This window comes from Carex rostrata, chromosome 19 (assembly GCF_964058835.1).
Source record: "Carex rostrata chromosome 19, lpCarRost1.2, whole genome shotgun sequence".
In the NCBI taxonomy this organism is placed as follows: Eukaryota; Viridiplantae; Streptophyta; class Magnoliopsida; order Poales; family Cyperaceae; genus Carex; species Carex rostrata.
The window spans coordinates 6,090,878-6,162,966 of NC_135936.1; the positions used below are offsets into that span (position 1 = coordinate 6,090,878).

The following is a 72,089-nucleotide window of genomic DNA, read 5'->3' on the forward strand; positions in this document are numbered from 1 at the left end:
ATAACTGAACTAATCTCTCTTGAGTTTTCATTATACATTGGTTAACAGTTTGGTTGAATGATATCCAACAAACTACATTAATTTATGTCTCTAATTAATTGTCTTTTGGAAATGATCAATCAGAAAGAAACTGATATTTTAAAAAACTATTGTGTATTGCATACCGTTACAGAGCATTTTATTGCATACCAAGTGGTACTATGGAGCTTGAAACAGACTATAATAATAAAAAGCTCTTATTTTGTACTGTTGTCTTTAATATTATCTCTACTTTTCTATTTTCGGCCTCAAAACCAACTGGCGTTAGGGGTGAAAATGTTATGGATAATATCCGATATCCAAATATCTGTGTGAATAAGAATATTGATATGGTTTTACGTTTTAATTATTCGTATCTGAATAGTAGATATATACCATATGCTTTAATATATATTAAGAAAAATTTATGTTATTCACTATTATAATTAGATAAATATTACAAACTTTAATAATTTTAATAAATATTCGATTTGATCTGGACCAGTACCCGTCTGATATGCGCTATGTATCCGTGTCTGAAAAAATGAGAAAAGGGATATGGTTTTACCATTATTCGCTCCGTAACCCTCCGTTTTCACCCATAACTAGCATGAATACACACATCATTGATTGAGTGTTAGCTAAATTTTGAGGAGAATTGGCAATGCTTCTCCAAAGCAAGCTGCTTGTACCGATTGAGAACATTGAGGTACCGTGATGATGTGTAATCATTGGGATCACAAGCATCAACAATTGGCGGCTCACCACTTTTGGCTTCCATTTTTCCCTCTCATCTCATGAGCTCCGCTGATTCTTCCTCCCCATTTAGAAGTCTCACTACCTGTCAATTCCAATCTTCTAAGTTAAATTTAATTAAAAGTTCATCAGGCATGCCACGCATATACCAGAATATAAAACAATGATTGGTACCGTGTGAGGCAAATCATTCCAGAGCTCGCCAAATTTTAAAAAGTTATATCGGTTTTAGGTGCTTGCCTTGGATCTAAAGCCAGAATTAAAAATGTTGCTGATTTGTAATTTGGGACCTTCAGATTTAAGACGGACGGGCCAGATCATTTTGCAATCTCCAATTTCTTTTTCTACAATCAGATAAGGTATGAACCGTTTAAGCAAAATTGTAAAGCCCAACCACATTGCTCCGTCCAAGAAGTAGATTTCTCAAGCAGGTCGAATTCCGGCCTGTTAAAGGCCCATAATGTTGAAATTATCAATGTAAATTTGATCTGTTCATTTTGCATCAGACGCCATAAAATAGTGGAAGAGTGCAATTAGATCTATGAATCTATCTATTTCGGTCCATGAAAAAGACAATTTTTTATCGAATCCATCTCCGTTGTGGAATTAGAAAGAGTATATTCATCAAATTGAATATACAAAGTAATGGTAGGAAATAAATCTGCTGTGATTCTGTAGGAATAGCAGGAACCTGCGATTCCAAATCTTACCTTTAAATTTTTTTTATATTTAAATCTCAAGGCAGAAGATTTTTCATGCACACATCTCAAAGAAAATTGAACGGATGGATTTTAAATCGCAGGTTGCTGCTATTCCCACAGAATCACAGTAGATTTATTTCCGTATAATGGTATGGTAATGGTATTGCATCATCACCGATTTCCCCAAAAAAAAAAGAGAGAGAAAAGCAACTTTAATAAAAAGAGACCTTACATTGATTACAGGTACCTGACAACCATCAATTGGACAGCTGTATTTCGAACCTATCAATAGAAATTTCTCCAATGCAACAATGCAACAATATAATATTATAATTTATAAATGTTGAAACTCGAAAAGCCTTTCGTTTTCTCATCCTTCCCAATCAAGCAGGATGAATACGCGGCGCACACCACCCAAAATACAAATAAATGAATCAAATGCACAAAAATAGTAAGTCCAGAAGTAAACCAATAGACCAAGACTTCTCTAGGCTTCTTGAATTGGTAAGAAATCTCCTAAAAAATCTAAAATTTAATAGCTCTAAAGATTATATTATGAGACTTGGAATTTGGAAATTTGGGAATTTGCGTTCATTTTAGTCTATATAACATCAACTCTAAAATTTATCAAATCGATTTCAAACGACTAATTTAAACCGTTCAAACCGATTTACATTATGAGTGATGCGTTTACATATAATTTTTTTTATATTTTCGAGTTATTTTAGTATCAAATCAAGTGGTAAAAAATATTGAAAAATGAATGTATTAAAATTAACTTAAAAACTCACACATTTGACCACTTGACTTAATACTAAATAAATTCGAAAAGTTATAAATTTTGCATGTAAATGCACAACTAATGAAGTAGATCGGTTTGAACGGTTTGGATTCACCATTTAAAGTCGATTTGATAGGTTTTAGAGTTGGTGTTATATAGGTTAAAATGACACTGATGTTATACTAGCCAGACTCGTTAAAGACTTTGGAACAACGAGGTCAAAAACACATAAGGTCAATTTTATAAATTTTTGATGGTGATAATGATTACCAATTTACAACATTCATAATATTTATTCTAAATTATATAGTAAATCACATATAAATACAAGCATTTAAAAATTAATGGAATCAATTGACTCTCATTTTTTCTACTTAATTAAGTTTGTCTTTGGACATGATATCAGATGGAGCGCGTCGTATTATTTTCGTTGTTAAAAATTTTAATTCACAATTAATTTTAGAAATTTAATCGTTTTTTGATGGAAAATAGTGCTACATTTTCAGCCCTTGGGTGTTTTCTACTGGTCAATAAAAGTGTTGAGCTTTTCTATTGTTACAATGCACTCATTAGTTTAAAATCATGATTTTAGAATAATTTCATTATATTCAAAACTAGGTTTGAGTATTATGTAATGCAAATAGTTTTGCAATGTGATGATATTCTAAGAACCCAAATAAAGTATCATAACTTTTGTAAATAATTTAGGGATAAATTGAAAACGGTATATGTAATATATATGAAATCATTATAATTTTTTATTAATACATACATATTATTCGAAAATAATGTTATTATTTTGCATAGAAAATTGGCTATGAAAAACATTTCATTTCAAATGTTGTAAAGAAAATTTGATTAAAAAATAATTCCGACTAATCTGAAACATACTTTTAATTTCCCTGATTTATCTAGAAAAATGAAAAATTAAGGGACTTCAACATTTTAGATGAAAACGGTATATTTTTCGGTTGTTGTTTTCTTCGTATCATTATTTGAGATATCCATTGTTTAAAAAGGGACTTCAATATTGCGAATAAATTTTGTATTACATAAATATCAAATTAATTGTTATTGATTTAACTAACCGGATGCATTCATTTTTATATTCTAGCAAGAAGGTAAACCAATATAAGTACAAACAAGGGATTGAGAAAGAATAAAGCTAATTCCAAGTTTAAGAATAGTAGCTAATTTAATTTTTGATTGGGTTAGTAGAATAGAGAATAGCGAGAATAGCTACTGTTGAGAATAGTAAATTAAGAATAGCGAGAACAGCTATTATTTAATAATAGCGCTAACTCAAAGCTATTCGGAAGTTGTTTGGATTGAACATTTAGAATAACTACTGTAGTAGGGATTGAGGCTTTGAGAGAGTTCATTTGCTATTCCATGTTTTTGTAGGAATAGCGAGAACAGCGAGAACAGCGCTATTCTCGCTGTTCCTGAGTATGTTTGAATGGATCGGAACAGCGCTATTCTCGCTGTATCCAAACATACAGTGCTATTCTATGCTATTCTTGCTCTATCCAAACGTAGTAAAGATCAAAACATAACTAATTAAGAACCGAATTTTTCTGTGGTCGTCATAAGCAATATACCGTCTTAAAAATAATACAAAACAAATATTATTCTTTGTATTCTAACTCACAAATTATCTCAAATGCAATTTTATGTCGAAAGAATCCAAAACTACAACTATTAGTTGTTTGTTGTTTTATCTTTATTTACTTGCTGTTGTGTTGGTTGGTTTTGTATTTTCATTACTGATAGCTTAATTCTATCAGCTTTTCAAAAAAAAAAAAGATATAGTGGCCCGCTTTATAATTTCTACACATTATTACCACTATATTGATATAGTAAATTTGATCAATTATTGGAGCAATTAAGTCCGAAGGTGCGCATGATTTATTATTATTATTTATTTATTTATTTTGAACAAATTGATGCGGGATCTGGTGTAAGGATCGAATGTTTTTATTTTTATTTTTCTAAAAGAAAATATATACGTTATTCTATTATCTGACTTTGAAAAATTCAATTAGGTTTGTTTTTAATACTCAGCAAAACATGATTAGAGGTAAAACCTATATATTTAGTTCTTATTTATATATTTATTGAGGAATAATGGGATGTTCAACCATTTGAAGACCAAGAACGTGTTGTTGTCATGCATTAATTAATTTAATTCTTATTTATATATTTATTGAGGAATAATGGGATGTTCAACCATTTGAAGACCAAGAACGTGTTGTTGTCATGCATTAATTAATTTAATTATTTAATAGCAGCCATTTAAAACCATCACAAAAATACTTCTATTATCGTAGTCTTTATACTTTAAATAACATTAAACAATGATACCTAAAATTAAGAACTACTCCGTAAAATAATTGCTTCAATAGTCTCCATCAAGAATGAAATCAGGACTTTCGAACTATAGAAGCCAATCATATACAATTTTTCTATGTATAATGAAATTTTATTATGGTACCATAATATTTTACTCAAAATTATATATAAATATAAAAATAAATAAAAACTGTGAGTCAATTGATCCCATTTTTTCTATTTAAATCCGCCTATGATCTTTACTACTTTTCTGCATTTTTTTTTCCTCTCTTTTTCCAGCCTTCATTGTGATGGACTAAAAAACCTCAATTTAAACTTGACTTAGATTGGTTCGTATCCGGCAGGTTAGATTTTATTTGAGTACCAACATTTAATCTAGTGGCAAAAACAATGCTCTCTGTGTGAGAGATTGCAGGTTCAAAATCTTAAAATGAGCAATCTTTTATAAATATCAAAATAGTTGAGTGGCTTGACCTCCAATCTTTACTAAAAATAAAAAATTAACTTAAACTATTTGGATTAGTATGTGTAAATGGTAAGCAAAGAATACTGATCTGAATAGTGGTATAAAGGTGTTGACATGTACTATTAGAGAATTATACGGAAGGTTTAAATAACGTTTATCGCGTTATAGCGGAATGGCTAAAAAAAGAACGCTATACCCATATAGCGCCAATAGTGTCATAGCTTTTATGATCCGAAAATGCTATAGCGCCACTATAGCGTGCTATTTAGAACCTCGTATTATACAAATGTCATTTGTACAATTGTACTATATATGCTATTGAAAAATGTCAAATTAGTGAAATAGTGCTAATTGTTGCCTTCAGAGCTATTCCATAGAAAGATAAATGTGTGTTATTTATATCCGAACAAGAATAACAATTCTATCTTCATCTAAATATTATCTACCTATCGTCCCGGGTCAAAACATAATTGTTATATAAATATTACATGTTTTCTATGTAAAATTAATAATATTACTGTAACAAACTAAACAAGAAAGTTGATTACGCATCCTCAATTAATTTGTGGTGAGAGAAAAATTAAATATGTATACAATCATTTTACATGAAAAATTACCGAATGCCCCTTTGAAATCTATGTATTTGCTTTTCAAGAGCCGTTTTCTTATAAAAAATATTTTTTTTGTTAAGTAGTGATAAATATGGTCAAACTCGGCTAGTCGGAGTAAGCATGTTTAAAATTAATAAACAATCTAATGATTAGGTGTTAATTTTTTTAATGAATAGAGTAATATTATATTGTAATAAATTAATCATGGCATGATCCCACGACCTAGTTCTTCATATATATTATTAACTTTTCAGAGTTGTCATTTATTAATAAGTATTAATTATTAAAACCGGACGGCGGCGATTGACAAAATTAACCTGATATATATATATATTTTTTGTGAAAAATAAGTTTAATCTGATTGGGAAATTATGATGTCGTCCGTTGAAATTAGTTATGGAAATATTTTTAATTATTTTTATAAAATTCTTAACAGACATTTACTATTTGCTACATGGGAAGCCCGCTAGTCAATTCTTTTATCCTTTATTGTTAATCAACCAATTTAAATGGCGAGAAATTTCTATGATTTATTATTATTATTATTATACATATTAGTAATTTTATTGAATCTAAATTAGCAATTGTCGAGCCAAAATCTACATGCTTTGTCCATCATCTAGTTTGATGTTTAATTAAAGAGCGATACTTTTGTACTTGTTCTTTCATCATCATCATAATAATAATGACGTTGTTCGGTAATCTCGGATTAAGTCTTTTTAGAGCTTTTTTAGCCTCTTTTAATTTTTTGAGTCGTTTAATCTTTTTGAAATCTGAACACCAGCTCCTTTTTTTTCAAAGATTAGCACAAAGCACTAACAAATATATTTATAAAATGGTTAAATTTATTTACAAAGTTCCTCCACCTATTTACACAACAAACATCAGTTTCTTAGTGAGGACTAAATCACCTCCTTTAATCTTCTTTTTTTCAAATCTTAATTTCTTGCTTGAGTCATAAGTCACCTCTACTCTTTAAATTCTTTAATTCTCACTATGTAAGTTCTTTTCTGTAAATCCTGTAGAAGCAGACACGGCACGGTTCGTGTATGTGTGTACACGGACTGTGTACCTGGCCACCAGATCAGATGTGGAAGGTGTCAGCATAATTCATTTGAGATTTACGTTATGTTTCTGAGTTATTTTGTTTCTTATTTTAGAAGATTGTAATATATAAAAAAATGAAAGAAATAATTATAGAGAAAAGGAAGGTAGGATATGTCTAATTTGAGAGAAGCTCTTTCTATAAAGCCTTCCCTCGTTCCCCTGTAATCTTTATCTTTTGAAAAAAAAAAAGTGTGTGTGGGTGTGGAGGACATAGGTACCAATTGTTGATGCTGAATCTCGTTAAACATTGTGTCTTTCTTTTCTGTGTTTGTTTCTGTTTCCACTGACATATACGGACCGTGCACAAGAGTACACGACCCGTATACTATCTCGCTGCTGTCAAAGTTACAAATCTTTTTGTTTACTGTAATCTGGTGCCACTTGAGACGGTTTATGATTGAATTAGATACCTTAGATCTTAGATCCAAGACTTAGATTTGTAACTACATGCCGACAGTAGTGCTATATTTTGCTATTTACATGTGCTTCGTTTGTTGATTACACAGAAAGGTTGGACAAGTAAAAAAATTATTCTAGTAGTAGTATTAGTAGTAGTGTTAATAACAACAATAATAACGCTGTTAAACAAAAAAATCACTGTATCTCTCCGGTTGTGATTTAATGGAGAGATTGTACTTTGAATTCTTTATTATTCAGAGATGGACTTTGATGGAATGGAAGCATGAAAGGAACAGGTTTTGTGCTGCATCTGTCAGAGAATACATTTCCTATGTTGCCTACTTCACTTAAGAAAAAAAAAAAAAAAGTTGCCTGTCAGATGCCTTGTAACTTCCCCACGAAGAGTATACGATTATTTACGTAAAACTAATAACGCGGCATGAAAAAACATAATTTCAAGAAAAGGAAAGATCTATTAGTTCAGTTGAAAATTGTAGTAGAAATGTCTAGTGTGTGAAAAGTTGTCGTTTCAGATCTCCAACCAGCAAAGCAGCAACAATAAATAGCTCAAATCAAAAAAGAAAAATAAAAGAAAGCAACAATAAATAGCAGCCTATCAGAATCTAACAGCGACTAGGACAGTATAAGACAACACACCCTACCTCTGACAAATAATGCCAGTGTAGATTATGAAAGAGCTAGGTTCCAATGACAACTTATTTAAGTTAGACAATTATAATTATAACCTATGTTTGTTCACTGGTGGATTTGACTAGCGGAGCAAAATTACATGTGCACAGTGATAGAAATCAAATTGTCTGCTTCCAGAGTCTCTGCGCGGTGAGATCGGAGTGGAACCGGTTACTGTTTAAGAATTTAATTATTGTTACTGTTTTTAAATGAAGTCCCACCCGCAGAGACTCTGGGGGCAGAAATTTCCTGTCCCCCGGGGGGCAGACGATTCGGTCTCATAGTGATATCCCTTTCATTAAAGATTTTTATTATAAGTATTAACAAGAGGAATGATTTACATCTACCAATTTGAGTCTCCACCATCCATTCCCAAGGTTTTTACCATTTTTCCTCAAATGTAATTTCATATTGATGACCTTTTTCTAAGAGTCTGTTTCGTTGCCAAGCAGGAACGGAAATGAGTTTGGGTTCGAGTCTAATTTGAATGACCGAAACATTGTGCGTGTGAAAAAAAAAAATTCACTCTGAGTAATTTCTTTTTTCTCCACGGACACAGTGGCAGCTGAACATGACCTAATTAAATGGAAGACAAGGTTGGTTGTCAACGGTAGACAGGCGCATAGCTAGGATATTTACCAATAATATGAAAAAAGAAAAAATTGATATAAGTAGCGGGTTCTGAACTATCATGAATTAATCAATTTAATTCATGGATTGTCCAGACAAACAAAATATTCTTTGAAAATAGATAACAACCCGATTATACATGCATATATAGCTTTACTTATAAAACTACTGTATCCGCACAAATCAGTAAATTACCATCAAAATATGACTTCATTTTATTGTTAAATTCAAATAATTTAAGTAATGAATAGTTTTCCAATTAATTACTTACCCAAAATAATTCAAACATTAATTAGTTAAATTAATCAAAATAAAAAATAATACCGTGTATATTATCTTGCAAGTCACAATTTTACAAGCATCTGTTACAGTAACAATAACTTTTTAAAAGTCACTGTGACAATACATTGATCCATTTTTTTATATGTCACCAATGATTTACTCACATTGACCACATCTGATGGATTCAAATGTGAAGAAAAAGAGCATCCTTCTATTCTTTCATTCGAATCATTTAAAATCAATCACACGATTTCAATAACATCTGATTCGTTTTAATATATTATATTGATATAAAAGAAAAAAGTAATTGAAGCCGTATGATCGATTTTAAACGGTTCAGATGAAAGAACAGAAGGATGCTCATTTTCTTAAAAAAAAAGAGCAGATTTGAATCAAGTTTGATAGAGACCAAGCTATGAACCTTATTCAGTTTTGGTACAGGTTACAATAATATATGCATGACGCTTTCATTTTTCAGCACTGTTCGTTTGTCATTGCTGAGCACTCCTTTCTCAGAATGCAATAAATGCTCCTAATACATATATAGATAGTCACACAATATTGCTTTTTGATCTAGTTTGTAATCTAATGAACTATCGCTTGATCTAACGATGAATTAGTCAGAGGGATCCACAACCTCATAGGTTTTTAATCAGGGGCAAAATTAGACAATCTTGATAGAGAGTGTTAAAACTTGAAATGCACAAATTATTGTTGGTGAGAATTGAATCGAAGTTCTTTACCAATACAAAATAAGCTCTAACCACTAGACTACAAGTAAATATGTGATATTTATAAGAGGAGCAAACTCTATATAAAATATTCTAAAAAAATAAAATTCAATTAAATCTTAGTACACATAACTAAAATTTTAAAATTATAGGGGTGACTTGGCCACTTTTTGAATGGCTTTAGATTCGCTCCTGAGAGAAATTAACGTAATAGTATTAGACTGTTCGGTTGATGCACTCATGCACAAACAACTTTCTACGAAATTGATCAACTTTAAAATTTGTTATAGATAGTTCGCATGCTTTTCACTTGAATTAGGTGCCTCACATGGTATTAAGTATTGAAGGAGAACGTTTAGAGATGTAAATCTGTGTTGTGATTGGTTATATTAAGTATTGAAGGAGAACGTTTAGAGATGTAAATTTGTGTTGTGATTGGTTATATTAAGTATTGAAGGAGAACGTTGAGAGATGTAAATTTGTGCTGTGATTGGTTACATGATGATAAAAATAAAATAAAAAATAGTTATAGCATGTGAATGCACGTCGCATTCGTCATGTTGTGACTGGTCACGTATGATCGTAGTTTATCACATTAATTATATGTTTTCAAAATTTAAATTTATTTAACTGATGTGAATTATTACAATACAAGTAATAAATCCTAGTTGATACTCAATTCGGTTGCAAGTGTACAACCTTGTCAAGTAGTACTTAGGGATCGTCTCTACAGGGACAAGTTGGAATATTAACTCTAACCTAACAATTTAATTTAGTAAAAGCGAAATAAAAAGGTTTTGTGTTTGTTCAAGTGGTTTGTTTGATAGTGATCGAACTAAATTAAACTAAAGTCTTTAAAGCAAAATTAGGTTTTTAACAAGAATGAGAAATTAGGGTTTCTTAGGGTTCCTATCCACTAGTGTTACGACTAATTGGTTTGTAAATTTTGTTCTTATATTTATGAAGGCACAGTTGGGTGTCGTAGGTACAAAGTGATATCTTTATATTAATACCATCTTTCAATTAGAATAAACGTCACCTCTCGGTACTTGGCTACTCTAATCTAAAGTCATTAAGTTCTTACTGTCCCAATTGATCTAGAAAACTATCTTTCACCTCTCGGTACTTGGCACAATTTTCTAAACTATTGGGTAAAGCCCGTATAAGACAAGCGTCACCTCTCGGTACTTAGCCTATCAAATACCCTATTCCTTATGGTCTGGACCTAATATTCAATTTCTCAATTGCAAATACCAAATCCTAGGGTTTCATGTGATTTCGATTAAGTCCTCACAATCAATTAAAATAAAGAATAGATCATAACAAAGAACAAGAATATATAAAATAAAACCAAATAAATCATAACAAAAGTTTCAAGTACAACCCTAATCAACCCTAGAAAAGCCTTTAGCCAGTCATGGCTAAAGCACAAATGAAATCAAAAGAGTAAAAGAGTTTCAAAGGAAAGAAAATAATAAAATCGGTTGATCAATGATGTTCTCTCCTTCCTTCTTGTCTCTTCCTTGTTTTTCCTTGCTTTTCCTTGTTGAAAACTAGAAATTCTGCCTAAAAAACCGTCCTTAATCTGTTCTACAGGTTCCTATTTATCCCCCCTCCAAAACCTAGAAATAACCAACCAAAAATAGCAAATTCGGGCCCTGAACTGACCTAATTGCGGGCCGCAATGCATGGAGACAGTTAATCAGACTGCGCAGAAGAATTCTGGAGGTCATTGCAGGCCACAATCATACCCATTACGGGCCGCAATGGATGTGCTGAAATGCTCTGACTTGCTTGGTTCTGGCTTGCTTGGTTGCGGGCCGCAAAGGATCTCTTCCGGGCCGCAATGCATGTGGCAGAAGCTCATTTCTTCGTGCTAACTCACCTGTTTTGCTTCGTTAAGCTTCAAACACTTGATTACCTGTAGAACAAACATAACTAGGGAAGTAACTTGAACTTTTGGACATTTCTAACCTAATCAAATCTAATTTAATCAAAACTTGGCTTAATTTACATAACAAACCCTAGGTTTCAATAGATACAATTTCGGCTTATCATTAACGAAGAAAAAAAATAAAAAATGTTAATAATGTGAAAAAGTTCTAAATAAAAATACAATGTTGTAAAAAAATGTGTAAATGATAAATTTATTGTTCTTAATTTTAATAGCTATTTGAAATAGATAATGATATAAATTTTATATTGTTTTGGTTACGTGCTATGTCGTATCATGATCAAGTCAGTATGTGTATTTTGTTGTGTGGTGTCATGTTTTTTCTAATAGATAATCAAGACACACTAATGAACACGAGACGCGATTCACGTGTTGTGACAAAACTGTGCTGCAACGTGTTCGATAACTTTTTACCTTCCTAAGCACATCATGCACATCATATTGAACAATGCAGTTAGTTCTAGAAATGAAAAAAAATATATATAAGAAAAATTAAAAATAAAACTAAAGGATAAACAATGACAAAAAAAACAATGTGAGTAGCAACTAATTTATTACAATTTGGGCCCATTACCTCTTTTGGTAAAACAAGCATTCTAATGCGAGGGTTCAAATGTCTCTATTTTTTGTATCTTCATCATTCTTTCATTTTTAAAACTTTAATAAGTCAAAATTTAAATCTTAAAATTTAAAATAAGACCGTTAGATATGAACTATATCATTTTATCTATCCTCATGTAAAAAATTATGATATTTCAACTTTGTTTTGATTGTTATCTTCAGTTTATAAAAATGTATACTAATATGAATAATTTCTAGACGTTGATTTTTCAACTTATTGATTCATATAAAATAAAAATAAAAAATGTGATAATTTTTTATGGGCACATAGAGAAAATAACATAGATCATATCTAACAGTTTTATTTTGACGTTTAAGTTTTAAACTTTGAGTTATTTAAATTTTTAAAAATTGAGGCATGATAGAGACATTTGAACACTCCTCTTTCAGAAATTAGATTATGATATTCCTTTCATGTAAGAAATTATAAATTTGAAATCTAACGTTTACTCCTTAAAATGATTTTAGAACTTTAATTTTCTTCTTATGACAAAACAAAAAGAAAAGGTCATCCATACTATATATATATTTCATCAGAACACATTATTCAAATATCAGGGAGCAACATAATAAATATACCTACTCTCCTAACATGATTTCAATAGATGGGAATAACGCACAGAAATGATCCAGTATAGGCGTGACAATTCGTGCTTATTACCCAATTAGCATGAGACATAGCAAAATATAAGCAAACAAAAGAAGAGGAACAACATGATGAAGTAAAAAGATGTAACCATCAAATGATAGTACCACTTTAAAATCAAATTTGTAATTCAATAAAAAAAAAAAAAATCCTCTCATCCACTTCTCTCATGTCATGCTCCTTCCTGTAAGAGAAAAATAGATACCAAAAGTATTCTGATCCTCTGTGAGTATTATAAATTGTCACAAGGTGTGGTGAGTCACTAGTACCTCAAAAGTATTCTGATCCTCTTTTTGATAGATTGCTTTCTCAACAATTGCACAAATGATGGTGATTTTGTTCATAACTGAAATTGTAAATTTCCATTTTTGCATTATGGTATGGTGTATTCTTTTGTTGCCATGAACTTTAAAGCCGGCGTTTTTCTTGATCGGAAGAAGCAAAAAATAAAGAAAATAAGAGAAGGGTCGATGCAACTTTTGAGGAAGAAAGCATGCCTAAACAAATTATATGTCGAAGTTGGAAATTTGACGAGAATTCAATTAGTACGGTGAAAGCTCGTGCGAGCCTTTGTTTTATTTGCTGAGATTGGCGTTGCGTGAGAGAACTACTGCTAATCGATTGGCGGCTTACAATGAAGCTGAAATCATGTAAGTTTTTATTTCACTTGTTGTTAACTATTTTCTTGTGGACAGGTAGTGCTTGCCACATTTGTTAAATATAGACACTGATACCAGATACCTTATCAGTTACCAGCAATGGAAAAGTATCTGAAATAGTGACTCTTCTCACGAAGACCATCTTTTAAGAGTGGATTAATGGACTGGATTGATTCAACCATGAATTACACTTTATTGTTTTTCCTGCAAAAGTCTTATGTTATTTTCCTCTCATTAGGAAACAGTGAATCAGAGATACCTCTTTTCTCAGCTTTTAACCATACACCTGAATACCTGATGCAGTGTTATCAGAGAAAAAATGGATGACACCTCTCTATCACTTTTCGGATAAGTACTTGCAACATCTTCATATCAAAATTGGGTCCCTCAGCAGCTTAGCTTACATGTTGGACCTTATAACAATGTAAACTTTCCTCTGTACAAATTATTGGTTCAATTGGGTTCCACTCCTGGGTCTGGAGCAGAGTTTTGACTTTTTAGTTCTTGCATGTTTTGTAGCATGTGAACATCTGAATTGGGTTTTGTTGATTGGTTTATTTTGTTGAAGTACTGGTACAATTAGTTGTTAACTGTTATGCATGGGACATGATGGATTTGGTATTGGCTTCTTAGCAAGTATTAATTAGTAAGGATATAGTTTTAATAGTGTTGTACTGTTATTATTGATTAGACTACTTTTAGTTTCAATGGATGGCTAAAAATAAATAAATGTGATAATTATTGACAAAATGTGTTCAAGTACGAAGTAATTTTCTTTCCAAAGACATCAAAACGAATAACCATTAACATTGGAAAAAGCATTGAAAATGGGCAAAAGCAGTCTTTACTTCAATAATGGTATAGAATAGGTCTACCTACAATCAAACAAAAGTCACTTTAGCAACTAAAACCCAAAAGACTGCTAAAAAAAACTAAAACCCAAAACCCGCTAAACACCAATCTCAAGACGGGGTTCAAAACAAAACCCGCTAAAAATCTGAAGAGGAAACTTCTTATTTAAGGGGCTCTTAGATGCCCACTTCCAAATTTTCTGGGAGATATCATAAATGAGCAAAGCCGGAGACCCATAACTTTGAATGTAAATCAAATCACCAGATCCATTACTGGTAAAGAGCTCATCAAACTCGCCAAATCCCTGGAAAAACTTGTGTGGCATTCTTGTCATTTCCTTCCACTCTTTCTTACACAGCTCCCAAATCCCGATCCCCTTAACGACTTCGGGCCGGTCGACCTTTCCTATACCCCCCACCATGACCAATTTTTCCTGCAAATTCATTAGACGTGCACATGTAAGTGCACATGGTACCCGCACCATGGTATCAACAAGCCGCTCTTTTGGTCTATGGTTAGGGTTTGACAAATCGAACCAGACAACGGCGTGGCGTGGCTCGACAGTACCAAGTATGCCAGCTGTGGAGATTAAGTAGTACAAGACCCCATCACAGATTACGCATTCATTCCCACCACGTAACCCGACTAAAACCTCACTATATGGAGATAGCCAAGAATCAGTATCAGGTTGGTACAAGTAAATGCTCAAGTCCCATTCATACAAGTCTACATGCACTTGAAAACATTTTACCAAAGCCATTTTATACTTATTTGACTTGCGATCAGCAGAGAGCGCAATCGCACAATATTCTGGGGATGTAACCCCTGGTAGTTTTGTAAATGCCCTCCAGTCCTTTGTTATCGGGTTGCAGAGGAAGATCCGGTATCCATTCTCTATATCCATTAAACCAACAAGTCCATTTGAAGAGGAAAAGGACCACATGCCCTTTTCAATACACGGGAAATCTAATCCATGCCATTTCCGGTAACTTGCATCGTAGGCAAATCCAGCTACTGACCTGTTCCCGCAAGTGAACATGAAGTACCAGGGTTTCTGAGGCGGTGTTGGGTCGTCAGTTGACCCGCGCCATGAGAAAGACCGCACTACCTCAAACCACCTCTTGCACACAGCACTTGCTCGGATTGCACTTGCCACGGGTAGATAAGCAAGAACTTTAACAAGCATATCATCTGGTAAATTGGTGATAAAGGAAACAGAGCTGCTAGGTTCAGAGTGGCCTGCATCGTTTTCTTCTACGATTCGTTGGTGGTAAGGAACATGATGGTACGGAATCAAAATCGAATGGTAAGGATCGTCAGCGATTGGTCGGTAGTATGGAATCGGAGTTGCTCGGTAGGTTGAGGGACCGTACCGGTCCCATTTTCGGTTCCCCATGCCTAGAACTAGAACATGCAAGGCAAATATCAGATAAATATAAATTCAAAGAAAAGAACTTTTGCCACCAAAAAAGTTAGAGAAGACAAAAAAAAAACATTAATTGAAAAGATAGAAAACAAATAAATTTTTTACAGCACTTTGAAGTACCCAGAATTCCTATTACCTCATCTGTTATGATTAGTAAACACCAAGTCTTAAATTGAAAGAGACAGCAACAACCCAATCTAGCTAGATATTATGTTAAAACATTATAACAAGAAATGTGAACAAAATTTAAAGAAAATAGTAACTATACCTAGGGATCAAAACAAGTACAATAGTGTACAGTGTACCAATATCAGCCAAACAGAGCCCCAATGTGTATAGTTCACCAAACTAAAAGCTTTAACTTGTTTCAGAGCGACAAAATCAACACCTAAAGAGCACACCAAGAAATTAGAAAAAATGAAACATCAAGGAAGTTTAATTTTACAACCATGCATTGTCAGACATTCTTTAAAAAAGGCTATATGTTTAAAATAATTTTAGAAAAATCTGGATGAAATCCCCAACACAGAGAATCAAATCATAATCAAGATTCGTTGGAGCATTCAAATCTTTATGCAAGAGGTTCATTTATAGCTATCAAATGCTAATTTTAGAAACAGCGAACACTATTGCAAAAAATCTGAACAAATATTCGTATAAATTTTAGAAAAATTAAGCAATAACCATTAACCCGGCGTCATTTAAATATTTCAATTTTGGATTCTCTTACCTTAAAAGCAAGAAACTTCCCCTGGTGTGAGATCCTAGATCCCTCTTGCGCTCTATATCAACGCATCTTTTGTTCTAAAATCTTTCAACAATCTACCAATAAAAGAATATCAAATAACATATATGTTAGTATCAGATCACGGGTCCGGAACGAGTAGCACTGGTCCGCAATCTGGATGAGTAATGTTAGCAAAATCGAAATTGAACAAGAGAGGAAAAGAACCTCTGTATCAATTTGTGCATTCAGATTCGCGTCATCAAAGATTGGAAGGGGAGGAAGGGATGGAACAGTGATGGCACGTAGAGAGAGAAAAGAGACAGATTGGCTAAAATTGGAGCGTTTTCACCAAAGAAGGAATGATGTCTCGACTCGAGACTCGAGAGTGAGAGAGAGAGAGAGAGAGATGGGGGGGTTCAAAGAATTGTGATGGACTGATGGTTAATACCTATTATATAGGCCTCTGTTCCCTTGCCACATTTATTTTGCAAGAATTCACATCCTCTCAGGTTACCGCACTGAGTACAATTGAATCAGACGGTCCAAAATTGTTCTATTTAACTTGGCACCAATCTCAAAGCACAAATAATACTGCCTCCCCTGTCATCCCGATCAAGGGCCGGCTAAGAGTAAATCTGACCCGCCCGTTTCAATTTTTTTGAGTCAGGTACCTGGGAGGATACGGATCCTATTTTGAAATGATGGGTATCTTCCCTCACACCTTGTTTGGACGGAGAGTACAAGAAGGGAGGGAATGGAAAGGAAAATTTTTTTTTTTATTTAATCGTATTTGGTTAATAAAATTATATTAGAGGTGAAGGGTATAGGAGATGAAAGATTTAATCTTATATCATTATAAATATCATTAATATAATCGGTTTTTCTTCCAAATTGATTTGTAACGGATAAAAATAAATTTTGTTACAAATATTTTTAGAAAAAATGATACAAATGTCCAATCATATATCTTAAATATATAATTTTCATACAATATTTTTTTCTCAAACCTACAACAGTCACCGAATTTCTCATTAACTTTCTAAATTTTAATCAACCAAACAAGAAATAAGACGGAAAATAAAGTTAAATTTATTTTCTCTCATTAATCATCCAAACAAGAAAAGGTTAAATACGTTAATTTTCATTTCATTTCTATTCCATTCCCTTCTATTCTTTACCTCCCATTCCTTCCTCTACTCTCCATCCAAACAGGGTGTCAATCACCAATTTTCTTTATTTTTCGCGTCCATATTTTTCTCTCTCATATCTCTATCAAAAAGATTTTCTCGGTCATTCATGAAAGTAGAGAAGGGGTTGGAATTTTTCGAAATAGACCTTCTTTTCCTTGAAATTGGACGTAAAACGTGACCATATCTTTATTGTTACATTTTTTTTTTTTGTAGATCAACGATCAGTTTATGTTGGCTTTTAGATTACTGTATTGTGAAGGAAAAACATTAACATCAATTACTATATCGAAAATCTTTTTGCTTTGTAAATGTTGAACTCGAAATTAAATCTCTAAAAAAATAACAAATAAATTTGTTTTAGAATAATCAGATCGTTGTGCATCACAAAAATTTGCTACATGTAAGAGAATGAGGTTGGATAGACTTATGCCTTTAAGCTTAATAGAAATACCAAATATAATACTTTTTCAATCTTCAAATCTCACAAGATGGTTACAACATATATTCCGAGTAGAGTTAGGCTGGGGTGCTATGGATAGTATAGTGGCCTCTATGCTACGGCTCAATATTCGAGTTTCAAAATCCAAACAGTCGATCCGAACCGTTCATCTTATTCTTCATATTAATATCTGCTTGGAGACCAAATTTTACATTTTTCTGAATTTTTTTACTATTTATTAAGTATTTTACAAAATTGTTGATCCAACAGTGGCTGCACAAAACAGTAAAACCGTTGGATTAGCGATTTTCAAAGTGACTTAATAAATAGTAAAAAAATTCAGAAAATTATAAAATTTGGTCTCCAAGCAGATATTAATATGGAGAATAAGATGAACGGTTCGGATCGACCGTTTGGATTTTGAAAACTCGAATATTGAGCCGTAGCATAGAGGCCACTATGCTATCCATAGCACCCCAGCCTAACTCTTCCGAGTATATTTAAAGTTGTGTCACATGATGCGGTTATAACCATAGTGACAAATTAATTATTCGGGTTCGGTTCAGCGAAGTCAAAAATTCGTGATTCGGAAATAATTCGGGTATAATTCGGGAATGATTCGAAATTATCCGAATCAAAGATCTCAGTCTGATAAGAGATTAAAAAAATGTTTTAAATAAAATTCGTGAATTATTCGGGTTTAATTCAGTCAAAATTCGGTCAACCGAATAATTCAGCATTCGGTTCGGCATCAAAAAAAAAATTATTCGGGTTACTTGTAACAATTGGATATATATGGGATTTTATTGTAGCCCAAAAGATTTTGTGCGTTACAGCAGGACCAGGTGGATACAGCCTACTGAATTCATGGCTCCTGGGCTCAAGACTGCTCTGTATAATTGTTTCGTGGGGGTAAAGATATTAACATACAGAGCAGTTTTGACTTCGTGCAGCGCTACATGATGGTTCATGCGCTGCAGAAAGCCAAAACTGCTCTGTTAGAATCTCTACCGCAAGACTGGTTAAGAAAGGAGAATTGGTGACTTACAGATCGGAAGGAGTCGGTCTGTAGCGCCTTGCAAGCGGAAGCAATGGCATCGCATTGAGAGAGGCACGTCACATACACGCTTGGTCTTAATCGGCATGAGAAATTGCACCTTGTACTCTACTCTGATAATACTTCTCTGTGAATGGAAGGCGACAAGGCGTTCGACAAAAATGCTTCATGTCTGGGCTAAATTTAAAGCACACCTCTCCACCTCTCCTGTGGATGCATACAGATCCAAAGAGGTCAAAACGGTATGGCCAACTATGCGGCGGTCTTTTGTGGGGCACACACATAGTGACAAATGAATTATTTGGGTTCGGTTCGGCGAGGTCAAAAATTTGTGATTCGGAAATAATTCGGGTATAATTCAGAAATTATTCGGAATTATCCGGATCAGAAATTTCAGTCCTGTAAGATAGAAAAAAAAATCAAAAAATATATATTCTGAGAAAAATTCAGAAAATATTCGTGAATTATTCGGATTTAATTCGGTCAACCAAATAATTTGACGTTCGGTTCGGCATCACAAAAAAAAAAAAATTATTCAGATATAATACGCGAATCTTATCACTATGGACACACATATCCAATGTTCAGATTGGGTTAACCCAAGTGCGTTTCTTTCCAAGGGTCAGGAGTTTTGAGATATATGTACCATATTCTCATCAAATTTTTTTGTAAACATGATATGATATTATTGGATTTAAAATCTAAACTTTATTTCTTAAGATCGTAAAAGAATTAAAAAATAATAATTATTAAGTAATCCCTCCTCACCTTTAAAGTTATACTCAGAGAGAGCTCATAAATTATATTCAACGTATATTTTTCTTTCTAAAATTATATGTTATTGGTTAAATTATATGTTATATGTTATTGTTATTGAGCCGCAGTAATTAAAGGTAATTATTCCGTCAACAAACTAATAACTTTGTGTTTGAAGTCTAAGAATATCAATTCTTGATAGGCATAAGAAAAACTTATTTCATATCTAAGTTTTATCACTTAAGTGATACTAGCAAGATTTTCTTGCGTGGTGGGGTTAATGTTAATCCCATGAAGAAAACAAAAATATGCCACTTTTATTAATAGAGAAAATGTAACGTCCCCCGGGCTACAGTCCCTCGAAAATCCCCGTGTATAAAAGTCTTCCCTTTTTAGCTTAGTTCTGACGCGTTTTCAACTGCCACAACTGCCATAATTTCAAGTACAATATGTATGTTTACAGAATAATATGTGTATATTTACAGGATAATATGTGTATGTTCACAGAATAATATGTATATGTTTACAGGATACTATGTGTATGTTCACAGAAGGTGGTCGCCAACAGCTGTCACGCGTTTTTAACAGCTTTCACGCGTTTTCATCTGGGACCACGCGGTTTCATCTGCATAACATCAATTGAATTTGTTTATAGGATTGTTGCCTTAGTATTACATGATCTAATGAACTTGTTTATAGGATTAGTGTAAAAAGTCCGGGGATTTTCGGAGGACTGAGGGCCGGGGACTGTTAGCTGCTTCCTTATTAATATTCGTGTGAGTTACATTTTTTTACGTAGAAAGATGGAGGCAGAGGCGGATTCAGAATTTTCGTGAGGGGACTAAAAAAATATTGAATTCGGTTTAAATATTTAATCGGGTTTAAATTCATTAACTAATTGGATACTCGATAGAATAACAATGCTTTGACTCATACTTCCAGTGCTCTGACTTGTAATTTCTGATACTTTAACTCATAATTCTAATTACCAATAATAATTCAAGAAATTTATTTTGATTTTAATCATAAATATAACCTGAATTACAAATCAAACATTCAGGGGGCAAAAAAATTTTTTGTAGAGGACAAAAAAACTCGATCATGACCGATAAATCACCACTAAAACTCAAAATCCAGCCCCCCCCCCCCCCCCCCCCCCCCCGGCGGGACCATGTGGTCTGCCCCTAGATGGAGGTCTAATATGTTGTTGTTAGAGAAAAAAAATGGATGTCTAGTTTATTAACTTCTATTTAATTATTTCTAATCCAGGACCTCTCACACAAAAGGTGTTGCCTTTTGCCACTGTATCAAATGATAGTTTTTATGGAGTACATTGTTGAGAAAGAATTAAATATCTCTATTTATATTTTTTTGGTATTTTTATTATGTGTCTATTTTTAACTTTAATAACTCAAAATTTAACAACTTTTTAAATAGAAAGGTAGATGTCTAAACTTGCAACTTCTATTTAATTGTTTATAAAGAAATCAAGTTTCGAACTAACAACTTCTATATGTTCTTTTTTGTCACTAAACTAAGATTGGTTGTTCAAAATTTATCACTTATATGGTAAAATAAATTGTTAATTATGATCCGTGTTATTGTTTTAATGCGTACATATAAATTACACAATTTCCAATCTGTTTAGATGGACAATTTTTGAATGTTAACGTTTCAAACTATTATTTTCCTAAAAAAAAAAAATACAAAAATCTAATAATTTTTTTTTATGTGCATGTAAAAAGTAATATAATCTAATATTATTTTGTTATTCAAGTTCTAAAACTTTCTATTAAAAATTATAAACAATGGAGATAATAAAGCATTATAAATAAAGGCATCTGAACTATCATCATATTTATTATTAAATGATTGTTTTTATTCTCATGAATTGTATTCTAAAGAAAATTTGTTCTGCACGACCATTTTTTTTTTTTCCAAAGTTAAGCACTTAAACATTAATCCCGCTACACAAGTATACCAAATTCTAGATCAATGTCTACAATTGATATTTTGTTTACTTGAAACTTCATATTTCATAAAAAAAATTAAAATAAAAAACGTTTTGACAGTTATCAAAAGAAATGAGGGATGAAGAAATAAAAGTTCCAAACTTAATATATATTATACAGATAGCACAAGAGGATTTTTTTTTTAAAATAGAACTATTTTTAATCTTTCTTAAGGAACAAACATTGTCTATGGTAAAGTTATAAAAAAAGATTCCACCGATCTTAGAAATCAGTGAAGTCATTTTTAGACCACTGATAGTGCTGATTTTAAATAAATGTGAAGTTTTTGCTGCACAAATTCTAGAGATCGGTGGAGAAAATTATTTTTTGCCTCCACCGATCTCTAGAATTGGTAGATTCTTTTTTTATAGCTTTCCAAATGTAGTGTTTGTTCCGTTAAAAAAAAAAATCGCAAAAGAGTGGGCCAGAAAGAGGTTGAGGTGGGGGTTAGGGATGGATTGGGTTTCTTTTATGATTGGTGGAGGCACCATGGGCCTCCCTAGTCCTTTACCTAACCCTATTGTCTGCTCTCCACATTGCATTGCATTGCATGCCCATACCCCTTAAACCTCTCTCTAACCCCTCATTTGATGGCTCTCACCTGCTTGCTGTGGGCCCCACCATAGTCCGTTACATGCATTGCATGGTATACAAATAATTAACAAAAACAAAATTAAAAACAAAATTAAAAACAAACACCTCAACATTCACTACGCCTGTTACTTAGCAACATTTCTCCCATAATTTAATTTCGTCTCTTGGAAGCACTTATGCCATATCTGCCCACTTCTCACAGAGTGCGTATCCTCTGAGATATCTCATATTTTGCGTGACCGACGACCCGACGTGTCCGGTGCCTATTCGGGAGTGACGTAGCCGTAGGGAGCTAGTATTATTTGAGCTTTGAGATTCCCGCAGAACGTATTGCAACGGTTGAGATTTTCCGAAAAGTCACGCAAAATATGAGATATCTCAGAGGATGCGAATTCCTTCTCACGCTTCCATTCACCTCTTTTTACTATTCAATATATGTTCAAAATTTAGGTTACAAAGGCATGAATCTTACGAAATTTTATCAAATTCGGACTAGGTGTACTCATCGGTTTGATTCGGTTAAAATCGAATTAAATTAAGAAAATTGTACTTTTATTTGGTTTTCAAAAATACAACCGAATCGATTGAAATTAACTTATCAACCGAATTAAAATCAGACGAAACAAATCGAACTAAATTTTAGTTTGTTCAATTGAATCGAAATAAGGAGATTACTAAAAAACAATAAATAGGTTTTGTTAATTTTTTGAATTTTTTTATGAACTCAAAGAATTCTTTATTTCAATACACATAATTGAATTAGGGTTTAGGGATTTTTCATATTTAAGAAGAAAGAAAACATTCATAATTAAATTTTTTATAAGTTCAAAAGAATTATACTTCTCTTTTTGGTAGGTTCGGTCTAACTGGTTTTATAAATTTATAAATCAAACCGAACCAAACAATTAAATCATTTTAAAAACAAACGAACCAATCCATTTAACTGAAAAAAATCGAACCGTTTAATCCGAGCTCTTCCGATTTGATTTAAACCAATTAAACTGAATCCGATAAACACCCCTAATTTGGACATCAAAATTAATCAAGTTTTCTTCCGTCCTACTAGGAAAAAAAATAGAAACAAGTCGAATATCTATCTATCTTTTCATTATCGTGCGTTTGAATGGAGCAATAATAGTACTATTTTTCTGAGCTATTTAATGTTTGGATGGAACAAAAATAGCACTAATCCACTATTCTTTGTTTGTCTTATATGGATTAACTCACTATTCTACTAATCTAACCAAAAATTAAATTAGCTACTATTTTTAAACTTGAAATTAGCTCTATTCTTTGTTTCATCCATATGTACAAGGTTAACTCAAATTTTGCGAAACCAAGAACTCGTGTTGCAATAATCGTTTATTCCAACGGATCCTTTATATGCTAGTTTAAATTTAATTTATGTACGATGGAGAATCGCTAACACATGTTTACATTAATCAATAAAGTTGCTCTCCATCAAAAGAAAAAAAAGTTATAACAAACAATAATCATGGCACAAAAAGAATATCCAGAGAGATTCATAATAAAATGCATGAACAATAATTAATGTTTCATATTTAATAGCGCATGCACTAGTAAAGTAAAGTAAAGAAAGCTCAAATATAAAATCAAGCACTATTGGAAAGACCATTACCACTACTTGGTTTATTTTGTGACCATTAATTTGCTGCTGTACCCATTAACATTCATTGAATAGTCTTTTTAGTGGTACACAAATTAAACCACCTGCACATGCACATGAAATTATTTTTCTTCTCTCGCTCTCTTTTTTTTTTTTTTTTTTTTTTTACGAATCTAATAAAGTCTTTATCATCAGGGGCGGACCCAGCATATAGCTGGTTCCTCTCTAGATTTTGAGTTTTAGTGGTGATCTGTCGGTACTGATCAACTTTGTCTTCCTCTGAAATTTTTTTTGCCCTCTCTGAATGTTTGATTTGTAATTCAGGTTAAATTTAGTGTTAAAATTAAAATAAATTTCTTGAATTATGATTAGTAATTAGAATTATAAGTTAAAGCATCAGAAATTACAAGTCAGGACATTAGAAAATATAGGTCAAAACATTGTTTTTTATCGAATACCCAATTAATTAATAGATTTAAATCCGATTCGATATTTTTTGGCCCTGGACAAAAATCTTGGATCTGCACCTGTTTATCAACTTTTAAAATTTTGAGAGGAGGTAGGGGACTATATATCATTTAAAAATGCATGCTTGCTCAACCGTTTGTATAATTAATTAGACACTCAGCTGTATAGTAATATTATTAGAAAGAATTATATAATTACTTCAACATTCCATCCCTTATATATCTCGCACATAAAATTTTTTACCCAATTATTTTTATAATAAACTTTCTTTTAGCATCCTGATAAGTTCAGTTCAAAATAAATGCACATTTTTTTATGACAATTTCGGTCAAAATATATGTGCATTCGGGAGATATACATTCAAATGTTGATTTTAGAACTTTAATATGACTATCTAGTCAGAATTCTTAGCAACTTAAAAAAATATATGTATGTGTGTTTATTTCGCTAATTGAATTGAGATTGAACTTCCTTTTTTTTGTTTTGTTTTTTTTGTTTTTGAGGTATTTAATAAGTAGAGACAAGCTTGACAGTGAATAATTTTTGTAACAAATTTCTGCGTCGTTTTTGTAACAAATTTCGTTGTCAAATTAAGCAACACTGCTTAATATAAAAGGTTGCACATCTTAAAGGCATAGAAAATCTTAGAGGATTAATATAGTAATAGGTTATGTATATTTTGCGTGACTTTTTGGAAAATCTCAACTGTTGCAATATGTTCTGTGCGAATCTCAAAGCTCAAATAATATTGCCCCCTACGTCACCTCTGAATAGGCACCGACACGTGGGTCACGCAAAATATGAGATATCTCAGAGGATACGCACTCGTTGTGTAGTGCAATTCCATTGTTTAGACTTTAGAGCAAAGTTGCCTTTCCAACCTAGCCTATGGCTGCTCGGTCATGCCACACTTCTTGTACTTGATCAAATTTTCTATCATGTATGGAATAGCCATTAATAGGTAAAGTACTTTTTCTGATTGTGCAAAAAAGGAGATGTAGTGTTGGTACAATGGGATCTTAGGTTTTATTCATGTGCTAATGCATTGCATGTAGACATAATACTTTGAACCAATTGTAAAGTTCAATGATAGTAGTAAGTGGAAATTTTTTATCTATATAAATTATTAAATTCATACGTACAAAAATAAAAAGAGAGAGCCAATTCTGCTGCTCTCCAAATAGAAGAGCAGGACCTTGTTATTCTAAATCCAACCGTTCATCTGTGTTGAGATTCGTGCATAAAAATTCAACGGTTGAATTTTGAATAACAGGGCCCTGCTCTCCTACTTGGAGAGCAACGGAGTGACATCTCAGAAAGAGTACTTGATTTTTAACAAATTTAGAAAGATCTGATTTTTCTCAAAAAAAAGAAAAAAAGATCTGGTTCAATGAGTCCGATTCAAATATATGGATCAAACTCAATGATTCAGATCCATCGATATATTTTATTTTAAAAAAAATTAGACCTTGATGAGAAAATATGAAATATAGATGTCACAGAAAATCAAGTTAGAAATGGATTGGCCTCAATGATGAAGATCCAATTCTAGGTTGATTAATTGTGACAGCTACCATTCATCTTTTCTACTGAATTTTAAAAAAAAAAAATTATGTGGATCTAACTCATTTGAGTCAGATTTACTTAGAATTGATGAAGTGTGACATACAAATTTCTCATTTTTACAGTTTAAATATATATATATATATATATATATATATATATATATAGAGTTAGGCTGGGGTGCTATGGATAGCATAGTGGCCTCTATGCTACGGCTCAATATTCGAGTTTTCAAAATTCAAACGGTCGATCCGAACCGTTCATCTTATTCTCCATATTAATATCTGCTTGGAGACCAAATTTTACATTTTTCTGAATTTTTTTACTATTTATTAAGTATTTTACAAAATTGTTGATCCAACGGTGGCTGCACAAAACAGTAAAACCGTTGGATTAGCGATTTTCAAAGTGGCTTAATAAATAGTAAAAAAATTCAGAAAATTATAAAATTTGGTCTCCAAGCAGATATTAATATGGAGAATAAGATGAACGGTTCGGATCGACCGTTTGGATTTTGAAAACTCGAATATTGAGCCGTAGCATAGAGGCCACTATGCTATCCATAGCACCCCAGCCTAACTCTATATATATATATATATATATATATATATATATCGATGGATCTGAACCATTGAGTTCGATCTATATATTTGAATCGGACCCATTGAACAAAATATTTCTAGATTTATTAGAAATTAAGTACTCTTTATGTTTCCTGTTTCCGTACGTATGAATTTAATAATTTCCATAGATAAAAAATTTCTGTAGTAAGTAGGATCAAAATATATGTCATTGCTTGGTGTATTGACTTATTTATTTATATACTTATTATGTAGTATTATCTTCTTATGACCAAATATTTATGAAATTTTATAAAATTATATTTAATAAAAAAAAAACACCATCTAGATACTGCAATTAAAGAATAAAAAGTAAGGCCATACACAGTAAAAGTAATTAAGTATATAAAAGAGAGAGCACCATCCTTCACCCCTACGTAAAAACCATACATACTCTAGCAATTGTTTTTAATTGAAAAGATTTAGCACCCAAACCGCATCAATGGACTTTATGGGAATTTTTTTCATAAACCATAATTAATAAATCGAAAATTAGGAAATCAATATGATTTTTTTTTTTTGAAAAAACATAAGGACCGTATGGTCCCTAAGGTCTCCAAAATTGCATTTCTCCAGACCGTAGGGACCATACGGTCTTACCATTTTTTTTTATAAAACAAAAAAAAATTTAAATTTTTTATTTTTTGTATTAAAATATTAGAAATATTGAATATATTTCTTTGAAAATAGATGCAATATAATATAATTTGATTTATTAGAAAGACTGCAACAAATAACCCGGATCAATATTTTTGAGGTCAGATTTTTCGTGGCTGTAAGAAAAATTAATATATTTCTTTATGTGTTATTGGAAAAAAAATAAAAATGCTTAGATTCTGAGTTATTGATCCCGGTTCAAAAGTCACTTCTAGGTAATCTAGAAAATATTGTGATCCTTCTAGGACATTAATTTATAAAAAGTTATATCTATTTTGAGAATTCTTTTTGAATAACAATTATTAAATAACTTAAAGTTTTTGTTTTTTTTCAAAAATAGATACAACTTTTCAGAAATTAATTGTACAATAAGGATCACAATATTTTATGAATTACTTAGAAGTGACTTTTGAACCGGGATCAATAACTCAGAATCTAACCATTTTTATTTTTTTCCAATAACACATAAAGAAATATATTAATTTTTCTTATAGCCGCGAAAAATCCGACCTCAAAAATATTGATCCGGGTTATTTGTTGCAGTCTTTCTAATAAATCAAATTATATTATATTTCATCAATTTTCAAAGAAATATATTCAATATTTCTAATATTTTAATACAAAAAATTAAAAATTAAAAAAAAAATGGTAAGACCGTATGGTCCTTACGGTCTGGAGATATGTAATTTTGGAGACCGCAGGGACCATACGGTCCTTATGGTTTTTCAAAAAAAAAATAATCATATTAGTTTTCTAATTTTCGATTTATTAATTATGATTTATGAAAAAAATTCGCATGGTGTAGTTTTCATGTCCAATCTACCGTTGACTCTTTCTTGGTAAGATTGATTTGCTTATGACTTGACAGCACCAACTGCAAGTCAGCTTGGATCATCTCCGTTCTCAAACTAATGGACATGTCCTGTACTTTGATATATATCCCGTTAATTATGGAACTCGCATCCTCTGCATTAACTCAGAAGGGAATCTTTTGAGTTAATTCATTTCGACCGTCTGATTTTAAACATAATTAATTTGACCATCTGATTTTAACATAATTCATATGATAATTTTATTTAGGGCAGATTTAAAGGGGTCCAGAGGTGACTAAGCTCCTTATATTTTAAACAAGTAAATTTCATTAGATTGTTTTGTTATTTTTAATTAAATTTATAATTTCTCCTTCTATTAATAAAGTATTTGTTTAACTAAAAGAAGAAATATGTCTCGTTGTAAAATATATCGAAATATTCTTTTTTATGAAATACAGTCCCGTGAATAGGGGTGTAAACGGATCGCATATTATCCGATTTCGTCCGGATCCGAATCCGAAAAATTATCTAAATTATCCGATTCGTATCCGTATCTGTATCCGTATCTAAAAAATTATAACGGATAAGGATACAGTAAGACTTTTAACTATCCGTATCCGACCGTTTTCATTTTTAAACCACAACAAATGTGTTTATGTTCTTAAATTGATTTATTAAATTGCATATTGTATCAATAATTTATTAAATTGCATATAGATATATATATTTTGATGAACAATATAACATTATGACATAATTAATAACTAATATTTTCATAATATAATAGATATTTTGTACTAATTATAAAAAATATCCGTATCCGTATCCGTAACATTTAATATCCAATCCGTATCCGTATCCGTATCTGAAAGATTATAACAGATACGGATATGGTAAGACCACTATCCAATCCGTATCTGACTGTTTACATCCCTACCCGTGAAGTAAATATCTGATTTATTCCCATTTTGTAATACTTGTTGGTTTTTAATTGTAATTGATGTAAATATCTAATTTACTGTACTTGAAGTATTTGTTATTTATTTTATTTTTTTCTTTTCTAGCTTGGTTGATTTTTATTAAATAGTCCGGACCTGCACTTAGGCCTTAGGCACTTGCTAATGGGCTTTTTTGTGGAGAGGCAGCGGGGGGAAAAAAAAATTGGAGATCGAATCCTGTACCAAGCAATATGAGATTTTCTGTGGCCACCACACCAAATAGTTTAAAAATAAAGGAAGACTGAATTCTTAATTTGGTCACAGAAAAAAACAAAATATAGAGACTGAATTAAAAATTCAGTCCTTGTGATTTTTGTAAAAAAAAAAAAAAATCATGTTGCTTTGCTAAAATTAATTTAATCAATTATGGTTTATAAAAAAATTTCTAACTATGGGACTACTTCAGCAAGTGAATAGAAAGGAGTAGGTCTGATGTCTATTGGACTTTTTTGGATTTAATGGGCTTCGCAACTGTCCAATTAGTTTTAAAATCTGTATGCACGAAAATTGACGCGAGATCACACGAATATTAAAGCGCATTGGACGGTTTTTAAGTCCATCAAACTTAAAGTAGGTCTAATGAACATCCGACCTACTCCCAAGTGACAAGTGAAATCTAAAAAATGTGGAATTGAATGAAGTCCAAATTTATAATAGAACCTAATCATAGAACTTTGAAATTTACAACCAAATTTAACTTTTTTACAATTTAGTCCTTTTTTATTTTACTAATCCGGATAGACAACTCTACAGAGAAAATTTGAACATGGCATTTTGAAGAAACTAAAATAGATCCCTCCAATTGGATTTAAAAAAAAAAGTTCTTCTCTAACTCAGGTGAAAAGAAGAAGAAGAAGAAGAAACGGATTAAGACTCATCGGCGAACCAGCCAATATTATTTCAGTTATCATATTTAAAAAAAATAATAAACAAAATTTATATGGATACTGTAAATTTTCATTTTTACCAAAGACAGTGTTAATTGCGTCTCTCACTGTCCTGAATTGTGCACAGTTATTAGCTCCATCGTTAGTAAAATTGATTTTTCTTAATTCATGTCAATTGTCAATTCTATTTACTATTTTTAAAAGATGGTACCAAAAAAAATTCGGTTCAATGAGTGTGATTTTTTAAGAGAATTTTCTGGCCCAAAACAAAAGAATCATCCAATTAATTTGAGGAGAAGAAATGTTGAGCAAAGAGTCCTTGTTTCTGACTGTCTAACTCCACACGTAACCCCTGACAATCCGATATGAAGAGAAGATAGCGAGAGAGTGCGTACCGGTTGGAATTGCACGGTATCATACCGGTGAGATTCATTACTTTACCCCTTACGGTATAAGATCTACTCTCATCCGCTTTGAGATTCGGACTAGCATGGCTGCGCAGGAGGCATTATTGAATTCACCGTCCATCTGTACTCGTCATCGCATGTATCTTTTCAGAAAAAAAAAAAAATGAATTTTCAGTGATTTTCAACTGATAAGGTCGACTGACCCTCCTAAATAAATTTTGTGTTTATATAACTGCACAAGCTTTGGATTTTCAAAATTCTAATGACCTGGTTTTTACTTTCTTAAATTCTCTTCTGACACTCCTTAAATTAGATTTTGTACTCTTTACTTTGACCAATTCTTCAACTTTTAATTCTCTCTTTTGCTGCGCCTCAGAGCATCTACATCCCTGAAACTCTTAGAATTTTTAATTTGATGTGGCAATTTCTAAACCAGTTTCAGGGATGCAAATGAGTTTCTTATTTAGCAACTTTGTTTCAAAGTTTCTTAATAAGAAATTGTTTATAAACTCTGATGTGGTCAAATAATTCGCTAAAATATTTTTCTCTAATAATTTATTTGCTGATGTGGCAATTAAAAAACTCTAATTTTAGTTTCAGGAATATAGGGGTTTAAAAAATTTTAAAGACAAAATTTCTAAAAATTAGTTAACAGTTATTTAAAAACTCCAAGAATTTCAGGGATGTAGATGCTCTCAGGCGCTCCGCATCTAAGGACAATTAGCATTTATTATTCGGTGCTAATTTGGATATAGATGTCCATTTTGAAATTTGTATCTAGTTAAAACGGATGATTCAGATCTAATTGTACTCAGTCAAGTATTGCACCGGATATAAATTTCTATTTATATGTGAGTTTAGAGTGAGGCAACTGTACTATGCATTGTGCATATTGATCTGTATTACAAATTAATTTTTTTATTTTTTAAATTTAAATAATTAATTTGAATTATTCAACATATTCTTCGTGTAAAAATGCATTTGTATTCTATTTTTTTACTAATTTCTTAAATAGATTGAAAATTACTACTTTTGAATGGTTGTAGAATATTCAGAGCTAGAGATTTTCTATCATCTAAAAAATAGTAAAATGTTCTTAACATAGAAAATTTGATCTACATATACATTTGTATATAAAAATTATGTTAATCACTTCAAATCAATTTTAGTGTTTAAAATAGATATATTGATCTATAATATGAATCAATATGTGTTGTGTATAGTATCGTAACCTCACTCATGAACTTGTGATGTTCACTAGTTATTTGTCCCCCTGTTTGAGAATTGGATTTGACTTTAATTGAGCCTATGACCGGATAGTAGCTCGTACAATATTACAAGAGATAACGGTTTGTCGAATGGAATGGAATCCTATGCTCTTCAAATATCTGTTTTTCCATGCTATTCTTTCTCTCTCTCCTCTTCTTTGAAGAGAGATATAGAGAAAAGAATAGCAAGAGGCTGTTTTTTTAATGGATGCTAGTGATAACTGAGAACTAGAATTTTAATTTTTTTTTTCTCTTCATTATCAGATGGGTCATAATTTTTTTTTTTTCAAGAGACCGATATTGTTTTCTTCACAAAAAAAAAAAAAAAGGGGTGACAACAAGAAAATACTACGTCCACGACAAAACATGAACCAAATTAATGATTTTTTTTTTTGTTAATTCATTGAAGGAAATTAAACTAGAATGTTATCAAATACAACTCTTTTCAGAAAATATACAAATTCCAAACTTCAAAATTATAAAAATAACTGCAAGGACCTCATCCCTCTGCATAACCTTTGTTTGAATTGAAGCTTGATCAGAGCTCAGTGTAATTCAAATATATCAGAACCTGTCACAAAGTAGTCATCATAGCATTGATTATATATCAAAAGTTACTCGTTTCTTCCTCCTAGAAAATCAAAATTGAAAAATTGAAATTGAGAGAAAGACAAGGTAGCACAATTGGCTAGAAAAAAGTTCTAGAATTGTTGTATTCAAAAGTAGAGAGTTCGATTCCCTTCACGACTTCGCAACTTCTGCGAAGATTTAAAAAAAAAACAAAAACAAATCAAAATTGACAATTCGATATTTTAATGGAAATTTAAATGACAGCCGTCTATGAATGGGAGTATGGAGAGAGATTTCTCTGCTCTCCATAATTGGGCTGCCTATAAATGTTGCAACTGTTTTTTCTATTGGGCCACACTTGCGAACTCTATAGAGACCATTTTGTTTCAGGAGAAATTTACAGTTATAAATTATCATATTCAGTGTCCGAAAAGAACCCACGAAAAATAGGAACAATTGCTTCGATCACAAATTTCACACATCATTATTTGTACAAAATAATAAAAAAAGAAAAACACATTTGTACTCTGATACGATTACACACATAACACTGATACATGTAATGAAAAACACACTGCTTAATTCATTCACAGTGTTACGCTTTAATTTAAGAGGTCATTGCTGGTTTATGCTGCTTCTTAACCCTAACCTTACTTTTCTTTGATTTTCTTTCCAACCTTTTCTCCAATCCCTTCACTCTTTCATTCAACCCACTGATGACATCTAGCTGGTTTCTCCCCGCTTCCAGGAGCTTTTCTAACATGTCTCTTAACTTCTCATTTTCTTCCACCAACTTGTTTTCCTTCCAACCCAATTTACTGACTTCAGTTGCATCATCAGTGGAAGTAACTTCAGGTGCAACCTCCATTGCATCAGTTTGTACCAGATTTGAATGGACCTCAGCTTGAAGCTCATTCAATTCCTCCATCTTCTGAAAACCATCAGGATTCTCATTTTCTGGTAAAGAAGTTACCTCATTTTCTGGTAAAGCAGTTACCTCATCCGGTACCATAGATTTGTTTTCCACTGACTTGTCAACTTCAGTTGCAAGCAACTCAACCTTCTCTGCACTTGCACCATCTTCATTGACATAACCCACTTCTGGTAAAACCTCAGTTACATGCACCTTTGCTTCTGGAGAGGCTGTAACTGCAGAATCTGGTGCAATCTCATTATCTTCCACCTTGCTTTCCTTGTTACTCGGCTTGCCATCCTCAATTGCTGGCAACTCAAAATTCTCCACACTTGCACCAGTATCACGTCCATGGCTCTCTTCTTGTGCAACTACAGCTTCTTTCGAGTCCACTTCCTTTGCTACGGCCTCACTCTCAACTTCTGGAGCTATCTCTTTTCTTGCATCGTTTTCAGTGGCACGGATTTGGATTTCCTCCACATACCCATCTTCACCTAGATTATTGGTTTCTGGAATTATAGCTGCTTGGTTAACCCCCTCATTTACCGCAACTCGTGGTGCAACCTCTTTGTCATGAATATCTTCTGTGCCACTAGAGGTTACAGCAGTATCATGCATAGACTCAGACAAAACATGAGATGCATCAGTACTGCTCTCAAACGAAGTAACTGCTGGTGTTAGCTCAGTGGTATTACCCTCTATGGCAATGCTTGGTACCACCTCAGTAGCATGCAACTCAACATTCTCTGTTTGGGGTGATTGTGCATTGAGTGCATCAAGGTTATTCTCACCTGCAATGGTCTCTGGTAAGAGATCAGTAGGCTCAGTATCTCCTAGGAATGGGGTCACCTGAGACTCTGGTGCGCTAGGCTCAGTATCTCCTAGCAATGGGGTCACCTGAGACTCTGGTGCGCTACATGCATCATCTTCATTTTTCACCAGAATTTCTTCAATTGGATGAAAATCAGTTGCAGATTGAGCTTTTTCATCTTCTTTTTGAGTCATCACGCACTCCATAGTAGGTGCCTCAGATGACTGCAAGTCAACTTGCTCTGAAGCTAATTTGCAGCTGTCAGAAGAAACAGTACTTGCAGTAGGTTGGACCTCCAGTTGCGGCTGTTGTGCTTCATTAGCTTGTGTTTCCACTGCTTTTAATTTCTCCAAGGAATCAAGCTTCTCTTGCAGAGAGACGAGTTCTCTGGCAACTGATTTCCTAGCCTCTCTAACGGTAGGATGCAGACCCTTTATAAAAGAAAGAAGGTACCCATGTCACAATTAATTCAAAGTCTCAAAAGATGAATGAACATGATGCAATTAGATCACTTAATTAGTACTTGCCTTCGTCTTATAACCAATTCACGAAGAACATTCACATATTAATACTAATATTAACTAAATAACAGTACCAGAATCAAATTAGTACAAACAGGTTTACCAATTGCAATTCAGAATAATTATCATATCATATTATTGTCAGTTTATCACTAGTGCTGCTGTTACTAACATACATCTGAGTTTGAGACGAGGTTAATTATATGATTTAAAAGAACATTTGACAAAACAAACTACATTGTGAGGATACATACCTGAATTGTGTCAAGTTGCAAGAGGAGGTTCATTATAGTTTCACCGAGGACCAGCAGCTCCTTCTTTTCCAGTTGTATGGCTGATTCTTCAACATTCTGCATTCTCCCCATCAATTCCTGTGCTTTTTCATGGACACTCCTAATCTTCTTTAATTTCTCCAAGGGGTCCCACCTTCTTACATTATATCCTCTGTAAACAGATTGGATGAGTACTGCCGCATCTTGCTCTGAAATCTTAGATCTCTTTACACTTACAACCTTTCTTTCTTCCATCTTTTCCTTTAGGTCCTCACCTTGAATATCTCTCTCTTTCAACTCCTTGCCTTCTGCACCTCTTACATCAGCAACCTTGATTTCTTTCTTAATCTTATCTTCCTTCGGCATGGAAACTCTCCTTACATCATCAATTTTTCTTTCCTCCTTGAGGCCCTTATTAACTTCAATTTCTCTCTCTTTTCTCTCATCTTTTGCACCTTTTACCTCAACGACCTTAACTTCTTTCTTATTCTTGTTCTCCTTGGACGAACCATTGGTTGGCTTCTTATGGGAAGGTGGGTCTACTCTCAGACAGACAGGTGGCAGTTTAGAGAGTTTTTTCTCCATCGTTTTATCTCTGGTACTTTCTTTAACTGGCTGTTCTTTCCCCACCTTCTCACTGCCGTCTTTCTTTTCCATAACTGGAATTCTTTTCACTTAGACTGATCTTTATCCCCACAATCTCTCCGTTCCTTCCCTGCCTCCTCACCACCTTGCTTCTTTTCCACAACAGGAAATTTCGGCATCTCAGTCTGATCCTTATCCCCGTGCTCCAGAAACTTCAAAGGAATAATCCTAAAACTAGGTTTTGCAGCTTCCTCAGAAACTCGTTTGTTTGCATGTTAGTGCTTGGTCTCTTTTGCATCTTCCTCGGGCATCCAAGTAAGTGGCCATGGAATCTGTGTATCCTTCTTTTCCTTCTCTTTTACTTCGTCCTCTGGCATCCAAACAATTGGCCAAGGAAATTGTGCTTCCCTCTTCTCGTTTTGTTTCTCAATTTCATCTTGCTGCACATTGTTTCTCGGTGAAAACCAGAAATAAGGGTAAGCATTGTTGGGTATCTTTCTCTGATCGACATCGTGCTTTTCTTCATCAATTTTCACCTTTGGGTTATGTGTTCCATTGCAAACATGATTTGGACACCCACAGCAATGGGTTTGGGATTTTGTATGATCAATTTGGGGATATTGAGTAGGGTAATTCAGCATAGGTGTGAAATAAGGATGGTAATAATTGGGGAAATTCGGAGGGGGTAATTCGTAAGGGAAAGGGGGTCTTGGGCCGTAATAGCCAGGTGGATAAAAGTAACCATTTGAGTGTGTAGGGTTAAATTGGTAAGGCCAGGGTGTGTAGGATGCAGATTGTGCAGATGGGTCAGGTCTATTTGGAACTGGGTATGAATAAAACGGGTAAGATGGGTGAGGAATCTGTTCTTTGTTTTGAGAAAAGTAGGGATCCATGTATGAGTTTGATGGAAACATCTTCAGAATGTCCAACTAAATCCTGAGACAGTACAATTATTATTGTATTAGTTAAAATTTTATAAGTTTGTCTATCCTTATACTGATCAGAAAATCAGGCAACAATTGGTACTGCCTAGCAGCTTGAGATAAATTACCTAAGGAGATGCACCAATCTGACTGACCATGACACCAACTGTAACCGACTGGTACCAATTAATAGTTTGTTCTTTGGTAACATTCAATTTTCTAATAAAATAAAATTGACACAGCATCGAAATCATCAAAGCAAACTTTTGTAGGAAAAATGTATGCAGATTTACCCATCCAACAATCACCATCGACTCATGATACCAACTAAAACTAACTGGTACTATATCTTATATCAGGAGAGACATAGAGGAGGACTTACAATTTGAATTGCGAGGACTGAAATATATTCACAGGTGCTCGGATGTTGAATCGCACTGGCTGCTTGCTTTCTCTTTGAGGACAATTTATTTGCAAATCCAACTTATATTCTTTTTGGGGATAGAATGGAGATAAAATCCTTTCTTTATATATACGACGCTGGCTTGGAGATAGAAGAGGTTTCGAGAGTCTTCCCGGAGCGAGAAATTTCATTTTCGCCATGTTTCTGGAGTTTCTGGAGCTTTCCCTCCGTTTACTCAAAAAGGTGAGTCGAACTCGTATCCTCTGCATTAACTCAAAAAGGTGAGTCGAACTTATATTCATTTTCGCCATGTTTCTGGAGGTTTCGAGAGTCGAACTCGTATCCTCTGCATTAACTCAAAAAGGTGAGTCGAACTTATATTCATTTTCGCCATGTTTCTGGAGGTTTCGAGAGTCGAACTCGTATCCTCTGCATTAACTCAAAAAGGTGAGTCGAACTTATATTCATTTTCGCCATGTTTCTGGAGGTTTCGAGAGTCGAACTCGTATCCTCTGCATTAACTCAAAAAGGAATCTTTTGAGTTAATGTATATGGACCGTTTGATCAGATTTGAGATTCGTGCAAATTAATCCGCACTAAAATTAAAGACCCCCTTTGTTATAGGTGAGGGACCGGATGGGCTCCGTTTATAATCGGACGGCTGATATCTATTAACTCAAAATATTCTCTCTCTCTCTCTCTCAAAAGATTTTTTCACTATCGGGTATCTGCTTCAAAAACGTCTTGGGCCAGACATAAAATTAAATATTTTTGGACCGGGTCGGGACATATTAACTGAATTATCTTTAAAAAAAAGCTGCAACTAGTATTGTGTTTGCCCCTATATACAAGATCTCCAAACGCATATGTAATTTTAAATTTAACTAGAGGTAAGCCTGGCGTTGCTTCGGCAAAATAAATCAGAAGCAAGCAAATCTTTCAAGTCCACATAACAACTGTCACATACAATAGATCTTGATATATCTCATGGTATTTTTTTTTCATGCTTCTTCAGTCAAACATGAACAAATTCAATATATACGGAATATGTAACATTTCACAAATTTTATTACACAATCAATAGAAGAAATCACGTATCTTAGAGATAATAAGAGCTAACTAAATCCATTTTCAACACTACATATAAAAAAAAAACTCCAAAAACAAACCCAAACCTTTAACCGAAACATAATCCAACCCATTTTCTCAAAAAATCAGTAGCTGAACAGCAGGGCCGGTCCTGAAGATTTTGAGACCCAGGGCGGGAGAAAAATTTGGACCCTTTATATAATTTTTTTTATTAAAACGAAAATGTCTTACAACTTTAGTTGCTATTTGACTTTTAGAATGAACACGTCTTACAACAAAAATGAAACACTTTATTTAAATCTTTTGAGTAAACAAATAATTTTCTATTAATAAGTTCTTCATTTTTTAATTTTTGATTAAAATAATATGTGGAGAACTCCCTATTGTAATTATCCTTAGAAAAATTAATATCAGAATCTCTAATAGGACTATTCTCAACAAGTAAATTTCTCAGTTTTGAATCTAAGTCATCCCACACTCTAGGATCATATATATTTATAGATAACGAAGAATCTAAGTACTCAGACAAATGATAAATTCCTTCATTATTTTCACTAGTTTATTTTTTAAGCACATTTGTTATTTCTTCATTTACCCCATTTTCATTTTCATACACATCTATTGTTTCTTGATTTAGCTCATTTTTATTTATCTCATTTTGGTTTTCAAATATATTTCTTGTTTCTTCGTGTACCTCACTTTCAAATTGGTTTTTCAAAGACTCATTTTGTGGTTTGATTTTCTTCCAAAGCTTTTGAATAGAACCTTTTTGAAGTTTTATTTTCTCTTCTCCCTCTCTTTTTTTGTTTCTTTTTTGCTATTTGATGCATGTTTTTTAGGAAATATTGTTTTAAATTAAAAATAAAATAAAATAATAGAATGATAAAACCTAGATAATGAGACAGATGCATCGTTGAGCCGTCGACAGTCCAATCCAGAGGCTGCAGTTGCCACCATGCCTCACCCAGTCTAGATACTGTGTCGATGTATTGTTGTGTCGACCTTGCTCTAACCAAACGTCGCCTCCGCCTCACTCAGTCAAGACTTTACCTCGCACTCACTGCCGCAGAACGAGATCGTGACTCATGAAAAGAACTAAGTTTTTTAATTTCTCTCAATTCCTCGTTTATCTTTAAATTGATTTACAAAGAATGAAGAAACGGCGGAATTCCCTGATCTAGGTTTTTTTACTTTTTTTTGTTCTTCTCGTTTGTCATTTCACATAGTTCGGCCGCCTTTTCTGTTTCTTCTAGTTTACCGTGTCACAAAGAATAAAGAAATGTCTTTTTTGTTTGGGCCAAGACAAAAAAAAAATTGTAAAGATCAACCAAGAATAGCTTTTTTGTTTGAATAAAGTTCGGCCCAGACAAATTTAACATGTACAAGCATTTTTTTTTGTATTTGGGGGGCCAGGGCCATCGCCCTGGGTACCCTGGGTCAGGGCCGGGCCTGCTGAACAGTACCAAAATTATCCAAGTCAAGTTGACATGCAATCAGATCTAAACAAAATTAATTTGATCTTATGAACATCAAAGACCACAAAAAGAAGCAATCAAAATTTTAAGAATATCTTAGAGAGAGAGAGAGAATTGGTATGAAGCAAGAGAAACATAAAAGATTTTTTCTTTATGTCAGCTCGGATACACCCTCAGCAGCTGGAGTTCCATGCAAATTTCACCTTTCTGTCCCAAAAACAATTTGTCAAAAATAATTCAAATAAGTAAAAATCAAATCCATAATACAAAGATCAATGAAAAGAAAATAAGAAAAATTATAATCCTAACTCTTTTAAATTTGGTAGTTATCATGTAAAAATGTGATGAGCAACAACGGTGAAATTAATAAGGCATTGGATTTCAACAGTGAAACAAATTAAAATCCTAACTGACCTGGATTGGGTGCATTTAATATCAGTTAAAAGTACTATTAGTTAAAGTAAACAATACATCAATTTTTCTTATATAATTCTTACTATACTTTGCTTAACGATTTAACATTTATTTACCACAAAATATTTAAAACAGACCAAATTCTCGCTTCTTAAGATTTGAAGTATGAAATAAAACATTTTCAGAAAATGATAAAAAACTTTTTCGACACAGTTGCAGATGTTGATCATTCATCGACAAAAAAAAAGCACCTCAAATTCCTTATTAAGAACAGGTCAAATAATCATTTCAAAATTTGGATAACGTTCAATAGCAAAGGTATGTTAGTATACCTCTACTAACTTGACTACATGATTGTTACTCTAAGAATTACCTCATCTTTCTACTCAAGCTAAAAATTCTGGAAAAGAAAACACAAATGACAGAAATTAACTGTGATATGTTTTACTGTTTTTAAGTAAAAATCTTATCACATCAAATATAACTTAACCAAAGGAAATAAGAAAAGGAAGCAACTAAATGTTGTTTAGTTGTTTTGAGCACTGGTATTGACTGGTACCAGTTTCCTATATGTATTGGTATGCGGACTCAAACCACCAGGAAATTGATTATAAAGGAAATAAGAAAGATAATGTTTATTGTGCAAAATTAATATGAATTGGTAAAATAAATTAATAATAAAGAATCAGTCTACCATAAAAACACGAAACAAACCATAAAAATGTGCATACCAGAAAATCTCTCTCATAATCAGCAAGGTGGATCTCGGGTTCTAGAGTTGAACCTTTAGCTTCAAAGTCTCAAAAATGAGATCTCTCATGGACAGATCGTCTCACTCGTCTAAACTTAATAGCTTTACATGGCATTTAGTCTTCTCATATGGTGACCAATACTTTGTCATCCCTGTCATGTTGTGAACACTGTTGTTATGGATAGTTAGGTAGAGGTGTAGATAATGTAAGTGTAATATATATTGTGAGAACCTGTTATGTTGTTACAGGTGTTGATTTAACGGTCTAGTAAATACTTATCTATTTATGTGAGTTCTTATATATAAAAACTATCATGCCAAAATTAATGAACAAAATTACAGTAATATGCAAAATTATAGAACATTGCAAAAGCATTTACTAATGATCATCACCTACACACGATAACATTTTCTGAAGATCCTCCTTTAATGAGCCGAGCATCCCACAACTTTTGAACTGACAAACAAAAGCAAAAGTGATATAAACCAGATACCTGCAGAAAGACTTGTAATCATTAACTTAATAATAATGATAATTTTTAAATTCATTTCTTATTAGTAGCATCATGTTGGTCTAAAAATTTTGTGTTGTTTTGCAAAGGCACCCCTGAAGATAAATTGCCAAACACCAATTACCAACCAAGAGAGAGAAAATCCAAAAATTACCTTAGTGGCCATCAATTGCCATAGATGAGCAGGTTGGTATCCTCATCAACCAGCCATGGTCGATGTTCAGACCAAAAAATACTTCTGGAGGCTTGGTGTCAAGGAAATAATCAGCCTCAACAGGTATAATTATAAATCCCTGCAAAAAGAAAACAAAAGGAAACTCCATTAATGTCATGCCCCTTGAACTCGAGTATCAATTTAGCTTCCATCAACTGTTGTATAAAAATATAAATCAAGTTGAGATATCATCCCAAAAGGATATTGGTATATATTCCACTATTGGTTTTTTCAATCAAAGAGGACAATTACCTGAGGGTCAATGTGAAAATAACAGATGCAACATCATTCATCTTCTCATTTTTAAGTTATTTCATCTATTCTAATTTAGGACATGAAATATCTGCAATAGAACCCATTGGTTGAACCCCGAAAATTAAAATACTTTTGACTTTAAGTGAATATACTCTTACAAATATATCCAGAAGAATTTCCCAAAACCCTTCTTTACCTAACAATTTGTAGAACTTGAAATATTCATCGATTATCCAAGCCATTGTCTGCTTCAAAGATAGAATATCAGTAAAAGCGTCCAATAAGATACAGAAAACAAAATATCGTTTAATATTCTCTTGTTATAAAAAAGACATGTTGTCAATATCATAGTATTATTCAATTATAAACATTTTACTTTGCCGAAAGGAGTTGGAATACAATGAACTATTCTCTATTCTCCATTCTCTATTTCACATTGTTGCCAAACATCTAAAAAGTAACTAAAAATGAACTATTATAAGCATTGGACATCTACTTACGTATATATAATCTTCCGACAACATCATTCTTAGTTCATAGAATGAATTTGTGATGATGGATCCGTTGGTTATCTGACACAGAACTACAAAGACACACAATAAACATAGCGATATCAAGGAATACATATATAGCTTCCAAAATTTGAGAGCTAGGTAATAAATATCCTTACCAAAATTAATATACCTCCTGGTTTAAGCAGCCTAAAATTAGAGAAAAAATAATGCCCGTCACTATAGTAAAAAAAATGGTTCAATTTTAAAGTAAACAAATTCTTCATTCTGATCTTACAGCCCCAAAAAAAATCTCAAATACTCTTGTAGTACAAAAAAGTTTTATACTCCCCAAGTGATGTGAAACCTGAAACTCAGTTTTAGGACTTTATTTGGCCAAAGTATCCTTTTTATTTTCATAGATTCATTACAGAAAGAACAAATTGGGGGAGGGGCATAGCCGAAAAGTTTCTAAATGGAGGTCAAGCACAATATCAAATATTGACATCAATAGAATGATCAAAATGAAATTATTGGATTGCAACAATGGAACAATTTTCACATTTTTGATACTTCCTTCAAAGGACTTGCTGGACTCCTGAGGTTGTATAACGAAATGTCTCCTAAATCGAGTGATTCTGTAGAAGTTATAAATAAATTAACTCGCTTGTTCACTTCTTGTATCATTTGAGCACCACTGAGAGGAGAATCTGGGCCCTACCACGCACAACATAAAATTTAATTAAATAACAGAAAACTTAAAAGTTAATTATAGGAATGCTAATAGACTAAAACTTTAACTTACCATCAGAGGATCCAGCGTCCCTAAGGAAATAATAAGATAAAGGTTAGTTAACATATAAAAATAGTGAGAACGATTATAAAGCATTTTTGTACCAGTACTTCATGACATAGTCTTCAAAACAAAACTCCTAATTTTGGTTCGTTTGTTATTTTCAATAAAACTACTACTTTTAATTGACATCAAAATGTTTTTCATTGATTGCTTCCTAAATATTTTCAAATTAGCGATGAAGGTATGGCCAGATTTGAATAATGTAGGGTGCAAAATGCCAATTTTGGATTCTCGCTTTTCCTTGATCTAATAGAATGTCAAAATAAAATCAGCAAGCAATTGAAAAATAGAATCTCTACCTTTTTTATCACTGATTCTCTCTATTTACTGAGCTTCTTATCCAGTCTCTCCTTGGCCTTCCAAGCTATGCTCCTAAGAGTCCATGCATGCAACTTTTTGCTTACCATGTTTCCTGGCTGAAAAATAGAATCATCAAAATTATAATTACTACATCTAATCTCTAAGAAATTTGTCTAATACTAAGATAATTCTACCTTCCCGGTCTATTCGAATTTGAAAAGGTGGGAAACTAAGATAAATTTCTTAAGCCAATTTGAGCAAGTAAAACACACAAACAAAGAATCAGAGAGAGAGAGAGATACCTTGAGAAGATTTAAAAAGAAGAGATAAAGAAACCCTTAGACCTTGAGAGAGGCATGGATAGGCGGAGAAAGGCAAAGAAAAAAGATGGAGAGAAAGGCGAAGAAAGGTAGACGGAGAAAGGGAGTGGAATTCTATTTTTCGTGGAAATGCGGAGAAAAAGAATAATTTAGTGAGAGGCGGAGAAGAAGGATTGCGAATAATTCAGAGGTTTAGGCAAAGTGAACGAAGAAACACGTGTCTCCTACTCTCCCGCGTGTCAACAATAGAGATTTCGGATTGATTGGAGCAACTGGATACAGATCAGATGGTCAGGAAAGAACCAGCACTGCAATGAACAGTGCAAACCCTTCCAAAATTTGAGTGCATTTGAACCCTCCTCGTATATAAAATAGATATGTAAGTAACTAACGATGTAATAGGATATTCACACATATCTCAAATAAACACATGCGCTTTCTATCTTGCTCTATTTGACATTTGCAGATATTTCAAAACAGACAAAAAAAAAAAAAAAAAAAAACCCGTAAAGTTAATTTAGTGAACACTGCACATGAAGTTGTTAGAATAGGATGAGAAAATCTGTCACCATCTTGCTCTACTTGACATTTCAAATAGAATACAATAAGTATTTATTATGTGCAATGTGAATTATATTCTCGTAACTAACATTACTCAAAAATACAGATGTGCAAATTTTAAAATTCTGCATTCAATACACACACTACAAATATATAAGAATTTAGACTATGTATTTAAATTTAATTAATCAAGGATTTATTTGAAAAATAGACAAGGGAACACACATGACACGTTAATCTTATCATTATTTTTTTTATGTGAAAGGCATCGGCAGCGTTTGTCTTTCTTTTTAAGTGGGAGAAGGATCCCACCTTCAACATACACCACTTACCTCTCATTTGGACCAACTTGGGAAACTTTTTTCCCTTGTTCCCATTTTGTGTCAGGGGATCTCTTTTTTCTTTCTCTTCTTTATTTCCTCTACTGTTCAGGACTTGAGAATTCTTATTTCTCTGAATTGCAAAGTTCAATAATCATCCGACATGTTTATTAATATCCAACATTAATTACAAATTAATAATAATGCGCATGTTTTCTGAGTATTTTTAAAAATGCCCAAATCGGCCATTTAATAGCCGGTCCAACTTTTTTTTTAACCTGTCATTTAATGACTGGTCCTCAATTTTTTTTTAGACACAATGAAGAGCAAGATACTGAAATCTAAGATTACAAATTCAAACTTTTTAAATATTTGTCAGATTACTTATTTTGATGTATAATATGCATAATTATACTAAATTATGCTAAATTACTTGAAATTATGTCAAATTACGCTAAAATACAGTAAATATGCTAAATTATAATAAAATGCGGTAAATATGCTAATTATAGCGCAATTTAACATAATTTTAAGTAAGTTAGTGTATTTTAGTACAACTATGCTAATTATACCTCAAAAGAAGTAATCTAACAAATTTAAAAAAAAATAATAATCTTAGATTTCATTATCTTGCTCTTTATAGTGTCTAATATATATATTATTAATGCCCCAAAGAGTAAAGCCCAAATTATGACTAACAAAAAAAATTTATTGCTTAATTTTGCATTGAACAGATTGTTAACAAGAAAACAACTAACGGAGTAAAGGCACTCCTATTTTTTAAAAGAAAATTTTAATAATTTTCTACAATTATAAATTGTAAGTCATAAATATTTTGAATGTTGTAATATAAAAACTTAAAAGAGTTTTGGTCACTTTATAGTTAAATATTGAGCATTCAGTAGTAAATTAATTATTTTAGTTAGATAATTGTTAAACTTAAAACTTGTTAGTCTACTTGTCAATAAACAGAAATTTGAGAGGCTCCAATAACATTACCTACTGTATTTTTTTAGGACAAAAATTTGGTTAAGAGAAAGACATGCCAACAAGGGTAATAAAATTCTAAATCTCTTGCTGGATAATTAGCTTTGATTTCTCTCTTTCTTGTTAACTTTTTTTTAGTTATATTTTGTTTTATTTCTTTTTGTTTGCATATTATTTCGTCAGAGGTTCAAAATTACGGTATTCGGCTCGCCAGAGACTTGATGTCAAACTTTGTTATACTCGTTTCTTTATAAAATGAATGCTCCTACGTAAATTAATAAAAAGGGTTACACAAAAGAATGGAAATAAATCTGCTATGATTCTAAGGGATTGTAAGGTCCCTACAATTTCAAATCCAGCTTTTCATTTTTTGAGTTGTACGAATCTCTATAGATGTTGTTTTTTTATGTACAAATCTCAAAATAAATGAAAGGTTGAATTTGGAATTGTAGGGACCCTACAATCCCTTAGGATCGTAGCAGATTTATTTCCGCTTTGGATTAACATCGATCCATTAGACCAACTGGACAAATTTGTACTTACGGGCCTTGCGGACCTAATTTGACATTCTACGTAGATATTTAATTCGTTACCCGTAGGAAGTGAGAACAGAGACAAATGCAAAATTTATGCTAAAGAGGGGCAGAAATCGAATTCAAATGGCTTATTGGGTTTAAATTTATGATCAAAGCAATATTTTAAAAGGTAGATTTAAATAGCTTCTTTGAAGAGAAAAATTCAAGTAAATTAGAGTTTTAAATTCTAATCCTGAATTTATCCCAATTCAAAAAATTCAAGTAAATTAAGGTTCAAGGAATCTATGTACAAATCCAAATTTATGGTGTATACGATCAAAGTTGAGAGTCTATGATAAAAGTAAATTAGGCTTAACAGGCACCATAAAACAATGGTACCGAACTGGTACCAATTACAATTTGGCTTAACAATTATGCTGTTATGTTTTGGAGGCAAATTGCATCTTTTGTAGGATGCAGGGTGCTACAGACTGGATACTCAATTCAATCCACTTTCATCAGATCCGGGTAGGCTTACCAGACAGAAATGAGTCATTAGCATTGCTTTAATTATAACGGTACATGTTAATTTGAGATTTGAATCTAAATAGTTCGCAAATCAATTTCGAACGAACTATACCCATTTTGAGCTTGAGTTTGAATAAGGTTCGAACTGAACTAGTTTAATTTGTTTCAGACCGAACTTCAATCAAACTAGTTAATTGTGAAATTTTTTCAAATCGAAGTCAATCAAATCACGAACTACGAACTTTTTTGGCAGTCTTATGTTTAACTGTTTAATTATATTAAATTTAAATATTTAGTGTTATTATTTTTAGTTAAATTTGATTTCTATCACGTATTATTTAGGATTTTTAGCTTTAAAATATTCAAATTACTTAAAATTCAAACATCAATTGATATAAAATCTTAACGAGTAATAAGAGCACCTACATCTCTGAAACTATTAGAGTTTCTAATCCAGAGATATGAGAGAGTTTCTTATTTAGAAACTACAAAGTAAAGTTCCTTATTATAAACCGTTTATAAACTCTATGCTGACTAAATAATTAGCTCAAATTATTTCTTCTTTTTAATTTATTGTTGCCGTAGCTTAATAGAATTTTTTTTTTTTTGATAAAAGTGGTATTACCACCAGTTTCATTACGAAACGAAAGAGTTCATACAACATGTCTAGAAAAAAAAAACGATTATACAGTCCATCAACATCTAACCGCAAAAAACATCTAACAGTATAGTCTAAAAAAACATATGGACATGACATCAAATAATAATACTAAATGAGATAAAAAAAATGGCTATATCACTAGAAGAGGAGGCACTAGCTGAAGAGAAAGAAATAGTAGGCAGAAGGCCAGCAGCACGATCAATAGCATCAGAAACTGCACGGTCACTCAAATGATCAGTTAGAACCAACCTTTCTAAACCAAGAATAGGATCCTCGGCGGAATCCAGCGGTGAGCTGTCATGGTCTTGTGTATTCGTGTCGGATAATACTATCAGAGGTCCTATCTGAGACAAAGAAAAAATATCAAAAGGCATAATTAAAGATAACTTAAAAATAATTTAAGAGATATGAGGGTTAGAAAATTTAAAAACTTTAGTTTCTAAAAAATAATTAACAGTTACGTAGAAACACAATTGAGTTTGCTCTGAGTCAACGTGAGTTGATATCAAGTTGAATTGATGAACTGAACATAAATATATCCACCAACTCGCTCAAAAGTCAAAACCCAGTTCATTAACCGCCTTATCCAAGAGGATCAGTTTCGGGTTAGAAAATTTTGATTCGGATTGGGTCAGAACCTTAGACAAAAAACAATGACCCGACCCGACCCTTTGAACACCAGACCGCTTTGAGCAATTCCGCAAGGGTTTTACTATCCCCCGTTACGCCGCCGCTTCCCGCCACCTCTCATCATGGCGAAAACCCGACCGGAGCCGCGTCAAATGGAGGCAAAGACCAACGGTAACAAAAAGAAGAACAACAAGAGGCTCAAGAGTTTCCTTTCTCGGCCAGGTGGCACCGGTTTTAAACCGGGGAAAAAGGAGAGAGATAACCCCTTTGAGACAATCTGGTCTCGGCGCAAGTTCGATCTGTTAGGGAAGAAGCGCAAGGGAGAGGAGCGCCGCATAGGTCTCTCGCGTTCTATTGCCATTCAAAAGGTTCTTTGGTTGCTTCTCCCCTTTTGCAGTTTCTTTTTTTTTTTTTTTTAAAAAGAAAGAGTTTGTTTTAATGAAGAAATGTACTTTTGTGTACACCCTTTAATTTACTCTAAGGATCAAGTCTGGTAATTCTACCTTGACCTCCACTAGTAATGGTGTATTGTGTATTATATACTACAAGATTATGTTTGATGGTCAATAGAGTTTCAATAGTGCTATCTTTGTCTAAAATGAAATTTTGCTTACAAAACTTTATTAACTGGAGTATAATTAATTTGTTGTCACAGAGGAAGAAAACACTGTTGAAAGAGTACGAGCAAAATGCCAAGTCATCTCAGTTTATTGACAAGAGAATTGGCGAACAAGATGATTCCCTCAAAGAATATGAGAAGGCAATCTTGCGTCTTCAAAAGGAGCGTATGGTGTGTATTTTACACCTGTAACACTCTTCATGTTCAATAACTATTTTCCAGTGTGTTGTTGGTTGGTCTGATTTACTATTGGTATAATTTTTAGTTGAAATTAAAGAGAAAAAACAAGTACAATTTGTCTGATGACGAGGAAGAAGCTCACATGGAAGTGCCTCTTGGTCAATCACTTTCTGAGAAGGATGACTTTGACGAGTTTATACCTACTGATGAGGACGACGCTGATGGTAACTTCTTTCTCTGTTGAACAATTTTAATTTTATCATTAGTCCTGTTTATTGTAAATAGTTCATTCTTGAGGTGGGCATTTTGCAAATTACTCAAATGACTTTAGACTATTACAAATAACAGCTCCTGAAATTGTGTAACTGTTTACTTCTTTTCTCTTAATTGAATTTCCAAACCACCATGTTTTGGCATCGGAAAGAAACATTAGAACCCGATTAAGTCAGTAGATTAAAATACCCCTCATTTTTATTTAAAGCTCACCAGATGTGGTCGTGCAAATAATACAAAACTGGATAGTGAAACAAAAGAGCTTATTACATCTGTTAGTAAGAACTTTGGTACTGAACAAAATATACAGGATTACCGAAAATATTGATTGTTATTTGCAGAAGTCATAAAAACTGCTGATGATGCTTTTAATATCTTAATTGTTGCTTATTGTAATGATGTTGTGGGAAACACAGATAATGGAGAATTGCCGCGAAATTTACACATGAAGAGCGTGCCACGTTCTCTGGATGCACCCGAGGTAGAGGCGCAGGTGAGTTTCTGGATCATAAAACTACAATCAGTGCAAAGAATCTCCATGAAAGCTATAACAACATTTTATCATTTAATCTCACACAATTACTTGTTGCTGGTCCTGATAACATCATATGTTATGGTAGCAGGGCTACAAAACAAAGAAGCAAGTTATGGCAGAGATAATTGAAAAGAGCAAATATTACAAGGTATATTTTGTCTGAAGTTTTAGCTTCAATATCAATGCTTGTATTTCTTACGAGGAAGTTTCATGTTAGACTTATTCTATTTCTTTGGGTGAATTATGTCTTTTTGTAATATTGCACAATAGGCCCAAAAAGCAAAGGACAAGGAGGAAGATGAACAGATAATGCAGAAACTGGACCAAGATTTTGTATCATTGGCCCAAACCGATGCATTGCGTGCCTTAAGTTTAAAGGCTAATCCTTTGAAGCCTTTACTGAATAAAAAAGATCCAATTTCTTCACAAAAGGAAGGATCTGCAGGTTCAAAGTCTGATGAGTCTCTTGACAAGGTATGTTCTATGTAGATTCTGTTTACTACCTCTTTTGGGTTTTTTGGAACAATCTACCAACATGATCTTTTGTGAACTAAGTCTTCTTGTTTTGACTATTATTTAGGACAAACCCGATGCCTATGACAAGCTGGTAAAACAGATGGCCATGGATGCACGGGCTCGGCCGTCAGATCGAACAAAAACCCCTCAAGAAATGGCCCAGGAGGAAAGAGAGCGTCTCGAGAAGTTGGAGGTTTGGCGGCATTATTATGTCTTTTACAAATAATATCTGTATATCCTATCATTTCTTTTGGTTGCTAAAAGGATAATACTTTTCTTAGGAGGAGAGGCAAAAAAGGATGCAGGCGTCAGATGATGATTCTGATGATGAGGAAGATAATGATGGTGCAGATCGCAAGAAGACAGTGCAGAAGAAGTTGAGATCAACATCTGGGGATGATCTTGGAGACTCCTTTGTTTTAGACAACGACGCAGCTAACAAAAAGGGCTGGGTTGATGACATTTTAGATAACAGAAGTGATGGCTCTGATGATGATGAGGAAGAAGGTGAAGATGAAGATGAAGATGAAGACGAAGTTGAGGATGAGGATGAGGAAGGCGATGATGGTGAAGATGAAGATGCAGAGGAAGAAGTAGAGTTTGGAAAAAATATGTTGGCACGAGATTGGGAGCAAAGTGATGAGGATGAGCCGATCACAGATCCCGAGGAAATGGAGGATATCAATGAGAAGGAGAAGAAAAGTGTGTGTAAAACTGGAAAAGCAACCGCACGGAATGAGAAAGGAGTCGTTGAGGGGCTTCCCTTTGTGATTGAGGCTCCAAGTAACCTGAAAGAACTGAGCACCTTGCTTGACAACAGGTCAGAAACAGAGGTGGTAGAGGCCATCAACCGCATTCGTGCTTGCAACTCTATTCGTCTAGGTCCGGAGAACAGGAGGAAGATGCAGGTGATGTTTTTTATTTTTATTTTTTATTATAGTGTTGGAAATCTGGAATTAAATGCAATAGATTAGCTTGACGATGTTGTCAACAAATTTATCTAAAAGAAAGTGAAAATAATTTAAAAACAAAAAGAAGGTTTGTAGTTTGTTGTTACTTGTTAGCCTTACAAATTGGTGGCATATCAAATTTCATGTGCAATGCAAGTGTCATTTTATTTTTTCCCAATGACCATTATATATGGGACCGTTGCAAATTTCAAGTTGTTTGATGAAAGGTAAAACTTGCATTAAATTCTTGATCATTGTTCATGTGTATGATATACATGTAGTAGTATATCAGGTTCCAATTGTCAGAGTTGATAATATAGAAGTTCTTTTTGGCTATTGACAAGATGTCAATATAATCTATTGTCAATGGATTCCCTCCCTTTATTATAATGTTAGCAGCAGTTACTGAAAATGTTTTCATCGTTGACTGAGACATGGGGTTTATAATTTATAGGTTTTCTATGGTGTGCTTGTGCAATACTTTGCAATGTTGGCTACTCAGAGCCCAGTAAACTTGAAGATAATAAATTCCCTTGTCAGACCGTTGATAGATATGAGCACTGAGACTCCTTATTTTGCGGCCATCTGTGCCAGACAGCGAATTATTCAAATTCGTACTCGGTTCTGTGATGATCTCAAAATTCCAGGTCTGTTTATGTTCTTGTTTATACAAAATGTTGTTGTCTTTATTTTGAGATTGTAGTTGGATTGTGCATTGTTTCATTGAATATCTGATATTTGTATTTATACAGGGAAGAGTGGGTGGCCAAGCTTGAAAACAGTAATGCTGATGAGACTATGGTCATTGACATTTCCGTGCACTGATTTTCGTCACCCGGTGATGACACCGATGCTTCTTCTCATCTGTGAGTACCTGATGCGTTGTCAGATTGAGTCCTCTCGTGATTTGGCTGTTGGTTGTTTCTTGTGCTCCATGCTTCTATCTGTAAGTCCCTGCTGGGTTTTGTCCTCTACTAAAATGTAGGGATAGGAAGAATATATTGACACAAATTTACTTGGCAACTGTAGCAATTGATGTCAAAACTTCAAAATAAAATAAAATATTTAGATATGTTCTCCATCACTTGGATAGTCGTCCATCATATTTGTGCAATTAACTGAAAGGGTGTACCCACGGGGAAGGGAATTTCTAGGCAGCCTTCCCCTTCCACTTCCAGGACACGAGTGGAGATACTCTGCCACTGTGCCAGGTCTGCCCTTCTGCAATTACCTGAACGGTTATATTTTAAATTGGTTAACAAAAAATTAAACTAGACGATTAATAGGTAAAATTGAACTGTTCAATTTCAAATCGCTTGGAATGCTGTTCCATTTTTAAATTGCATTGATTTGATAGGCTTCGTAGTTTCTACACAGCTTGTCCCAAGTCAGGAAAAATGAGTAGAGTTCGTGATAGGCTTGGCGAGCCAGCGGTAGAAAAAAACAGTCTCTTTATAGAAATGAAAACATCACGAATTGGGCAGTAGTAGTACTAGGATGGGTGACCTCCTGGGAAGCCCCTGTGTTGCTTATTTCAGTTGGTTTTCATTTCTAGCCTACCCCAACTTGTTTGGGAATAAAGGCTTTGAAGAAGATTAATTTGATAGGTTGCCTATCTACTGATGGAGAATATATCTGCAACTTTTTTTTATTTTGATGGATAAGTTGATTGTCAGTATGTCCCATCCTTTGTATATAGACACTCTTTGTTATTTATCTAATTTTGTGTATGTTGTTTGTAGCTGACCAAGCAATCAAAGAAGTACTGTCCTGAAGCCATAATGTTTTTGCAAAGCCTTCTTCTCTCCTGCATTGATCTCCAAAATGGATTCCAACTGCCCTCCCAAGTAATATTCTTTTTCTTTATTATTATTTTTAAGATCAGGAGTCCAAAACTTGGGTACCATATTCCATACTCAAATAGAAACCAATTCTATTGTGTATTCTTATTTTAACTCTATTCCAATTATCTTCTCTGTATTATTTTTTATCCTCACACTAATAGTCATACCTTTGTTCTCTTGAATAGCTGAGTCAACTTGATGAGCACAGACCAGTGAAGCCATGGCTCTGTATCAACAATGGAGCATGTGAAGTCAGCTGTATTGATCTTTTCTCCATTATTGACATGCCACCAGACTCTCCTGTGTTTTCCTCTGACACTTTCAAGTAAAATAATTTTCACGACATCAATTTTACTATCTTTGTATATGTAACTTGCTTTGTTGGTTATCAGTGTTTGCTTTATTCTATGTTTTTGTACATCCCTCTCCATAAATAACAACAAAAGTAATTGAGTATGCAAATAAAGCAGTATTTGGTTTACTATAGATCATTATGGTACAGAAACTTGACTAAGTATTTTATGAATCTGAAATTGTAACAATTGAAGAATTAAATTTTATGTGGCTTTAATATCGCAGAGCTAGTGTTCTTCATTCAGCTACCGAAGTTTTGATGGGATTTGCTCATGTATATGAAGACCTGAGTGCATTTCCTGAGATATTTCATCCGGTCTCCTTTCTTCTGCGTACAATTTCAGATAAGTACAAACATCCAAGTCCTATTAGGGGCAATTTGCAAGATGTTGTTGATTTAATTAAGAAGAAAACAACAGAGCACCATACACTGAGACAACCACTTCAGATGCGCAAAAAGAAGCCAGAACCAATCAAATTATTGAATCCCAAATTTGAAGAGAAGTATGAACTCTTTCCACTTCCTATAAGTTTTTTTATTACCTGAATAATGCGCCACTGCTTTCTAATAATTTAATTTTAATGTAATTTTACAGCTTTGTGAAGGGGGTAGATTATGATCCAGACCGGGAGAGGGTGATGCAGAAGAGGCTAATAAAGAAATTGAAAAGTGAGAAGAAGGGGGCTATCCGGGAACTGCGAAAGGACAACGAGTTCTTGTTGGGAGTGAAGGAAAATAAAAGGAAAGAACATGAAGAGGAGAGAGCGGAGAAGTATGGTAAGGCCATGGCTTTTCTCCAAGAACAAGAGCATGCCTCTAAATCAGGACAACTTGGCAAGGGAAAGGGAAAGAAAAGGAGACGATAGGATACAAATCAAGGTTTCTCTCTTCTTTTCCTGTTCACGTCTTTGTTTCTTCAGGCCTTTGACCCATCATTAGCAATGGGGGCAATTTTGACAGTATAAATGTCCTTTATGGTTGATTCAGTGTTTGGTTTTGCTTATATAGCTTATCCAAATTTTGAGCTGTTTATGTTGTAATTTTAATGTTTGTCAGCAATACGGTTTAATTTAGGTCGGAGTGAACTTATTGTAGGGAAATATTATCAGATCATTTTGTATTTGTATTCCTAAAGTGGATCATAAATACATAATTAATTTTGTTAGTTACCTTCATTGAACATTCTTTGCCAAGTTACCTTCATTGAAGTATCAAAGGAAAGCTGCAAATGCATTTGATACCTCCTTCCCTAACTTTTAATTTTTACTGCTTAATTTTGCATTGAACATATTGTTAACACAAAACTACTAAATGCACTCCTATATTTTTGAAACAAAATTAATAATTTTCTACAAAATAGAAAATTATAAAGAGGAGGGTTCAAATGCCTCCATGTTTTTGTGCCTCCATCATGCCTCAATCTCTCTCCATCATTTTCAAAGTTCAAACAGTCGATCCGAACCGCTCAACCTAACCTCTATACTAAAATATGTTTGGAGACCAAATTTTATATTTTTAGGATTTTTTTTACTATTTTTTTAGATATGTATAAAATCAGTAAATCTGAACCATCTAAAAACAATGTTTTTGTACCTATCTAAAAAAATAGTAAATTTTTTTCTAAAAATATAAAATTTGGTCTCCAAACATATTTTAGTATGAAAGTTAGATTGAGCGGTTCGGATCGACTGTTTGAACTTTGAAAATAATGGAGAGAGATGGAGGCATGATGGAGGGCACAAAAACATGGAGGCATTTGAACCCTCCTCAATTATAAATCATAAATATTTAAATGCTGTACTATAAAAACTTAAAAGAGTATCTTGGTCACTATATAATTATATATTGAGCATTCAATAGTAAATTACATATTTGAAATCATTATCACGGATTAGGGGTGGCAACGAACCGAACCGAACTTACTTTAGGTTTGAGTTTGGTTTGAATTAATTTCGAATCGAACCTGATTTGATTCGTTTCGAACCAAACCCATTTCGAATCGAATTAATTGCGAACTACACATTTTTCGAATTGAACCCGAATCGAATCATGAACTAAATTATTTTTTAGCAGCCCTAGTTATACCGGTAGTTTATACATTAATTTTTTCTCGCAGGACAAAATTCACATGGCTTCCTTTTACCGGTATGAACTGTGAAATAAGTGTTTTTAAGTTGAAAAATTGTTCATGAAAAAATACATCAGAGACGGCTTTCCTGATATGAACTATGAGAGACGACCGAAGAGAGAGGAGAGACAATCATCTAGGCCGGAGAGAGGAGTGACAGCTAGTCGTTGAGAGCGTCGGCTAGATTTTAGAGCTAGAGGGAGAGTGAGTTAGGGAGAGGTGGAGAGAGAACTAGGTTATTGAGATTTCAGAGCGAGGGAGTGTCGACTAAGTTAAATTATGACTCTCTATCTTGGATTTTAATTTCATCAGGTAAATGGATAGCCGGTGATTTTATGAGATTCGAACTACAAAAAAATCACGAACCTATTTCGATCGAACCAGGCTAGGTTTGAGTTTGGTTTGAATTAATTCCGAACCGAACCTGTTTTGGTTCGTTTCAATTCGAACCCATTTCGAATCGAATTAAACTCGAATCAAACCCAAATCAAACCCGAATTGAATCACGAACCTCGAATTTTTTTGCCAGCCCTATCACGGATTGTATAATTTAGCTAGATAATTGTTGAACTTAGAATCTTAGCTTCTACCTGTCACTGAACGGAAATTTGGAAGGCTCCAATGGCATTACTTATTGTATTTTTTAGGTGATAACCGCAATTCTGGACAATATTTTTGGTTAAGAGAAGATCTGCCAATTACCTGTAATTGACAAATGGAAAACTTAAAATATATTTTGATGAGATGACCGCAATTGATCTTACATTTCACCCCGAAAAAAAATAAAAATAAAAGAAGGAAGCGAAATTCAATCACTTCCATCGAGTCATCAACTCATCATTTGGACTATAAGAAGGATAGTGAGTGTCCCTGCGATACCCGACCGTGTAAAATACTCGTAGACATACGTGGCATCTATTTAAAATACAATAATATTATATATATATTTCTCATAAAATTTAAAATTACGTATTTTTTCCTCTAAATTTTATAATATCATTTACCTTTTTAAAATATGTAAAACTCGCAAAATTACATTTATTATTTTCTTTTCTATTAACAATCATTTTCATTCATAAAATATCCATTTTGCTCTATATTAAAAAAAAGAAAAATATGAAATATATTTTAGAAAAAATATCGTCTTCTAATTGGTTGGTTTTCCGAGGATAAATGGATAATTTATCTTACTACTAACTTTCACAAAGTAACATTCAAGTATATGCTTGTGCAAGCATCAAAAGTACATGAATTACCCATTTATCCTTAGAAGCTTATCAATTAGAAGAACATTTTTCTGAAACATGATACATATTTTTTAGTAAAGGTTAAAATGTATATTTTATGAATTTAAAATGATTTTTAATTGAAAATAAAATAAAAATAGTAAATTTGTGAGTTTTTAAAATTTAGAAGAGTAAATATGATATTATGAATTTTACAGACGAATTACTTAATATCAAAGTTTTTGAGGGATATACATGAAATTCTCCTAAAATATAAGAGGATTCATTATCGCGCTGGATTTCATTACACACGATCAAGTATTGCACTGGATTTCATTATCTGAAGGCCTAATATTTTACCCTTCAATTTATTTTATTATCCCTTAATAAAAGAACGAACCGTTGTTTCCCTTGTTTTATACAAAGTGAAGGTCTGAACTGTAACTACACACTGAATTAGTATCCCCTGCATTAACTCAAAAGGGCATCTTTTGAGTTAATGAATGTTGACCATCCAATCTGTTTTAAAATTCGTGCATACTAGATCCGCACTTATATAAAAGGCCCCCATATCACAGCAGGGGGATCCGTTTAAAATCTGACGGTTGAGATTCATTAACTTAAAAGATTCCCTTTTGAGTTAATGCAGAGGATATGCATTCCAATACACTACCCAGCCAAAAGAATTCACATTCCCTCAGGGCTCAGGTTACCGGACTGAGTACAATTAAATCGGACAGTCCAAAACTGTTCTTTTTAATTTGACACGAATCTCAAAGTACAAATAAAGCTGACCCCCTCGCCATCCCGAGCAAGCACTGACTGGAAATAAATCTTGACCGTCCGTTTCAATTGTGTTGAGTCAGGTACCTGAGAGGATACGGATCCCAGCCAGAACTCTATCCATATCCCTCTAAAGTTGCAAGAGCAGGACTCGCCATCCAAAGCTAAGCTCAAGCCTTTTGGCATGGCTTCCTATCTCCTCACCTCTCCCTCCTATACTCTCTCGATTCCAAAGCTTACCTTCTCATCAAATCACCGCCCATTGTTCCTGCGGACGCCTCTTCGATCTCCCTCTCTCTGCCGCGCTCCCCTCAAATGGTGCCTCTCAGCCGCCGCCGAAGCTCCGTCTTATGAGCCGGAAGGAGCAGAGGAAGAGGATACTGGAGACGGGCTAGAGGTGTCTGAACTAGTCGAGGCTGGAAATGTGCCCGATTCAGTAGAGGTACAACTTGCTGAGTTCGAAGCCTCAAGTGAGTCGACTGAAAGTAAAAAGGGGGAAGATGTCTATGCTGTTGTCGTGGTGAGGCGAATTTCCCAATTCTTTACCTGTATTAGTTTTATTTGAATTATTAAGTAAAGGCATATGCTAATTGTGCTGAAATGACTAAAATTCCAGTGTATATTATGTTAAATTAAGTTGGATTTGTAGCAGTTCATGTCATTTTACTTGGTTGTTATTTCTTTTTTATTGACCAGATTGGATCGAGACAGTATATAGTGCACCCGGGGCGTTATCTCTATACACAAAGGTTGAAAGGAGCCAATGTGAATGACAAGGTTTGGTTTTAATAATTTCTCAGGCCTCTTTAATTTTTCTGTATTGCAATTGCTATGTACCAGCTTGTGTGTGAAGTGTAATTGAGAGCCTTTGAAAGGAGGAAAGAGGGATGCTCACATTTTGACTGCTATGACCTTGTATAGGGGCGGACCCAGTGTATTCCAGAGGGGGCAACTGCCCCTCCCTGGATTTTGAAGTTTTATACAAATTTATAGGTTCGGTTTGATTTTGCCCCCTCTGGAATTTTATTTGCCCCCCTCTGGACTTTTGGTATCTAATTTAATGTTAAATTTAGGTTAAGATTATGATAAACTTCTTGAATTCTAATTGGTAATTAGGATTCGAAGTCAGAGTGTTGCAAATTAGAAGTCAAAGCATTGGAAAGAAATTAGAGCATTGTTTTGTATCTAATACCCAATTAGCTAATGGGTTTGAACCCGATTTACTATTCAAATCCGATTTGTTATTTTCTTGCCCTCCCTGACAAAAATCCTGGATCCGCCCCTGACCTTGTATACACCAAACCAGACTGGTTTTTATAATGGGCAGGTTCAGTACCTGTACTGCAACCAGCTTAAGATGTGTGATTATTGCTGACATGAATGCATATTTCAAATGTATCCTATAATGTGGTATGGAGTACAGGATCTACATTTAGGCATAATTGGAGCTGCCAGCTTAGGTACCTTAATTTGTAAATGGTAACTACATTAGCTATTAACCACTAAGAGGAGTCATATTGCAGATTATATTAAACCAAGTACTATTAGTTGGAACCCGCACAAAGTACTACATTGGGCAGCCGATTGTGACTAATGCAGCTGTGCACGCAGTGGTTGAAGAGCAGGTATCTTCTCGTACCAAATGACCTTGTAAATGCAAAATGTCTTGCTGGTTAGCTCACTGATTTTTTTTTTAATCTTTTCTTAAACAGGGAAAGGATCCTAAAGTAATTATTTTTAAGTACAAGAGGAAGAAGAATTACCGAAGAAAAATTGGTCACCGCCAGGTAGGCTATTACTCAACATGAATTAAGGATGTATGATTTCAGATGTACCTGTAAAGTGAAAACTCCCGGTTTTCTCTTTTACTATCCCACTGTTTCTATTCTTTCTTTTCTTTCATTATAAGCACAAATATGGTTTTGCTAAATCCTGCTATAATTACAAAAGTGCTCAAAATCCAATTAAACCTATTCATGTTTGTAATTTCATTATTGAGGCTTTGCTGGAACATGAATTTTATGTAGAGAAATATTTTGGGTGGGGGAATACAAATTTTCTCGATTCTTTATTACACTCTTCTAATTATCTGATTATTTGGTAAATTTTCTATTTATCTATCTGTGTCTTGTAGCCAAACACCCGGCTAAGGATCATTGGCATTACTGGATATGAGGACTATCCTGCCGACTAAGGTTAATGCGAATAGTTTGAGACATTTTGATCCTTCTTTTTTACTTCTTTTTTGTAATTTTTATCCCTTCCATTTTGTAGTCACAGGAACTGTCAAGAAACTAGAGATATCTGTATTTAAATTTATATTGCTACTGAAGCTTTGTAAACTTCTCTCCAGCATTTCAAACTGCCTGTTTTAGAAAGATTGGTTTCTGATACAATGGGCTTATAGTTTAAATTGCTCAAGAAACAATACTCGCCCCTGGGCTGTGATTTATTGGGCCAACTTGGCCCATATTCCCATGCCCAACTTAGCCTTATCCACTGTTTATCAACTAGTATAATGTTAAAATAAAATCGGAAGGTATTCGCATTTAAAAGGAAGATAAATTACGTAGGAAATATATAATATATAGAAAAATTATAATAGATAAATAAGTCTTCACCTTTTAAATATTACATAAGTAATTTTGGTTAAGTTTTTATTTAATAAGTAATTAATTGTGTACTATGCATCAATCAGGATTGTATTATGAAATATTAAAATGTGTATTTAAGATAATTTAAATATGATATAAAAGTTCAAAACAATTATCCACGTATGCTAAAACGAGGTTTGACTTATCTAAAACATGTGATAGCTGTGAATAACTTCTTTAAATTGATTTAAACAAGTTTGTATTATGCATAAAATATTTTAAAGTATGAGTTCATGACATAGACATATAGTTATTTATTTTAATTAAACTTAAGAAAATGCTTGTTGAGAAAAATAACTGTATTGATCCCTGGACCATATTTGATACACAGAAAAATAACGGAATAATTCTCATTTATAGCGAAAGTGGTGATATTTATTTTAATTCTTTACTTTTTATCTCTATATCCAACTTGGACTTGGAATAGATAGAAGATAGAAGATAAAAAATTGAAAAAGTTTTTGTTACTTTCAGCTCTGGTCATCAACTATGAAGTAATCACGCATTAAATAATTAACTTTGCAAATCGAAGAAGTTTGTATATAATTTGATTTTCTAAGGACATCTCTTTTTGGCTAAATATATATCTTAGCGAAATATCAGATACAAATGTTATTCATTTTAATAGTTAGACAACTTTTTTTTTGCTCTGACAATATGCCTCTTTTTTAGGTATCGCATAAGTGAGGTCCATAACTTTACAATCCGGATTTATATTCAGCCGGCCGAACACAACCCGATGCTTATTTAGAAATAAAGGTTCACTTTAAAATTCGTGTCAGATTGAAAAAACGATCTGAATTTAGCAATTGAAAGTGCGGTAACAACAGTGATCTGAATTCATAATCCATAACCACCTAAAATGTACATGAACTGCGTGAAGTTAGAAATGCAACATATATTATCACATTGCAAGAACCACAGAAAACCTAGATGAATGAGAAATGTTCCCCCCGACAGTTCAAGGAAAGCGCCTTTGGCAATTGCCATCGTGGATGATTAGATGATGCGAATAAATTAAGAAAGAAATGACCTAGCAATAACCATGTTAACATAATTAAAAGCAAGAGAGATTTGTTGGAACCTTAGCTTTCATCGACCCTTACAAAAGTAAAACACGTGCTTGGGTTGGGCCCACCTCCATTATATATATATATATATATTTTCTCTCTTCAGTGTGTCTGGAGTTTGTTTAGGAGACGGAATCCTTTGTTCATTTTCTGCCTCTAGAGTCACTGTTGATGGACTCTCAGTTCAAAAATTAACAGTGACCGGCCCCTTTAACAATGACTAAGGGGGCAAGTGATCTCCTTCATTTGTTTAGACCTTCGGGGTGAAGGAAAGATGCCATGAGCATATCATACATACATCACGCGCTATGTTTTGATGACACAAGAATAGGCGTCCGAATTTGCTGAAATTCCAAACAGGATTTCAAGGACCCTGCAATCCCATTCTTTGCCTATCTCTCTCCTCTCTTTTCTTTCTCTCTCATACGAATTTCAAGAATAGAGGCTATTCGAAATAACAATGTGTATCCAAACAATATTTTTACTATTCAAAATAGCTAAAATAGTTGTTATTCTCTATTCTCATCTACTATTCTTAAATTTCATTATTATAGTTCTCATCCAAACGTTCCCCAGTAGATTCAATTTAATGAATATTTTTATAATTATTATAATAATTTCATTTAAACTTTGATATATTGAGATAATTATCTTTCTAATATATAAATCGTGTGCTTAAAAAATGATTTAAAATTGCAAAGTATGTACTATGTATGTTGATAATATAAGTATTCATAATATTTGACAGATAATTAAGTTATATACAAACAATACAAAATTTGAAACATGAGCAATTTATATAAAATTAATAAAAAGTTTACTTTCTGATTTTATTAATAGAGGCATTTAAATCCCCTTCGTCTATAGAAACAAATAGCATATTTAAAGCATTTTACCAAACAAAAATACATTAGAAACATAATATGTATATTATTTTTAGTAAAAAAAACAAATAATAGATATGCTATAGAAAACTATTGGTAGTGGTCAAGTGTAATGTTTATGTCAAAAGTTGTCTGTTGTTCTTTGCTTGAGACCAATTCGTTGTAGGAATTGAATCTGTTGAAATTCCCTTTGAAATTTTAGGGACCCTGCAATTTCAAACTCTCCCTATCTCTCTCCTCTCTCTTCTTTCTCTCTCATCAAGATGAGAGAGAAAGAAGAGAGAGGAGAGAGATAGGGAGAGTTTGAAATTGCAGGATCCTGAAATTTCCAAGAAAATTTCAGCTGATCTGAATTCGTTGTATTGCAAATTTGCAATGCCATCCACTTTGAGACCCCAAATAATTTAAACAATACCCATAAATTAACAAAAAACAAACCGAAAGCCCCACCATTATTTCTTTTCATATAAACAAATATTTTTTAATCTCTCCACTTTTGAGCCCCAAACTGTCCCCCAAACATGTCGGGCTCCTTTCAAATTTGACAGATTTAATTGCATTATTTCAGAAAATTTTAGTTTGTATTGGTAGGGGTGGACCCACACACAGCCAGAGAGGAGCAGCTGTTTTTTGCTGGATTTTAAAATTTAGTAAAAAAAATATGAATCCGATATCACTTTGTTCCTTCTTGAAAATTGTTTTGTCCCTCTCTGGAACTGACCAGTCCAAAAGCACTATTAGTGAGAAACATTGTTGTTTTTATAGAAATTTATAGATCCATACCAACTTTGTTGTTTTTTAATATGTAAAATGATATTATTTTGTTATTTTTTATTATGTGAGACTATACTATTTTTATTGTTTTTTATTATGTTAATTATTTTTTATCTAGTACCTTATTGGTTAATGGGTTTTAACCCGATAAGCTATTTTAATTCGATTCCTACCTCTCTTTGACAGAAATTCTGCCTCCGCCCCTGTTAAATTTTGGGCTACGCAATATTGCACACGGATCTAACCCTTTATTTGTAAATTGGGCATAACAGATTTGTATAAAGCAATAATTGATCATACCAATTTGAATTACGAGATCTGAAATGAATTCAGCATCCAATTAATTATGTATTAATTAAAGAGGAGCTAAATTCCTCAAATCAATTTGATATAGAACATGATACTAAGATGTCTATGTAAATTAATTTTAGCATAACACCAATATATTAGCATCATGCATGCTTTTTTTTTTGCTTTTTTTTTTTTTTTCTGAAGACACCAGAAGGTTCCTTTCTGATACTATCGTAGTTAATTATGTGTAATATAGTTCAAATTATGCATACATCAATATAACTTTTTTTAAAGTAATGTTTTGATATAAAAAAATAATTAAAATTATTACATCTCTCAAAAATAAAAGAAAAATTGAGTCCTATGTGAATTCATTGTTACAAACACAGTAATATCTACATCTGCGTAGAGTTGTAAATGAACCGAGTTTGAGCAAGTTATTCTCAACTTGTGCCTAACTCATTTAGTTAATGAGCGAGTCAATTCGAGTTGGAATTAGCAGTAACGAGTTGTAAAGTCAACTCGATTCAGTTCATTACCAACTTGAGTTGGCTCACAACTCGATTATAGCTCGTTCGACCAGTCAATTTCCTTAGTTTTAGTTATATGCTGGTAAGAGTTTATCTAAACACAAACAATTGAAATGGATTAGTAAGAGTTTATCTAAACACAAATAATTCAAACATAATTAACAAAACTAACAAAACAAACAATTCAAACAGCAGCTCATTTAGAAGGGCATGATATTTATTGTGACAAACTTTGTGTATCTCAAGTTGTTAATGAGCGAGTTAGGGTATGCTCAAACTCATCTCATTTATTAAACAAATCAGCCAACTTGAGTTAGAACTGACTAGAGTTAAAGCGAGTAATGAGCGAGTTACAAGTTTAAACGATTTTGTATAGCCTACATCTCCGCGTGTATATATGTGAATTAGATCATGTGAGCATTTATAAATGCGGGTCTTGGCAGTAAGTGTTTAGTCACTCTTATGATTTTAATTTTTTAATTATGTATATTAAAATTTAATTAAACATTATTATTTTTGAAGTTTTTATATACTTTATTATTAAAATTTAATTAAACTTTAATTGTGTAAAATTTAATTAAACTTTAATTATGTATATTTTTAAAGTTTTTAAATTATGTATATTAAAAGTAATAAGGACGATATAATTGGAGAGAGATAAAGTTGGCTCGCTTTGTATAATTAAAGAATTTATTTATTTGTCTTCAATTTTCTTAGATTGGACATGAGCGTAATATTCTACGCAATCACAATTCACAATTCACAAGCCGTCGAGCGAGGAAGCAAATGACACGCTTTTTTCATTGGTCCCATGTGAATATGTGATGTGGGGCACAAACAAGGAATCTTGATTGGATCTCAATAAAAGGAATTATGCCAAATCAGTCGCCACCGCCTAACCTAACCAAATGGTATCTTTGTTGGCGCCACTTCCTCCATTCTTTCTTTCTTCATTTTTTTGTTTCTTTCTTTTTTTTTCATAAAGTTTTATAATGCTAGGAACTATTCTCATCCCCATTTCTCCACGCCTAACCTAACCAAATAGAATCACTATGATGATGTGATCTCCACTACAACCAATTTTTTAAAGTAGCTCAGTGTGGATTCAAATATGCTACTTTTCTTAAGAAAATGAGCACCTCCTTGCTCTTCAATCCGAACCGTTTAAAATCAATTACAAGGCTTCAATTATATTTTTTTTTATATCAACATAATTTATTAAAACAAATCTGATGTAATTGAAACCGTGTGATCAATTTTGAATGATTCGGATTGAAGAATAGGAGGTTGCTCCTGTTTTATATATGTGGCGGAACTAAATAAAATAAATTATTAGGTTGAAACGTCAAACTTATAATATATAGAATTTGAGTTTATTTTTTCATAATCACAAATTAAAATTTTAATCACTGAGTTATAAGTACCCATTTAGTATTTTATAAGTGACTGCACTATACAATAAGTAAAAAAAAAATCAATTAAATTTCAATATACATAATTAAAATTTGAAAATCATAGGAGTGACTAAGCACTCTTGTGATGGTAATAATTTGGATCTGATGGGTTTCCAGTTTGTCCGATTCACTTTAAAATATGTGTGCTCCGCTTCAAAATCCATACAATTTTGCTTTAATATTTGTGCATATCAAGTGCACACGGATCTTAAAGCGAATCAGATGGACTGAAAATCCATTATATTTGAGCCCGATCGACTTCAGACCCAAATTGATTTGTTCCCCTCTTATGAATTGGTTGTAGATCTACCCCCATCTAGACAGTAGGTTTGGGTTCTCATTTATTGATGGTGATAAATTAGTGTCACTGATTTATTATAATTAAATACATGGTAGTCACTACCTGGATATCAAAAAAAAAAAAATATTTATTATAATTAAGAAAAAGTTTGGAGAGGTTCTAACAAATACAAAATTATGTACTAAATCGTTCTTTCCAACAAAAAAAATTAAAAAAAATAAACAGCAATGCGCAAATTCATTTGTTTTATTAAAGGCGGGAGCATTTGAATATTCACTCAATAAGGCTAATAAATGCATTGATTCTTTTTCTGTCCCAAATCCAACAAACCCAAGATAAAGAATTGATATTAATATAAAATCATGTACAGAATGTCTCTGTTTAATCGTACGCATATAATTCGTGTCTAACATGGGTTTAATCTATCAAATCTAAACACAAAATAAACATAGAAGAATAATATATTTAATATGTAGATAATATGTTTTAATATGTAGCACATGCAGTCCGAGATATCCGTATGATTAATATATTTAACTGGCAATTAAATTGGACTCGGAGAATTTGACAGCATTTCCTAATAAAATTGTTAATTTATCATATACTACATTTTATAATATTTGAAATTAATTTACTGCGATATAAAAAAATTACAACATTATTGACAATCGATATATTATTTCACGATGTTTGTTATTTATTAACTAAATCATATTATTTTAAAAACAAAACATGATAACTACAATATAATTTATTTCTATATTGTCCTACAAAAAGCTTCGTGTTAGCAATTTATTCGACACAAAAATAAATACCTAATGAAAGAATATTAGGAAAATTATGATGATTTAAGATGTAAGGAAAATACATTTCTAGATAGTATTTATTAAAAGATATAGTAAATAACATATAGACAACAAAAATACAACCAAGATATTAAAATATTCTTCAGATGTTCTTTTGGACCTTTCTTGATTCTTCAAATCTTCTTAAAATCCATGATTGCTTGATAGAGAAAGGTATCGAATTAATGCAGCATATTTTTGGCAACTCCTACTCCATCTAACACTATAAGGTCCTGTTCGGCAGAAGAGTAGAGGTACTGTTCACGTGGAAAAAAAAAATTCACTCGGACTGAAATTTTTTTTCTCCACGTGAACAGTAAAAATCAGTTCAAAACTTTTGATTCATATTCCTTTAAGGTCCGTCGAACAGGGTCTAAGGGTCTGTTCGGCTGCCACTGTGTCCGTAGAGAAAAAAAAATCCACTCAGAGTGAATTTTTTTTCCCACGCTCACAGTGTTTTGGCTATTCAAATTGGATCCAAACCCAAATCCATTCCCGTTCCCGCCTGACAGCCGGTATTCTACATAAAATTTAGACATGTTTTTTCTTTTTTTTCATTGATGGCAAATGTCCTAGAAAATATTTTTGTTTCAACACATCACTTTGTTACATAGTAAAGGAATCAAATTTAGGCGAGAGAAAACTTCCTCTTAAGTATATTTTGTCTAGTTGGATACTGATAGAGAGTCAGATTTTTAAGTTATAGAGATCAAATGTGAATAAAATTTAATTATATAAAATTTTCATATTACAAATAGAGATCAATTTTACTATATTTATAGTATTTTATTTTAAACTATATAGAAAATGAAGTATAACATAAATTTTAAAAACAATCAATAATTCTTTTCTCTTTTTTTTTCAGATTTTTAAGGAACAGGTTATGAAGAATCGCATAATGAAAAATGGTGGTCATATCTTGTCGTTGTTAATAAAAAATGGACGATGCTATGAAGTCATGTACTTCTAAAAGCATAAAATTTAGATAAAGACAGAGATTTTTGTGGAAAGCGTTTAATATTAATTTATACTTGACGCAACAGGTTACATGTTCTTGTTTTTTTTTTTTTTTTTCCATTTATTTAATGCAGAATCTCTTAGCATCTTGGACTTCAGATTTTGAGACCTCTCTTCTCATTTTTATTTGCCTTTAAACCTGATCTGTTATCAATGTTCATCATAAAATAATGGATAAATATATTAGCATTTAAGACGTAAAATTAACAATAATTATGATTTTAACAAATTATAAATTTTAAACCAATGTCTTTTGTTCTGATTCATCAGATCACTACCAGTAGGGAAAAAGAGAAAAAGGGGGAAAGAATGCAGTAGAACGACAATTGATCAGAATGTGACTTGGCAGCCTCTGCAACCAAAAAAAAAAAAATTGATCAGAAAACACAGTGACAAATTAATTATTTGGGTTCGGTTCGACGAGGTTAAAAATTCGTGATTCAAGAATAATTTGGGTATAATTCAGGAATGATTTGGAATTATCCGGTCCAGATATCTCAGTCCGGCAAGAGAGCAAAAAAAAAATGTTACGGAAAAAATTGGTAAAATTCGCAAATTATTCGGGTTTAATTCGGTCAACCGAATAATTTTGCGATCGATTTGGCATCACAAAAAAATGAATTATTTGGGTCTAATTCGGATTTAATTCGCGAAACTTGTGACCATGTCAGAAAGTACGTTATAAAATAAGTGACCCGCTAGACAATTTGATACACAATGACTGTCGCGAGAGAACGGAAGCCAAGAGAAATCAAAATCAAACACGAAACACGATACGCAGCGACTGGACTCCTCCTTTTTCAACCGCGTAAGAACATCTCGTCAGGCATTACCGAACGAATCACCGCCAAATTAAACCCGAACTAAAAAGAAAAGACAAATTACAAGAAAATATAGGATCTTCTGTTCACAATTTCTTGCATAAATAATATAACGAGTTTTTTTATCCTCGAAATGACTCGGTACATGAAAAATAGAATAAGATGATGAACTGGTTTCAACTTCCGAGAAAACGACCCCACGCGGCCGCGACCATCCGCGCGATGGGATCTCCCGCGATTCTCTTGTTTTCGATTTGTTCTTCGTTTGCGGTGGGACCCACAGATCACCACGACCAATACGCGAGATCTACTTTTTTTTTTCTGTACATAATATTCCGCATAAATGCGCGAGAATCTCCTGAAATACGGGACCCAGTTATGAGATCTGTCTATATAATTAGTGGGTCCCGCAGGGATTCGGAGCAAGCACGGAATATTGCACAGATATTGTTATGTAGACTGTAGAGCAGAGGATCTGGATTCCGGTACGTATGGTCCGAGTCCACCCGGAAATCTGAGTGGTTGTCTGATTTGGTGAGGGTGCGTAGGCTGACGTGGTTCTCTTGTTACCCTTCGCCACATAGAGGGCCCCGCGTGCGTACCACAATTGGCCTTTTACGTGCGCTGAAACACCAAAAAATATCTCTACTTTTAATATTGTGATGTGTGAGTCCGTGACAGGTTATTTAATTTATTTAATAATTCTGATAATAATAATCAATTTATTTAACAACTGTGAAAAAAAAAAATAGCTAACAAAATAAAGAGTAAAAATTATAATTTTTTTTATGATTTATATAGTTTGTTTGTAAAATTTGATGTAATTTGAAGCTAATTTATAATTCCTTAAGCGATTTTATTGGTCAGTGATTAAATATTTTTTGATATACAGTTTATCTAAACTATATATATGCAATTTTACTTTGTTGATTTTAATAACTATTTTATGGTTTGTCACGATGGTAAATAAGCTTGAATGTGATATATCCATTCCAAGCTTTATATTGAATATATTAATATCTTCAACAAATTGCAACTTACATGTAATTTTTAAATTGATTTAAAATTAATTTAAAGTGACCTACCTATTAAATATGTATACATTATGTAATTTAATCATTACGAAATAATACATCAAATTCATAAATTCAGATAATTAAAATATGTGTATCACTTGAGAAAGAGAAAAAAAAAATTCATTGAATCTCATCATTTTGATATGCATTGCCATGCATAACTTTTATTTGACCAGAAAATAAAAAAAAATATATATATATATATATATAGAATTGGTCTAATTAAAGTATTCAACTTTCTTCAGATTAAAGTATCCAAACCTCCCCAACACAAAGTTCGTGGCCGCTCCGAGAAATATGTGTATATATATATAAAGAGGAGGGTTCAAATGCCTCCATGTTTTTGTGCCTCCATCATGTCTCCATCTCACTCCATTATTTTCAAAGTTGAAACAGTCGATTCGAACCGCTCAACTTAACCTCCATACTAAAATATGTTTGGAGACCAAATTTTATATTTTTAGGAATTTTTTTACTATTTTTTTAGATAGGTACAAAAATACTGTTTTTAGATGGTTCAGATTTACTGATTTTGTACCTATTTAAAAAAATAGTAAAAAAATTCCTAAAAATATAAAATTTGGTCTCCAAACATATTTTAGTATGGAGGTTAAGTTGAGCGGTTCGGATCGACTGTTTCAACTTTGAAAATGATGGAGGCATTTGAACCCTCCTCATATATAAATTAATAAATGTCCACTCGTTTTCTACTTGTCGCTTACAAATACAAATAGAACAAATTAAACCAAGTTGTCAAACAAAAACAATTAGACGAATAGGCAGGCTTTCCTCCGTTGAGGAAAAGTAATCTCTGGATAAGTTGCAACTATTTCCGGTTAATATTACCTGGCTATTTCTCAGTTGCAAATTTCCATATTTGTATGTAGTTACCAACTTACCAGAATCAGGAGCATTTTGGCACTATTGATTTTTTTGATATATTTGGCAGAGGCTACCAAATTGTTGAAGTGCTTTATTATATAATTTTTTTTAGGAAGCATCTAATTGTCCACAGCCTTTTGTCCACCATTTGTCTACAGCTTTGACTTGCGCGAATACTATAAAATTACTTCTACATGCTGTATAATTATACAATATATCAGTTAATCACAAAACATCCAGCAACTATTTGAAGTGGTCCCATAATAGTTAGATAAAGATTGCAACGAGAAAAGAAATGTACTTTCAAACTATACTTTCAGAAATTGCAGTTATAGGAAGTTATTGGCAGTTAGAGTTAGTTATTAGCAGTTATTGGCAGTTAGAGTTAGTTAATAGCGTCTGCACTTGGTTGAATCTCGTATACTGTAAAATTGAATATTGTATACAGTAAAATTTTCGATTGAATCTTTTATATTGTAAAATTGAATCTTGTATACTGCAAAATTGAATCTTTTATATTGTAAAATTGAATCTTGTATACTGTAAAATTTTCAATTGAATCTTGTATACTGTAAAATTTCTAAATATAAACCATAAAATAATACCATGTATACTGTAAAATTTCTAAATTTATACATACATCCATAATATGTTCAACAAAAATCTGTTCACCACACAAAAAATCTGTCATTTCACTTGCACCAATCCTGTAAAATTCATCATTCAGTACTGTAACTTAAATAACAAATCTTATAAAAAATGTCATTGTAATTTTCAAACATCCATAAACTTTCATAACAGATTGCAAAATGCACAATTTCACAAAACTAACAGTACCATATGAAAACATTTCAATATGCACCAATACCGTCGGTGCAGGTCGCGATAAATCAATACATCTTTGCGAGAAATTAGGTCAGATGTGGTCACCGCCGGTTCTATCTCAATCGTGTTAGATAGATCAAGCGAGAGGTGGAGGCGAGACCCGTCGGAGAGGAGGCCGTTGAGGGGAGGCCGTGGAGAGGAGGCCGTCGGTGGAGACCCATCGGAGAGGAGGCCATCGAGGGAAGGCCGTCGGTGGAGATCCTTCTCTTTGATTGCCTTTGAGTATGTCTCCTTTCCTTCCTCTACTTAGTATGTTTATAGAAGAGCAATAAACTGACTTCAAGCTGTCCTCCTCTTTCTTCAAGCGAGCTGCTCACTAGGTAGGGGGTGGTCCCATACTTCTTCACCAAGAACTGGGCGTAAACTCATTTTGCTTTCCACTTACTTGACTCCGCCACTACTCGTCTTTGTTTAGGAGCGCCACTTCAGTGGAGTTGGGAGGAGAGGAAATGGGAGAGAGTAAGGCGGAGGGAGTAGAGAGATCAGATCTAGCCAGTTTTTGTTTTGGAAAAGATCGGTAATTTATTTTGGAAAAAAAATGGAGAGACGATTTATGAAAGGAAGGTAGTTAGAGTTCAACAGTTAAAAATCATTATAAAGTAGTTTTGGATAAGGCTGTGGACAAATGGCGGACAAAACACGATGGACATAAATCTTTTCTCTTTTTTTATGCCTTTTATCATGCCTTGTTACATATATTGATGCGTCTGTACCAGTGTTGTAAATAACGGTATCCGGTCGTCAGATGGACAAAATACCGTTAAGTGATTAATTATAAATAATTAGAAATAATTAGTTATAATTGAAAATAATTGGCTGATTAATCAAAAAAATTCATGACTGTTTAGTCACTGCCTCATTGACCGATTAATCAGTCTAAATGGACGTTTTTTGGTATGTACAAAAAAAAAAGGATGGCTAAAACAAGTTGTATGAATAGTTTCTAATCAAGCGACATATTAAACAATTGAGTGAAGCGACATAATTTCTTGTTGTATTAAGAAACATGTCACGTGTTAGGCAACTGACAAAATAAAATGTTTAACATGTCAACAAATGATAACAAACGTGATAAAAACGAAAAAAAAAATAATGAAAATAAAAGATGTCATAATTATAACAAAATTTTAACTATATAAATAAGTCGGATAACTTTTCAAATTAGTATTTAACTATATTTAGCTGACATTTAAATATGTCACTTGTTAAATCACATATATAATCAGCTCATTTTTGTTAAGTGACACATAATTTCTTATCATCACTCCTTTATAATCGTCAATTGCTACCCTTCTCCTATTCGCTATGAATTCCATGCATTTTTTATTTCTAACTACTATCGCAGTTACAAGTTTCGCAAATTATACTTGAATAATTTATTTTTTTAGTGATTTCGAAATGAACGCTGAATTATTCGGTTGACCGAACTTTGACCGAATTAAATTCGAATAATTCGTGATTTTTACGAACTTTTCTGAATTTTACAAACTTTTTCCGAATTATACAAATTATTTGCGATTTTTTCCTGAATTTTTTTCAAAACACTTTTTTGGTT

At 32.9% G+C, this 72,089-nt stretch overlaps 3 protein-coding genes, 1 long non-coding RNA gene and 1 pseudogene across 16 annotated transcripts; 2 read left to right on the plus strand and 3 right to left on the minus strand.

Moving 5' to 3' along the window:
* Positions 1-14,161: 14,161 nt before the first annotated feature.
* LOC144572039 (F-box/kelch-repeat protein At3g61590 pseudogene) lies at positions 14,162-16,734 on the minus strand (annotated as a pseudogene). 2 transcript variants are annotated; one of them, XR_013517658.1, is made up of 4 exons: positions 16,635-16,734; positions 16,413-16,504; positions 15,951-16,070; positions 14,162-15,660 (listed from the first exon to the last, which is right to left on the minus strand). The product of XR_013517658.1 is annotated as an F-box/kelch-repeat protein At3g61590 pseudogene, transcript variant X1 (transcript). The 2 variants fall into 2 exon arrangements; XR_013517659.1 differs by lacking the exon at positions 15,951-16,070.
* Positions 16,735-32,794: 16,060 nt separating this feature from the next.
* BAG6 (BCL-2-associated athanogene 6) lies at positions 32,795-36,999 on the minus strand. Its single transcript, XM_078321372.1, has 6 exons — positions 36,742-36,999; positions 35,719-36,372; positions 35,579-35,664; positions 34,834-35,525; positions 34,145-34,489; positions 32,795-34,096 (listed from the first exon to the last, which is right to left on the minus strand). The coding sequence occupies exons 2-6, from the start codon at positions 36,348-36,350 to the stop codon at positions 32,942-32,944; spliced, it is 2,910 nt and encodes a 969-aa protein (XP_078177498.1). The 5' UTR covers positions 36,351-36,372; positions 36,742-36,999; the 3' UTR covers positions 32,795-32,941.
* Positions 37,000-39,346: 2,347 nt separating this feature from the next.
* On the minus strand, positions 39,347-43,657 carry LOC144571305 (uncharacterized). 11 transcript variants are annotated; one of them, XR_013517473.1, is made up of 11 exons: positions 43,422-43,652; positions 43,119-43,235; positions 42,769-42,788; positions 42,526-42,680; positions 42,143-42,173; positions 41,973-42,055; positions 41,669-41,717; positions 41,158-41,296; positions 40,885-40,985; positions 40,472-40,643; positions 39,347-39,533 (listed from the first exon to the last, which is right to left on the minus strand). It is a non-coding gene; the product is annotated as an uncharacterized LOC144571305 (long non-coding RNA). The 11 variants fall into 11 exon arrangements; XR_013517472.1 differs by having other exon boundaries at positions 42,143-42,680; positions 43,422-43,654; XR_013517478.1 differs by lacking the exon at positions 42,143-42,173.
* Positions 43,658-47,712: 4,055 nt separating this feature from the next.
* Positions 47,713-54,085, plus strand: LOC144571528 (nucleolar-like protein). Its single transcript, XM_078320854.1, has 14 exons — positions 47,713-48,009; positions 48,297-48,431; positions 48,526-48,664; positions 49,130-49,206; positions 49,334-49,396; positions 49,519-49,722; positions 49,829-49,957; positions 50,046-50,672; positions 51,169-51,361; positions 51,467-51,660; positions 52,457-52,561; positions 52,744-52,883; positions 53,138-53,416; positions 53,509-54,085. The coding sequence occupies exons 1-14, from the start codon at positions 47,764-47,766 to the stop codon at positions 53,777-53,779; spliced, it is 2,802 nt and encodes a 933-aa protein (XP_078176980.1). The 5' UTR covers positions 47,713-47,763; the 3' UTR covers positions 53,780-54,085.
* A 3,101-nt stretch (positions 54,086-57,186) lies between these two features.
* RPL21C (Ribosomal protein L21) lies at positions 57,187-59,405 on the plus strand. Its single transcript, XM_078320855.1, has 5 exons — positions 57,187-57,570; positions 57,747-57,827; positions 58,574-58,675; positions 58,763-58,837; positions 59,185-59,405. The coding sequence occupies exons 1-5, from the start codon at positions 57,235-57,237 to the stop codon at positions 59,242-59,244; spliced, it is 654 nt and encodes a 217-aa protein (XP_078176981.1). The 5' UTR covers positions 57,187-57,234; the 3' UTR covers positions 59,245-59,405.
* The last annotated feature ends 12,684 nt before the right edge of the window (positions 59,406-72,089 follow it).

What these genes read in the sequence shown, in the direction of transcription:
- BAG6 (XM_078321372.1), bottom strand. Translation starts at nt 36,350, where the DNA reads ATGTTTCCATCAAACTCATACATGGATCCCTACTTTTCTCAAAACAAA. An exon ending in TGTGGAAAAGAAGCAAGGTG is followed by an intron (nt 35,526 to 35,578) that starts GTGAGGAGGCAG and finishes GATCAGTCTAAG; the next exon opens with TGAAAAGAATTCCAGTTATG. An exon ending in GTAGCGCACCAGAGTCTCAG is followed by an intron (nt 34,097 to 34,144) that starts GTGACCCCATTG and finishes CCAGAGTCTCAG; the next exon opens with GTGACCCCATTCCTAGGAGA.
- LOC144571528 (XM_078320854.1), top strand. Translation starts at nt 47,764, where the DNA reads ATGGCGAAAACCCGACCGGAGCCGCGTCAAATGGAGGCAAAGACCAAC. An exon ending in CACCCGAGGTAGAGGCGCAG is followed by an intron (nt 49,207 to 49,333) that starts GTGAGTTTCTGG and finishes ATGTTATGGTAG; the next exon opens with CAGGGCTACAAAACAAAGAA. An exon ending in GATTCCAACTGCCCTCCCAA is followed by an intron (nt 52,562 to 52,743) that starts GTAATATTCTTT and finishes TCTCTTGAATAG; the next exon opens with CTGAGTCAACTTGATGAGCA.
- RPL21C (XM_078320855.1), top strand. Translation starts at nt 57,235, where the DNA reads ATGGCTTCCTATCTCCTCACCTCTCCCTCCTATACTCTCTCGATTCCA. An exon ending in GAGCCAATGTGAATGACAAG is followed by an intron (nt 57,828 to 58,573) that starts GTTTGGTTTTAA and finishes GTCATATTGCAG; the next exon opens with ATTATATTAAACCAAGTACT. An exon ending in GAAAAATTGGTCACCGCCAG is followed by an intron (nt 58,838 to 59,184) that starts GTAGGCTATTAC and finishes TGTGTCTTGTAG; the next exon opens with CCAAACACCCGGCTAAGGAT.